The sequence below is a fragment of the Pimephales promelas genome, chromosome 1 (genome assembly GCF_988280905.1).
Source record: "Pimephales promelas chromosome 1, fPimPro1.hap1.1, whole genome shotgun sequence".
In the NCBI taxonomy this organism is placed as follows: domain Eukaryota; kingdom Metazoa; phylum Chordata; class Actinopteri; order Cypriniformes; family Leuciscidae; genus Pimephales; species Pimephales promelas.
In genome coordinates this window covers 47,087,928-47,160,016 of record NC_142769.1, presented here as the reverse complement: position 1 = coordinate 47,160,016, position 72,089 = coordinate 47,087,928, and the positions used below count along the sequence as shown (strand labels likewise).

Here is a 72,089-nt window from a genome sequence, read left to right as displayed (position 1 = left end):
TATACACGTGTCACATTATCCTTCAGAAATCATTTCAATATGGTTTGCTCTTAATAAACATTTGTTATTATCAAAGTATTATGTGTATGCTATAGCTAGGCTATATTAGTAGTAATAGCCTATGTACTGTATAATATAAATGTATGTAATATACTGTAATAGGCTACTTAATGTTTCTGGAAACTGGTACTTTTTTTTCAGATTTCTTTGATAAATAAAAAGTTAAACAGCATTTCATTTCATTTTCATTTTATTGTTTATTTTTACAGGGACAATGCACAATTCAAAGTAATTGCACCAGAATTAGCTAATAGCTAGTTTACATCTGCTGTCTCTGCATTTGTTTCAAATAGAGATGTTTTGTAACTTTACAAATCTCTTTACTGTCACTTTTGATCAGCTTGTGTCCTAAAATATTAGGCTAGTTATAAATAAAAAAATTTTTTTTAAAAATGCCCGAATTTCTTGCTATAAAAAATATATATAGCTGTGTAGATTTCATAGTCCATCCATAACACTACTTGTTGCCAAAGCTGTGTGTAGTGAGGCATTCACTGACTGTTAAACACTGCCACCTTCTGAACACTACTGAAATAATGACCACAATCTAGGCTACATATCTCCCTACATACAAAATACCAGTTTGTTTAATTACTGTAATTACTATATATATATAATTATATATATGTATATATAAAATATTAATAACGACAGAAAAGACAGAAAAATGACAGAAAAGCAAAGCACTCACCTTGATATTTTGAGAAATCCCTCTTGGTTGTCCTCTGAATCAGTTGATCTTTTTTGGTGCCGTTTGTGTTCTCCCTGGAGAAGCTTTTCTAATATTAACGCGGGTCCTAAAGCTCTTGCCTGATCATAACCTGTCTTTTCCAGTGATATTCCTCTGAGCTTTTCTCTTTTCTCGAGTAGTATGAAGCTGCAGACTCGGAGACCTGCATCTACAGTCCCCCTGCACCCAGAGTCCCGCATTCTCAGACCCCTCGTTTTTCGAGACAGCGCCTCCTATCAAATTGTATCGGATAAACATGTGAAGAACAAAACATGAGTAGGCTATCTTCAATTTTATAGCAAATCGTAGTAGCCTACTCGTTTGATTTATTTTTTAATAAAACTAATTTAGCTCATCGATACAACATATGAATAGTCCATTTAATAGCTATTTGTAAAGATAGTTTGTAACAAGATTTGAGCCGTTAATGTATGTTTTTTCGCCCTCTTCCCCTCGAATATATTTAGATAGCTTACGTTTACGTTAGCCTTTAGCCTTGGACTTTTTGTAGAAATGTCTTAAATGCTGCAGTTATTTTCACTGCCCATTTTGTGCCCCCATATATTTCAAACCCACAAAGTTGTCCAAAGTTTAAAAACATCTCAACTTGAGATTCTCAAGGGACACTCCAACAGAGCAGTGCAACATGGTAACTAACATTTGCAAACATATTTTTCTTTTTTTCTTTCTTTCTTTTTAAAACATCATAAGACATGTGCTATCGGTCCTATGGAGTTGCCCCTGCCGAATCCAGCAACATATAATTTTATGATTATGCAAAGTGACTTATAAATGAGTTTTTTTAATGCAATTGAAGACAAAAAGTTAAGTCACGAACACTGTTTTTTCTTCCTTTTTTCTTTACAGCAAGATGATGTTTAGGTGATCATTAAATGAAGTACAGAATTGTTTATTATTGGTGTTTTGTCTATTCTGATTTGTTTTGCTTCGCATTCAAAATATCAAAAAACAGATATTGTAATGTTAGCATGGTAATGTTAATTAGACCATTATAGGTTGAACTGAAAGAAAAATTGGAATTTTAATTTAAAAAAAAATATTTTAAAAAAACATTGTAGCAATATAATATCATAGCCTTACTATTTTTCTGAAGATAGTTCAATCTGCTAATTGTATCCCTTCCATCAGTAACAATTAGTTTTTTGACACATGCATTAAGCAGGGAACACAAATATTTATTGGATAATTTATTTGAAGACCGTAATATTGCATCCTATTGTTTTTAATTGCATTTGGATAATGCGCTGTACTCTGTGTGCGGGTGTTATTCGATCTTTTGAACAGCAGGAGGCGCTGTGTTCGAAAAACGAGGGGTCTGAGAATGCGGGACTCTCGGTGGGGGACTGTAGATGCAGGCTCCGAGTCTGCAGCTTCATAATATTGCTTTTCTCTCAGCATCGTGTTTCTTCAAATCTCCCTCCTGCTCACTCTCTCCTCCCACATCATGAGTGGACATGCCCCCTACTGCTGATTGGCTCAGTCTCTCTCCCCTCCCACATCATGAGTGGACACGCCCCCTACTGCTGATTGGCTCTCTCTCTCTCTCTCCTACCACAGCTACGTTTTATCATGTTGGTGCACATTTTAATGCTTTTTTTCCCTTAGTTGGTCAGAACAAAAGTGGATGTTACTTTTTGATCTAAGTAGTTGTTATAATATTATTCCAGATAGCTGTTGTTACCACATAATGTTACCACATAATGCAAGATCTGTAGCTATATCATATCTTTTTTTTTTTGCTCTATCATTTTAACGCCCTGTTGGTCAGAACATAAGTAGATGGTACTTACCAGTAAAATTTATTATGTTGGTCATACTTCCAAAAATAATAATCTGTGATTCCGAATGCCAGTAGTATCCACACCGGCGTGTTGACCATAGGTGTCAACCCGTTCACATCCGAGGGCGCCGTATACTTACGCTTTTGAAGTACATAAAAAATAAAATAAAATAAATTAAAGTATAAAAAAATAAAAAAAAATAAAAACATTTGAATTGACAGTGATCACACTGGGGCCTGAATTACAAAGGCCCTTTGGGCCTGTTCACATATCGCGTCTTTTGCGCGCTCAAGTTCGTTATTTCAAATGTAGGCGCGCGCAAATGGAAGCGCGTTTTTAAGGCCAATTTTTATACTTCTGCGTAGGGTGCGCGCAGTAGGTACGGCGTAGCATACGCACAGACGCGTCCCATACCGCGTACCCTTCGCCGTCGCCTGACGCGCACCTCCTCAAAAATGTAACTACACGTCGCGACGACGCGGACCGCAAGATCGGTGATTGGTTGGCTTGGTAGCATCGCATTTCCTCCTACGCATTTCCGCACGTACCTTCTCACGCATTTCCACCACTGTCTATGATTTCCACAAGTTTCATCTCCTCCGAAGTCTTCTCTCATTTCTGCCTTTCAGTTTTAGTAATTTTACTAAAGTGAACTGTTTTTCCACCTTAATAAGCTCCAATTCCAACATGATCAGCTCTCTTTCACTCGTAGTAACCTAGCCGCGAGGAATCTAAACACAGTGGAACATTAAAACTCTCCGCCGCCAACTAGCGTTTCGGGGCAGTACTGCAGAGCAACCAAGACCTGAACGCAGAAGTATAAATGCTCACAACGGCGTCGCCTACGTGCGTAGCCAACGCCGTACACTACGGCGTACCCTCGACGCAGAAGTATAAATTGGCCTTAGGCGCTGTATTTGCCGGTTATGCCCAGGCGCGCGGGAAGATGTTTCAGACGAGGGGGGCTGAGGGCTGGGTTGAAAAATATGACGTCATTATGACAAAAAAAAAAAAAAAACATTAAATTTCTCTGTATACGTTACGTGTTGTTGCCAATAAAGTAAATATATTTAGTATCATATTTGTTTAAATATTATAGACTAATGTTTTTTTTTATTTAATCAATGTTGATTATGAAAGTGAGCATGCAGCATGAGAAAGATGCATCATGAGAGACATGATTTTAACCACTCACTTCATTTGTGTTTTGTTCTGTAGAAAGACTCTTTTTAAAAGATTTTCGTTTAATATAAATATCTTAATTGTGATCAATGTGTTATCAACCTTGCATGTATTTAATAAATAAGAACCAAATATCTAGCAGAATAATAAGGCGCTGGCAAAATCACTTGCATTGCACGTGAACTTGGGGGCGCCGAAACTCAACTTGTGCCTACGCTGTCCATTGATCACGCTTCATCAATAATCAATCACATAAAATGAGAGGCCAAACACAAAAATCACTGTGTGTCAAATAAAATGTTTTATTTAAGATGTCGGACGAGATTGGATGCCTGACTTCCCTTAGGCATCCGGTAGAAAACGCCACTGAGAACGGGAATGTGATAAAATGTGAGAACAGTAATTAATAATATGACAGTCAGTTACATTTTTATTTTTCAGAAATTATCTGAAAAATAAAAATGTAACTAATGTCATATTTAATCACTATACATGCATATTATTTAGTGATGGGCTGCCTCAGGACAACGATGAATAGGCAACATAATACAGAAATAAATAAAGCTAAAATGCTTGGCGGCAGTATAGGCCTATAAGGGTTTTAAAACCATTTCTTACTTCTATTTAAAGTGCACCAAACATGGCCTTGCGTTCTGGTGTGTTTCTGATGAATCTCCGAACAAGAGAGATTCAATCGAGTGTCAGGTTACGGAAGCAACTGAGGAGGCGCGCGCAGGCGTAGTGTATCAACGATTCACGAAATATTAAAATAATTAATCATTAGTTTATATCTTATACACTGCCCATTATTTTTTATCCCATATCAAACACCGTATCTTTTGTCTATTTTACATTTTTTTTCTCACGATTTTAAGTATAATATTTATTATAGTCCACCACCACAGCCCCTCACCAGGGGGGGCTGATGCTATGACGAGGGGGGCTGCAGCCCCCGCAGCACCCCCCTTCCCGCGCCTATGGTTATGCCACTCAGTTTGCCGTGCCCTGGGATGGGTTTACATTGGAGTTAATGGAAAGCTCTATGCGTCTCATATGACGCTAAAGGGTGCCATTGGCGTTGGCAGGAAACGCCGACGGACGTAACAAAAGCGTAAGTAAACGGCGCCCTCGGAATGAGAACGGGTTGTGTTGACTGACAGTTGCACACTCTCCTCAAACATTGTGTTCATCATCCACGCTGTGCCGAATATGAGTAAAATTTCTTTGTAAACATGAACCAGTGTCTAGTTTAAAATAAATAGAAAAATAAATAAATAAAGATGTATACATTTGTAGACTATTTAATAACACATTTGTATGATATGAGCATAAGGGAATCATTTGAGTGACTAGTCTCTTATTGGCCTGTTTAACCAAGCTCTCCATAAAACAAACCACACAATTCAACTAAAAACTAGCATTAAAGCAATTGCAATTGATTTGTAAAAGGTGTTTTAAAAATGTACATGTTTTCTCAAATCTTCATTTAGACAGCTCTGACCAGCAGGAGTCACCAGCGGATGGCGTTTCAAGATCAAGACAACTGCGTGTCTCTGGAAAATCCCATAGGAGGCACTACCGTCACACTCTGGTCTGTAACTTCTATCAGTCCTCCTCAATCGAGAAAATGATCTTCAAACACTTCTTTTGATACAACGCTTCTTTGGCTCGTCACACATGTAGATTACAAACATGTAGATTAGTAGACTAGAAATATTAACAAAACGCTTATTTATTACAAGAATAAAAAAAAAAATAAGTAGATCATCATTCCACATTAAATATTTTAGTTGTTGTCACATGTCAGATAATCTGTTCACGCTGCATAATTAAATCAGCAAGTGTTCAATTTAAAGGGTTAGTTCACCCAAAAATGGGGGGGAAAATAATCTTCGGAACACAAAAAAATCTGAGAGCTTTCTGTCCCTCTGCTGACACACAAGTTCATGTAGAGATCAAAACACTAATCCATATAAAATTATCAGTTTAGTCAAAATTTTCTCAATCGCTTTATATGATAAGAATGTAAAAATGTGAACCCTGAAAAGCAATGTAAGTCGCTTTGGATTAAAGCGTCTGCCAAATGCATTAATGTATAAATGTCATGTAAATGTAAATGATGACCAGATTGAATTTAGCCAAACATGAGCAGAAGGTGAAATGTGATGCATAACACGATAATGAACATCATTGGTTCTTGTGTGTCAAGCGAACATGCCTGAGGTTTAACTAATTAATGTTTATATATATATGAATAATAAAAGCCTACATTAAATCTGTTCATCATATAAAGCAAAATAAAGTCTCTTCATCAAATTTGAACTAAACCATTCAATTCATATTGATTAGTTTTACAATCTCTTTATGAACTTTGCAAAGCGTCACAGTGGTAGTTGCAAGGCTGTCAATGGAGGGACAGAAATCTCTCAGATTTCATTTAATCTTCTGAAGATGAACGAAAGTCTTACAGGTTTGGAACGAGATGAGAGTGAGTAATTAATGACTGAGCTTTATTTTTGGGCCTAGTGCTTATTCCTTTTAGGCTCTTAATAGTTCTGTTAAGAAATATCACATGTAAAAATGATATCCTATATTAGGAGTCGTTTGAACCTGTTAGACTGCGGATAAGGACAATGGATTGAGGAAGTCTAATATCTTAAAGATCTAGTTTTAGATAAGTGAAAAAATGTCAATTCTTTCATAGTTGATAGTTTTGTCATTACAAACCTGTGTGACTTCCCTTTTCTCTGTGGAACAAGAAGGAAGAAGAAAAAACAAACAAAAAAAAAAAACACGTTGGTTACTAAACAACTGCATTTCCCAAGAGTATGGTATGGTAGATGTCATTTTGCATCTAGACAATATAGGATTTTTTATTGCAGAAAATATAAACATGAGTATATATTGATATAATACAAAACAACATATAAAAAAAATTATAATAGTATAATAATTATAATAATTTTTGACTTTTTCAGTTTGTGTAAATCTACTTAGGGTTTAGAGTATTTTTTTTCCCCCGCATTAATTGTAATGTAAATGTAAATGTCTAGTGCAATTATATGGTTTTGTTTTATTAATACAGTGTATACTTTTTTCTTGAAATGTGACAACATGCCCCATAGGTGGTTTACATTGTAACATGTCAAGTCAAGTCAAGTCACATTTATTTATATAGCGCTTTTCACAATACAGATTGTATCAAAGCAGCTTCACAGTGATAACATGAAAGTAGCACAACACAGATCAACAACATTGCTAAACACTAAATAACCCCAACTGAGCAAGCTCAAAGCAAGCCAAAAGCAAGGCGACAGTGGCAAGGAACCAAACTCCATCAGATTGGATGGAGAAAAAACCTTGAGAGAACCCAGGCTCAGTCGGGGGCCAGTTCCCCTCTGGCTTACAATATGTGAGGGGCACATTGTAACATCACCATATGACAGCTTAAAATGCTATCTGATCTAATAAAAAAAAAAGTACAAGTCAAAACAAAAATATTTTCAAAATATTAACTTTTTCATATAAAATAATGGCATTTTTTTAATAATTAAAAATAAACTATTTTTTCCATTTGACAACAAACACGGGAAAACACAGCTATATAGCATATTTCAAAACAAAATAATAATCAATAATTTCTGAACATTCATTGACTCTCAGTCTTTATTTACATGTTTATCATGTTTTTCCAAAATAATTCATAAAACTTTAGAATATAATATCATGTTCCTAATAGACCATTTCACAAGCTGTAAACAACACTGGTCCAGAAACACTTCCTGTTCCAGTTTGTTACTGTTTTCTTTATTTCACATGTAAAGAAAACATCTTAAAGATGTTTGTTTAACTTTTTGATTCAGTTTTAAATGTTCTGTTGGTTGTATTTTATCCCAGCTTTTATGTAGTGTTAAAAAACCCAAACAGGAAGTGCTTCTGGACCAGTGTTGTTTACATCTTCTGCGAGTTAGCGAAGCATTAAAGAACTATATCAATTGTTAAACAACAGATTGGAGATTAAAATAATATCAGATTTGTCTAATTTTAAATAAACACAAAAAATAGAGATGAGAAATGAACTTAAGTAAGAAATGTACTTTTGCTGGTTAAATAAATGTTCAGTGATATCTTACAAAGATTTTGTTATTTTGGCGCAATTTTTTCTATATATAGTGTTGAAATGGCAACTAGTAAATACATCAAGTTTCGTCATGCATCTTCTGTTTCAGCCCATTCTCACTCCCAAGGCGTCACCTAACTGACGCCTTGGGAAGCATTTGGACATGCTTCAATTTCTGACGCTTTAGGCGCCCTTTAGCGTCAGTTAGAGGACGCCCTAGGATCGCGTGTACCCTACCCCCACCCCACACCTAAACCTAACCGCGTCCTCTAACTGACGCTTTCCTTTAGCGTCAGTTAGATGACGCCGTAGGATCGCGTCATGTAAGTGACGCTAAAGGGCGCCTAAAACGTCAAATATTGAAGCATGGTCAAAGGTGACGCCTTGGGGTGAGAATGCGTTGTCTGTTTTAATTGAGAATACTAGCTCAACAACCGTTTTTAGAATCATATTTATAGCATACATATTATGGTGTGTAGATGTGTCTCCTGACGCTCACTGGGTCCCACATGCCAATAATTCATACGGATCAGCGGACAAAGTTTAAACGGAGACGATAACGGTAGTTTTCAAAAACGTTGAAACCCATTTACAAAAGTGAGCATTTTCAGGCACCCAAAATGCTGTTGTTGTGTAAATCAATAGCAAAAATTCACAAAACATGTTATGGTTTTACACTGTAAAAAATATTGTTGGTTTAACTTAAAAAAGTAAGTAACCTGCTTGCCTTAAAATTTTAAGATCATTGAACTGGAAAAAGGGAGTTAATACAATGAATGAGAATGATTTAATCATCAGAAACTCAAAATTATTTGCTATCTGAACTAAATAAATTATTTAAGTTGATTTGACAAAAGAAAAAAAATTTTGTCAAAAAATATATTTTCAAGATTTGTTGTCACAACAATTTTTTTTCTTATGTCAAATCAACTTAAATAATTTATTTACTTCAGATAACTTATTATTTTGAGTTTTTGATGATTAAATCATTCTCCTTCATTGTATTAACTCACTTTTTCCAGTTCAATCAACTTAAAATTTTAAGGCAATACAATTTTTACTTACTTTTTTAAGTTAAACCAACAATATTTTTTACAGTGTAGTTGAAAATGGTGTCATATAACCTCAAGGCCGATTGAGGAAGTCCAATATCTAGAGGATCTGCTTTAATTAAAATGTTTTTGTGAACTTGAAAATTCTTTCATGGTTTACTCACCCTCACTCTATGCGGAAAGTCAGAAAAGATATTTTGAGCAATTTTGCTTTCCAAACACTTTGGGTTTCCATTGTCCTCCAGTGTATGGACAAAAAACACTCAAAACATTTCTCAAAATATATATTTTTTTATGTTTCACAGATGAAAAAGTCATAGTTGGGTGAGTGAATGATGACAAAATTTTAGTTTTTGGGTGAACTATCCCTTTTAAAAACAAGAACAAGTAGCCAATACACAAACACATAACCACGTCAAAAGAAGAACAAAAAATATTTGAAGGAAAATACAATTCCAATCTTCATTTACTCCATGTAGCAAAAGTTATGGCCTTTCAATGAAAGACCTGTCTTTGCACAAGTATTTAACTCTAAGGCCTTCCCCAATTTATTACTGTCTCTATTTCCAGCGTTTGATTGTGTTCCTGTTGACTACCTCGGAAAAGATAAGCTAACAGTGTCTCCTCTATATTTACTTGCAATTTAAAGTGGCAATGTCACATATGAATCTCCATACACACCTGCTTTCAGCTGTGGTTTGTACTTTGAATTGAAAAGTAATTGAATGCATTTGTGTATGTAACATTCATTTGATTTCCAGACTCTCTTGCATGATATCGATTGGGATCAAATTGCAGGCAATGTTCCCGACACCCTAACCGCTGTGACTAGCTGGTTTCCTTTTCAAATGGAGGTAGCTCAATCCTTGTTAATGGTGAAATGACTTCTAAAGTGCCTTCAAACCCACTAAACCCAATTATATGCTAATGGATCTGTAAGTTGCATCTCATCTGGGGATAAGGGGGGAAAAGAACAAAGGGACTGTGATACATCGTACATTTATGGTTTGAAATCCTATTCAAAACGCATCTCTGGAAATCGTTTTCAGTCTGATCGGATGTCGCGTGACTTTCTCACGTCAAGTAAAGATAGGAAACATGCTAAAAGTCACTGCAGAAACAAGGGCTGCGTCCAAATACTGATAAATACGGCCTTCGGAGGACACATTCCAAGGTCGGAAGACATCAAGACACGTACGAATGCAATGTTAGTTCTCAAGACCTTCATCAGATGGATTTTAGATGGCATCATCGACGTATCCTACTCTGCATTTGATATCCCAAAGTCTTGTGCTCTCTATTTTGTGACAGTTTTGCAGCTTTGCAGCTTTGCAAATTTGCAGCTGGTCGTCAGTTTGATGTGTAAATGTACATTTTTGATCAATATTTTCCACTTATGATGTCATTTCTATCGAGAAATTACTATTAAATATTCTCTTAGTTTTCACCAAAGGCGTAAACATACACACCACTTTCAAGTCAAGTGGCATGTTATCTATACGCATTTTGAGCTATCCGCGTGTGTACAGTATGTCTACACCGTTAAATGTCCGAGTGATTCCGCGTGTTCAAGAGATTTCTATGACGCATACGCGAGAACTGAACTGAAGTAGTTGAAGGAGATCGCAGTTCTCACGCATGCGTCGTGGAAATCTCTTGAACTCTCGTCTCAGGCCTACAAGGAAGAAAAGGAATAGTCGAATAAAGTCGTTATTTTTGTTTGTTTTTTCGCACAAAAAGTATTCTCGTCGCTAGATAAACTTATACTTGAGCGACTGTAGTCAAATGGAATAATTAAAAATTTTCTTCAATGATTTTCTGGGCTGTCAGGTTTCAATCCCTCAGGCAGTCTATGTAGCAGTGATCCACCTCTCAGATTTAATCAAAAATATCTTTATTTGTGTTCCGAAGACGAACGAAGGTCTTACGGGGTTGGTACAGCATGGGGGTGAGTAGGCCTAATTAATGACTTAATTTTCATTTTTGGGTGAACTAACCCTTTAAGACTGCTGTATGAGAATAGTTAGTATGCGCAAACAGAAACTTTGTATATTCGTGCAGTGTGCATCTCAACAAATTTGCAGCTTGTGACGTATAAACGAGCACATCAATCCGATAATTGCCATTCATTTAAACACTACGGATTGAATTCAGTCCAATTTACCGTTCCTAAAGACACACCCCTTTAGCTACACTCTTAGAAGAAATGGTTCTATTTAGAACCAGAAATGGTTCCATCCCCTGCTTCATATATGGAACTCCAAAATGGTTCTATATAGAACCATTTTTTTTTTGTAAAAGGTTCTATTGGCCAAGTATGGAACCCCAGGGTTCTATATAGAACCCAGAGGAACCCTTTTTTAAAAGTTTTAAGAGAAAAAATAATTTTTAGGGATTCCAAATACGTAGCACTGATAGAACCTTTTAAGGTTCTATATAGAACCTTTTCTTCTAAGAGTGTACAGTTGCTATTTTCGACAAGCCATGCCGCTCCACTCCACATACAAGGTTCTCATGCAGTGAAAAATACATTGCGGAGCAAAGAGGACACTGACAAAGCGCTGACCGACCAGATTACTTTTGAAATGAAACAAAGTCTCAACTTTCAAATTTGGTCATTTTTAAAATCAATTTAAACAATACCGTTTTTAATGTGTTTAAAGCATACTCACAGTTGAAGTTCTTGTTCGTTCTTGGAAATAATAAGTTGTAAATAACTTTTTTAGTGATTTACTGTTAATGAACATCCAATAAATCAACACGCAACAGAGACAGAGAGAGAGAAAAGCAGTTAAAGGGTTAGTTCACCCAAAAATGAAAATTAAGTCATTAATTACTCACCCCCATGCTGTACCAACCCCGTAAGACCTTCGTTCGTCTTCGGAACACAAATGAAGATATTTTTGATTAAATTTGAGAGCTGTATAACTACCACATTGGCTCCTAAGGGACTGCCTCTTGACGGCCCAGAAAGTCAATGAAGAAAATGTTTAAATATCCCAAGTGACTACCGTGGCTCAACTATATGTTTATCAAGCGACGCGAATACTTTTTGTGCGAAAAAACAAACAAAAATAACGAGTTTATTCGACTATTTCTTTTCTTCCTTGTAGGCCAGAACTGTCACGGATCCATCTGCGTCAGCACCAGATACCTTCACTCCGCCTACTCGTTCTGGTTCCCCTGACTACTAATCATCACCACCTGTCGTCACCACCTGCCATCACTTATCCGGACTATCATCCACTCCATATATACTCACCTCATTCAGTCACTCACTGTCTGGTCTCGTCTCTACCACGATTACAGACTCCCTACCGCTATCTCACGTTCCTGATTCTACTTACCTGCATCGTATCTCCAGCCCGTCAGCCTCCCGTCTGTTCCTGTCCTTGGTCCCCGTCTGCTGCCAGTTCTCTCCAGTCTCCAAATCCGCTGTTCCGGTCAGCTCTCCATTCTCCCGCTCCTGTTCAGATAAGGAAAACATCATCAGACTGTTCATAACCCTCTCCAACTTCAACTAGCCCGCTACTTACCATACTGTGACTGTTATTCAATAAACCTTGTTCATACTCACCCGTCTGTGCCATTCTGTTCTGTGACAAGAACGAGACTTCCTTATAGATTTCCACGACGCATGTGCGAGAATTGCGATCTGAAGTAGTGTAAGCGGTGTAAGCAGATCGCAAATCTCGCGCATGCGTCGTGGAAATCTAAGGAATTCTCGTTCTGGCCTACAAGGAAGAAAAGAAATAGTCGAATAAACTCGTTATTTTTGTTTGTTTTTTCGCACAAAAAGTATTCGCGTCGCTTGATAAACATATAGTTGAGCCACGGTAGTCACTTGGGATATTTAAACATTTTCTTCATTGACTTTCTGGGCCGTCAAGAGGCAGTCCCTTAGGAGCCAATGTGGTAGTTATACAGCTCTCAAATTTAATCAAAAATATCTTCATTTGTGTTCCGAAGACGAACGAAGGTCTTACGGGGTTGGTACAGCATGGGGGTGAGTAATTAATGACTTAATTTTCATTTTTGGGTGAACTAACCCTTTAAGAAAGCAACTGATCATAGTGTGTGGATATATAGGCTATATACTAGACAAGCTATAAACAAAATATTACATTCTAACTGTAAAAAATATGATGTGTGTGTGTGATGATGACGATGAAATGAAACATGCCAAATTGTATTCTAACTGTAAAAACATGATCAATCTCAAGTCTTAATACAATTTTAAGTACTCTTTAGTTTACATAAGATTGCATTGATGCAGTTAGCTGAGTGAGACCTGTACTGACGTTTTTACAAGATGTTCTACAATTTGGATAACCACCAAACCACACGGACACAGAAGTTAGCCAAGTCTGTGAGAGGCAACCAGCCAACATAACCGCTCTTTGTCAACTCTTGGAATCATTCACCCAAGAGTTTTGTCTTGTGTTGATTCAGAAAAGAAAAAACGTAGTAAACACTTACTTTAGTCATAGAGACTCAGGATATATACACAGGGAAGGTAAGACAGCGTGTCAAACACAAACAATACCGGACAATGAACTGAATGCAGAGGAACTTAAATACACCGTGATGATGTTAAATACACAGTCATGACGACTACATAAACGACCGGCAGCTGTGAGGAAGGTGACTAGTATCCATGGAAACAGATTGTGGCGGGAAGCACTGACAGGGAAACACATGTGAAAAATCAAAACAAACTGAAAGTCAAAATAGCCTGATGGTGACAAGTTTGAACTTGTCACCTGCAAATAAATGATCAAATAACCAGTTGTTCCTCTATTTCAAAGAATCGAAATAAAAGAGGACTTCTGGTTTGAGGAGATATGGAGTAGGCCGCTACTGATGCTCCTGTAGTGTTTAACTGCACAAAGGCTCTGATGTTTTTTGGGTGCCTGCCGCTTTAAGATTCATCTTCCGTGGTTACAGTGAAGAAAGTGTGAAGTGTGTGTTGGCTGTAGTGGTAAAGGAAACAAGTTCAAGTTTAACAGTTATAGTTTAGCCCACGTACATGGGTTGATTAGCCAGCTTCCAATGTTTCATGTGTTGAGTGAATAAAGAAAAACTATAAATTACATCTCCTCGTCTTTATTCCTGTGTCCTGACCGATACACCATCCTGTTTACTCGCTGTAAACCTTAAAGGAGTAGTTCACTTTTAAAAAAAACTTTTGCTGATAATTTACTCACCCCCATGTCATCCAAGATGGCCACGTCATTCTTTCTTCAGTCGAAAAGAAATTAAGGATTTTTCTCCATACAATGGACTTCAATGGGAACCAAACGGTTCAAGGTCCAAAACACATTTTCAGTGCAAACTGTTCAAAGGAACTCTTTTATCAAAATGAACAAATCTTTTTTCGTGTCATTTGGTTCATTCAACAAACGAAGTGAATGAGTTGACTCTGGAAAAGATTTGTTCATTTTGATGAACAAGTTCAAATAGTAGAGTCACGAACGCGGCGCGCATCACAAAACAGAGCAAGGTGAGCATTTGAGCTTATAAAACTTACACTTTGTTGTTGTTTTTTAAATGAGCGATCGTTTCGCTTGATAAGACCCTTATTCCTCGTCTGGTGTCGTTTAAATCCCTTTGAACCGTTTGAAGTTTGCACTGGAACTGTCTTTTGGACCTTGAACCGTTTGGTTCCCATTGAAGTCCATTATATGGAGAAAAATCCTGGAATGTTTTCATCAAAAACCTTAATTTCTTTTTGACATGGATATCTTGGATGACATGGAGGTGAGTAAATGATCAGCAAAAGTTTTTTTAAAAGGTGAGCTACTCCTTTAATGAACTAACCCTACTTGATTACCTCACTAACATTAACCATCTTTTTGTCTATTGATTTTCACCACTCAATGTAAACGAGTTGTTTAACCAATAGCAATCCAAAGGCTCTGATGGCTTCCCTACATATTTTATAAAAAGATTTCAAGATAAATCGACCCCTTTACTCTTATCAGCAATGCAGAGTCTCTCGAGCATGACTCAATGCTGAAGATAATGCCTTAAGCCTCCATAACCTTACTTCTGAAGAAGGATAAAGATCCCTCGTCGTGCTGTTCCTACAGGCCTCTTTTACTAAAGAATGTTGATGCTGAGATAGTGGCAAAAGCATGACGTAGGACAGTGAGAGCTGAGTCTGTGTGTGTAAACCTCACACCTCTAATCTCAAGAGGCGCTCTACGACTGACACGAGAGACAGAGACAAGAGCAAACAGGTTTTATTAAAGGGAGACAGCTGTTTTTATTTGTAGTAAATCTCTCTGAACCATAGCCTACTTTACTCCAAACGTTCTTCTGTTGTCCCCGGAGGAGGTAATTGCTCTCAATGTGTAAAGCATTTGATGATGTCTGAGTGGCTTTGGGAATGGTTATATTTTATGGATTCATCTTTTATATGCTAACCGCCCTGGCAAGTGTACACTATGACACATTCAGTATAGTTCAGAATTAAGGTGTGCATCATGACAGGCCAGTTTCTCTCCTCTTATTTACTGACATTGAGCCTCTGTCAATTGCCTCAGGGTCCTCTTTGTTATTTAAATGAATCTTATTCTGACATCGAAATTGGCATATCCCTTTATGCCAATGATTTGTTGTTACACGTTTGTAACCCGATCACAGCTACTCTCTCAGTTATGTTGAATAAATTTGGCTCTTTTTCCAGTTATTAAATGAATTTTCTAAAGAGTGTGTGTTACCCCGGGCCGTAAACACCTTGGCTGTGCGACTTAAATTCTGATGTCCCATTTAGGCTAAATAGGTCTGGTTTAAATATCTTGCGATTAATGTCACTTAGCCACTTGCTAGCTCAAACTAAATCTTTCAAAGGTGGTTTAATCTGACGAATGTCTTTCTCTATTTATTTCAATGTATTCCTTTGTTTGTTTATTAAGTCTATTGAACAAATTGTTACTCCTTTTCTGAGGAATGGTAAAGTGCCAAGGATTCGTAAAGTTTTGCTCCAAAATTGTAAGCCTATAGTGGTGGGCTGTCTTTATCTAACTTTAAAGGCTATTTTTGGTCATGTAATATTCATAATAAAACTCGTCAAAAGCTCCCCGTGTAGATTGGAGGCAAATTCATGTCTTTCCACTTCATTAAGGCTTTACTTACCTTGTCTATTAACCCCTCCATTTACTGATATTTTCAACTTTTACGAAATGGTTTCAATTTAGAAGATATTTTAAGGTTATCACCTTTACTCTTCACTCACACATTCCCCCATGAATCATTGAGCCTGTTTCTTTGGTGTGGGGCAATAAAGGACTGAGGTATTTTAAAGACTTTTACAAATTGTTTCCTTCTGCAGTTACGCAGAGCTGTCCTGTGAATTTGAGCTGCCAAATCTTCTGCTATTTTCAGACCAGGAACTGTTCCGTTTCTTTACTTCCAGACTTTCCTTGTTTACCACCCAAGCTGGTGTGGTAGGATGTTCTTGTGATTAAAGGATTACTTCACTCCATAATGAAAATTTACTGATCATTTAAAGGAGAATTCCGGCGCAAAATGAACCTTTGGTCTAATAACACATTGTTACCTAGTCAACCGTTATCTGAGATTTGTTTTCATGATTGCCGAATGTAAATAGTTTTATCTCTAAAAACAGTTTAGCCTATAACGCTAGTATATAGGGCATAGAGTAATGACAAATAAGTAACACTAACAAGGCTCAAAATAGCCCCACAGTAACACGACAGCATAATAAGGGTCCCTACATTCAAACCGAAGCATTGAGAACTTTGTCAGTGTCCATACAGTTTAATAAGAAGATATTTTATACTGTACATAGTCAACTTCGCGAATACAGGAAGAAGCCATGTTTGAAAAATAGTCTCTACCAGTCGATCCAAGTGCGCTGGTGAGATGTGAATAAGGTGAGGGCGAACAGTAGTCTACATGTACATTTTGAAGAGAAGAAAAGGGTTCGTGTTTGTGTTTCTTCCGGAAACAATGGACCATATGAGATTCTGCTCAGTTCAGCGCACTTGGATCGGCGTTCGTAGATCGACTGGTAGAGACTATTTTTCAAAGATGGCTTCTTCCTGTATTCGCGAAGTTGACTGTATATATAAAATATCTTATTATTAAACTGTATGGACACTGACAAAGTTCTCAATGCTTCGGTTTGAATGTAGGGACCCTTATTATGCTGTCGTGTTGGTGTGGGGCTATTTTGAGCCTTGTTAGTGGTAATAAAAAGCAATTTTTATTTGTCATTACTCTATGCCCTATATAGCGTTATACCAGCGTTATAGGCTAAACTGTTTTTAGAGATAAAACTATTTACATTCGACAATCATGAAAACAAATCTCAGACAACGGTTGACTAGGTAACAATGTGTTATTAGACCAAAGGTTCATTTTGCGCCGGAGTTGTCCTTTAATGTCTTTCTCTGTTTAGTCGAAAAGAAATGAAGGTTTTTGAGGTAAACATTCCAGTGGACTTTAATAGGGTCCAATGATTTGAAGGTCCAAATTGCAGTTTCAAGGGTCTTATCTAGTCATTTTCTAAAAAAAAAAATATATAACATTGACATCACTAGCTCTGCGATGCGCCACACATTACGTAATGCATCTCATTTTCTCCTCCAACTTCAAAATCGTTGTTTTACCTTTTATTTTAATATATATTTTGCAAATGGCGTTTGACTTAGTCTTTGCATGTTTGCTTTGTAAAACAGTCGGCACTTGCGCCAATGTCACGTTTGACCTTTCAAGGGTATTACAACGGTAATGCGTGACACATCACAGCTACTGCAAGACGAGCATTTGTGGTAAAAAGTATATGAATGTTTATTTTTTTTTTTTAGAAAATGACAGATTGTTTCGCTAGATAACACCCTTGAATGGGATCTTGTAGAGCCTTTATAGCTTCATTCAAACTGCAATTTGGACCTTCAACCAGTTGAAGTCCATTATATGGAGAAAAATCCAGGAATGTTTTCCTCAAAAACCTTAATTTCTATTCGACTGAAGAAAGAAAGACATGAATATCTGATGTAGGGGTGAGTATGATCAGGAAATTTGAATTCTGAAGTGAACTACTCCTTTAATACTGGTAAAAAAGCACTTGTTTGCAGGATTAATTGTCAGCTTATTGATTTAGAGGATTGCACTAAAAGTGGGAACACGAGTATAAGGTGAATTCACACAAGCTCAACACGTGTTTGGCTTTGGCTCATACTGTTTAAAATATTTCACAGGGTTCATTGCTCCAAAGTTTGGCTCTCTAAAATGTCTTCCAACGTTGATGGCAGTTGTGAAAGATATCACACGTCACCCTGATCTGAATCAATTATGTTTGTTATTTTGAGACCACGTCCAAAATATTTAAAATCAAGGTTGACGTCTGTCCTTCTACTGCAATTTTAGAGGTTTCCCAAAGTTGTAGAGTAGATTTTCAACACAGCATTGTGTTATACAGTATTAAAAAAAATTGCAGTGCTTGCTTTTCGGAAACAAAACAACTCTCTAGTTTCATCCGTTTTGCCTAGGCTTGAAAAGCTGCAGGTTTCCCCCCAAAAAACTAGTTTTCAGTATCACATACCTTATCTTTATTCATCTAGAACTTCTCCCACTCACATCCTGCCTCTCCTACTCTTTCTTTCTCACAGAGAGCGGTGGAGCTGTGGGAGGGACAGACTGTATGTGATTAGCCAGTTCCTGAGAATAATGGACGGTTTGATGGCGCACTTCCAAACGAATGAAAAAGACAGAGGAGTCGCTGACAGTAGTCCTTTATAAGCCTGGGAACACAAATGGTGAATGTGAAGAGATGTTGTGGTGCTGCCCAGTGGTGCCGTAGTTTTGCTCCCAGTATTCTGGGTCACACAGAGAAGGACGATATAAAACCGCAGTGTCTTGGGTTGAAGAAACTGGGCCAAGGTCAGTCAGATGGAAGCTGTCCAACGATTTAAAGTTCAGCAGAAACTTCTGTTTCACAGGAAATGAAACTCTCTGTGTGAGGAATGGGTTGCTGAGTGGATTCAGGTCAAGTACAGTAGTTATGCTTAGTTTGCCTCAGTCAAACTTGTAAAGCACTTTATTAATTAATGATGAATGAATGAAACCTTTATTGCCCCAAGTTGTTTTACACTCATGGGAACCACAATAAACATAACCACAAAAAACATAGAATAAACATAAATAGAATAAAGGCAAAAGTGACATGGAATATATCAATTTGACAACTTAAGAAATCAATAAATAAATATATATATTCAGTAATACCCTTTAAAAAAGGGATTAATTAAGCATACTGATAAATGATTTCAGTGTTTTGTTCCCACATGGCCAAACCTCTCAACTAGCAACTTGCTGTCCTTGACATTGCACAATCCTTGGACTATTTTATGTTTTTTTGATGTTCCATGTAAACATGTTTTGGGAAAAGACACTCGCATTATATAAATTTCGCACTGTACATTTTTTTACTCATTTTTACATTGAAAAACGCCACAGTAAAAACCTGTTAATTGGTTACCTGCAAGTATTTTAACCCTTTCTGGGTCTTCTTTAAATAATCTTTTCTAGACGGAGGGATGGTCTAAAACAGGAAGGCGAATATTGTATCAAGAAAGATATGAATATAATAGGAAAGTAGTTAAGGAATTATACCAAGTGGTAATGTCACTAAAATCAGAAATTGAAAGTCTGACAAAAGAAATGGAAATGTTAAAATGTAGGAAAACAATAAGAAGGAATGAAAGGTCTGAGGAGGAGGAAGACTGGGAGGCAGAAGTCACAGAGAAGGCCAGCAACTCCTGGATTTACAACTCCGTTCAGACAACTAGGATTTACAACTCATCAAGAAATGGAGGAGAGTCAGACTAGCGTACATGCGAAGTTGCTAGAAATACAGCTTACGGAAGCAGTAAGAAAGCAAGTAGGGGGAAAAAATTACATGAAGATCCGAGTGCATATGCAGATCGGATAAGCAGCAACAATTGCACAGCTGAGTCAGGATGCCGCTACAAGGCTAGTGCAAACTTGCACTGGTCAGCCTATCTCGGCGGAGGCATTAGGGAGAATGAGGAATCTAACAGGTATAGAAGACAAATTCAAAGAATGGGGAAAAAAAACCCTCATTAATGCCCAAAAAGAGCAGATTCCTTTATTAGGAATTTGATTATCTATTGAACAGGAGATTAAGACAAGTAGGAAGAAAGATTCCAGGCGGCCACGGTTTAGTCACACTGTTAAACAATGCTACCAGGGAAAAGATTAGCGCAATGTGATCTTAGCTCGAGACACGTAAAAGCAATAAAGAAAATGGCACCGCAAAACAAACAGAATCAAGGGATACAGATCAAAAAGAAATTTAAAAATTAAATAAACAAGTGGGTTTTAAAAAAGTATGACAGGATTCCAGGGTGAAACAAGGACAGTAAATAAGTTCTCTGGAAATAGGCAGAATTTTAAAACAGCAAAGAAAGCGATGTATGAGATGAAAAAGAACACGGGAACCCCTCAAAAGACAGGATTTATTTCAGCAGAAAAGTGGGACGATATGACTCCAGCAGAGAGAAGTAAAGTAATAGAAGAACAAAACTGAAAACACAAGGACAATTAGGAGAAATAAAGTGCTTAAAAAGACAGAGAAGCGTTCGCAATCTAAAAAGGAGAGCGTAGACAAAGCAGCTAAGAAGGAGAAAATCGACTCTGATACAGAATGAAAATTAGCCGGCCAGCTGAAAGAAAGACTTTGCAACCCCAGGGTAATAGAAGAAGATGAAAATTTATATATTGAAATTGAGGGGACGAAATATTCTATTGATACGGGAGCCGAGGTCTCAATTTCAGCTGAGCCATTAGACAAAACCCGTACAATTAATGTACAAACATATGATGGACAAGTAAAAAGGGAAAAAAAAACAGGCGAAAGATATTGAATCACTATGATTGAGGGTTCGGAAAATGCATTGGCAGCAAAAGACCCGAAAAAGATTTTAAGATTAAAAGAGGTGAATTATGAGCAAGAATTGAAAAGAATAGAAAAAGACATTAAAGGGTTAGTTCACCCAAAAATGAAAATTAAGTCATTAATTACTCACCCCCATGCTGTTCCAACCCCGTAAGACCTTCGTTCATCTTCGGAACACAAATAAAGATATTTTTGATTGAATCTGAGAGCTGGATCAGTCCTACATAGACTGCCTAAGGGACTGGCTCTTTAAAGAAAAGTCATTAAAGAAAAGGTTTAAATATTCCATGTGCCTACAGCGGCTCAATTATAAGTTTATCAAGCGACGAGACTACTTTTTGTGCGAAAAAAACATAAACAACGACTTTATTCCACTATTCCATTACTTCCTTATGGGCGCATGCGCGAGAACTGAGACGAGGACGTTCTCATTCGTCTACTTCTTGTTACCGGCTGCTCACCGCTTAGGAGTATTACCGCCCCCTACCGTATAAGATGATGTGCTGATATAGCTGGAAGCGCAAAACTTTCTGTTTATACGCAGAGGAAGATGAGCGCTGTACATACGCTTTTCAATTAGCGTATTTTCCGCACTATAAGGTGCACTTAAAAGCCTTTAATCTTCTCAAAAAACAACAGTGTTCCTTATAATCCGGAGCGCCTTATATATGGATCATCATTTTATACGGTAGGTGGCGGTAAAACTCCTAAGCGGAGAGCAGCCGGTAACAAGAAGTAGACGAATGAGAACGTCCTCGTCTCAGTTCTCGCGCATGCGCCCATAAGGAAGTAATAGAATAGTGGAATAAAGTCGTTATTTATGTTTTTTCCGCACAAAAAGTAGTCTCGTCGCTTGATAAACTTATAATTGAGCCGCTGTAGGCACATGGAATATTTAAACCTTTTCTTTAATGACTTTATGGGCCGTCAAGAGCCAGTCCCTTAGGCAGTCTATCTAGGACTGATCCAGCTCTCAGATTCAATCAAAAATATCTTTATTTGTGTTCCGAAGATGAACGAAGGTCTTACGGGGTTGGAACAGCATGGGGGTGAGTAATTAATGACTTAATTTTCATTTTTGGGTGAACTAACCCTTTAAGGGTTCACAGTGGGCACCTCAAATTCTTCCAACACCACTCACTCCAATTAAAGGGGGTTCACAACGAGAACAATCCTAAAAGAACATTCCACAGAAACTGTGAACAATATTATACTAGAAACAAGTATACTATGTATGAAACGTCAAAACATATGTGGGATCCATTTTCCTGGATAAACTGGTATAATGAAACCACCCGTTTAGGGGAAACTACTGAAGGAATTAGTAAAAGAGAAGAATGATGGTAATCGAACAGTTGGCGGTAGCCATTGACTTCTATGGAAAAGGAAAAGATCCTATGGAAACGTCAGGTTTGCAACATTCTTCAAAATATCTTCTCTTGTGTTCAACAGAAGGAAGAAACTCAGACAGGTTTGAAACAACTTGAGGGAGAGTTAATGATGACAGAATTTAGTTTTTGGGTGAACTATCCCTTTAAAGTCCTTTTCGGTATAAACAATGTCCCGCGGAGAAAACGTTGAAGAAAAGACTTTAAAAGCAAAGGTTTGAATGCAGCTGAACTGTAGTTTGACAAAAGACCCTAACTAAACCCAAGGGAGTTTGAGAACGTCATTACACAGTTTGCAAAAATACACAGAAAAATAGAGCAGAATAACCCAAAAACAAATGCCACCAAAAAGAAATTGAAACATTTTAGTTAATTTGCAGTAGGCCTCTGGCGTTTGGGAAAGTCTATGTCTGAATTTTGCATTTACGGAAAACACCATTTCCACTGGAGTGAGTCAAACACGACGTGTACAATCAGTGAATTGTTGCCATGGGCAAACCACAGTACATGCAGGGATTAAGGTTGGTCACTACATCCAATGAGAAATGAAACTATGCAAAGTATTTTTCCAACTGTGAATTACCATTATGGAAAATTCATAAGACTTCATTTGCATTTTTGTGAACACCATCTGTGTGTGGATATAGCACTTTCGCAAAGGAATATGATAACTTTGAATATGTTTTGCAAGAATGTAAACATAGTACAGATGAAGTCACAAAAAAAAAAATGTTGTGTGTGTGTGTGTGTGTGTGTAGCGAAGGGAATCCCTGTTTAGCATCATCTTCTTTGTGGTTTATCTCACATCTGAGATAAATATCAGTAAGCAAATGCACACAAAAATAAACATGACAGAACGGGTTTTTAGCTTAACATTTTAATCCAGAAAAGAACTAATACAAAATAAACTGATTTGTACAACAATTTAGCAATGCAATAATAATGGTTTTTTTTTTTGGTTATCTTGTTTTGATTATAAAATTGCAGTACATAAACTCTATGTCTATATTGCGTCTATTTTTTTGTAATTTGTAATCCACTTAACAGTTTTAAAAGAACTTCACAGAATATAAGAGTTGCGGAACAGGTTAAGAGTAAGACAACTTATAAAACAGGCAGTCATGCATACAATAATAAAAGACTTTGCCCGTTACATCTCAACTCTAGGTATAGGGCATCGTTTTTATGATTTTTTTTGGCCCATACTACCAGAAATCACAGCAAAACTGACCTCTAACTATGCATAACCTGTTGGGTGACCACAGTGGCAGTGCCAGAGCGAGCACGAGTCTTGATTTCTCGAGACATCTGACACCAGGCACAAGGATAACAGAAGCAGAGTGTGCAAGTGTCATCGCAGCACGAACCCTGAGGAAGAAACAAAGAGTCGCAATTACTACAAATGAATTCATCATTGTGAAATCTGACCATCTGTTGTACTTCCTATTGAAAAAAAAAAAAAATTGGGTGGAGTATATATGGGCGTGTCTAGGCCTGGGCGATATGGCCAAAAAAAATTATCACAATATTTTTTTTTATATCAGTCAATATTGATAATTATCACGATATATGTCAAATCTTTACTTCTTTCAAGTTTAAAGGCAGATTTTTGCTCCTAAGTGAAAGTTGTATAACTAGTGTTAATTGTATTTTTAAACTACTCTTTAAATTTATGTTCATTAACAAAAACAGTAAAATCTGGTTGTTGTTTTTTTTTGTTTTTTTTTTAACGACCACATTTTTATTTGGTAAAGTAATATTCTGACTGTTTGAGTTGTTTTAAAATGAACCATTGGTCACCCAGTCTCATGCATTTAGATCATGATAACCACAGATAAAACCAGGCATAGCCTATAGACCATTTCACAAGATGTAAACAACACTGGTCCAGAAACACTTCCTGTTTCAGTTTGTAACTGTTTTCTTTATTTCACATGTAAAGAAAACATCTTAAAGATGTTTGTTTAACTTTTTGATTCAGTTTTAAATGTTCTGTTGGTTGTATTTTATCCCAGCTTTTATGTAGTGTTAAAAAACTGAAACAGGAAGTGCTTCTGGACCAGTGTTGTTTACATCTTGTGAAATGGTCTATAACTTAGCACCTCACTACCATGGCATAACTTTATGATTTCTGTGGTATTTGTATGAAAAACAGTAGCCGAACAGTTAAATACATTATTAAATACTGTACTTGTATTCCATTAGTCATTTAATACATTGTCTACATTAATAATATTATACAATTCAGTATGTATATCTCACATTTCATGGTACAGTTAATATTAGCAGGCTAACCTTACAGTAAATCCATGGTAGGCTAAAGATTCTGACTGGATCGTTGCACGCAGTGTTTCTCCTTTTTGTCAGCGGTGTTTCATCTGCCTTTAAACTGGTTTAAACTTCACATTTGTGTTCTTCGCTAAACTCAAGCGCTTCTCACTGGATCTTGTGAGCGAGACGATCAGAGTGCATGTCTGCGCTACCGTTTGGACCATAGGGTTTGGACTTTGAGCCGAGTGGATAAATGCTCCGTGTGGCGCGCGCGGTTCAAATGAGTTTCGTTCCGCTTTTGGCGCATGAACATTATCAAACATTTATCGACCTCTTGATATCGTTTTATCAAAAAAAAAATATCGCGATAATTATCGTTTTATCGCCCAGCCCTAGGCGTGTCCCATTTTAGCCAATAGTACAATAGTCCCAGACATTGAACATGAATCGAGAGTCAGACGCAGGTGGAGGGACATCTGAGTGCATTTAACGTCTCAACATTTGCGATTGCGAATTTTTATCACTTAAAGGTCCCCGGACATGGGGTTATCTTATTATTTTATAATGTTTCCTGGGTTGCCCTTATAATGTTAGTATGTTTTTTAGATCAAAAATAGTCATAATTTAGAAATAAAAGGCAAATTTCCTAGCCTGATTTTAGCCTCTGATTTGAAGGGGCGTGTCTGCTGTGGGATTCAGTGGAACCGCCCACTGCTGTGATTGGCTGACATGCTTGCATATGAAATAGCTACGTATTACATAGATACAGTCGGTTGGTCTGGGAACGCCCCCGGGAACGCCCCGTCACGTGGTGTGAATTTAGCCCGTGGGGGAAATCATTGCCTTGGCGCTCATTGAAATACATGGGACAATCATGCCGAAGGGTTGCGGTGTCGTTTTCTGTACCACCAATAAACTAACAAATTACAAATTGAAGTTCTACAGCCTTTCTTACATACATGCAGAACCGGATAGGAGGACAAAATGGCAAAATTAATCATATCTTATTAGATTACTGTGTGAGTAGAGGTCCCTGTGTGATATAGTAGTAGATGTTTAACTCGTATTAGGCAGTGGGCCAGATTTGTCTGACGTTACGTCCCTTACGAAAAAGAACTATAGTAATCCTATGGCTATTAGTATTCTATAGTAGTGTATAATACTTCTGTGATGTTCATTAATACCTATACTTCTAGGCTATGTCCCAAAATACTATAGTATTCCTATAGGATTAACGTTACTATAATAGTTTGTCCTAAAATACTACAAGATTCCTTTAGTTGTTTTTCATAAGGGATGTTATTAGCGTTATCAGCTGAAGGTTATCAGACTGCAGTCTGTGAGAATTCGGATAACTGTCAGCAAAGTCCCTCTGCAACTTCGTAGCGACTACTTTGATCACCGTTTTACAAAAGGATTAATAGTTTGGAGTGAAGCATACGTACAATTGGTAAGTGACATGGTTTTATGGACTTATAGTAACTTATACGCAAGTTGATTGAGTTACAGGCTTGTGTTGCCGGTAGCTTCCGCGATGTCTTACCTGAAGATTCAACCAGATATAATAGTCTGGAAACGACACCTCCGGCCATTTGGTTGGGTCATTGGCCCAGTTTTTAATTAAATAAGGGCAATCATAACCTATTACAGTTAAATTTGCAATGTATCGTTGCCGGTCGGCAGGCATAAATGACTCGCAATATGACATTTTTGTCATTCAAATACATAGGATGGTCGCGCTGCTTTCCCCCACGCCGACCACGCCCCCCAACTATGACGCGTTGCCGACTGTATCTATACGAAACATTCTCAAATACTTTCACTAGAGCTATTATAGGTTTTTACTATTACAGCCAGGGTGCGATTTGCCGGGGGGGGGGGGGATGCGTGGGATTTCCCCCTTTCTGGTCAATGGATCCCTGCCTCTGCTTAATTATTTTTATCCCCGGTGGGGATAAATTTATCCCCCCCTCAGTGTGATCAGTGATCCTACACTAGTGGTGAGACGGATCAAAAAAATAGGCTGGCTCTCATAGCTGCCGCTCTGCACGAGTCTGCAGACTTGCTAAATGTCCCGCCCACGCCGCTATCTGATTGGTTACACCTCGTATAATAGCCTATCAACACTTGCGAGACGGTTGCAGGTCTGCGCTGGGCTGTGGAGCTGCTTGTAGAAATGAAGGCAAATGAAGGAAATCTGGCGCGAGTGATTTCAATGTTAATTCAATGTAAAGACGCGTTTACGCGCGTCTAGAGGTTCTGTGGCGCAAATGAGGCGAATTAACAAACATAGATAATGCATTCGTCTTTTCTATCATTTCACTGGTCAGCATCGCGATGTAACGTTAACATTATAACTTTAACTTAACAGCAGCAGTAAAACTGTTTCTATTATGGTTTAACTTTGCAATCAATCCCTGGTTCAGGAGAGGCTGATATAAATTAGCCTCTAACGTTAGCCTATTAATCTATTGATTTAATTCTTGCATGTTTTTTGTGCATGATTACAGTTCATATATGTGTGGGAAGCTATTAAAAATTGCGTTAGGATACTTCATGAGTTATTAAGAATTTTTTTTTCCTGCAAATGCAGTGATGAAGTTCATGAATTTTTTTATGAATTTTTTTTTTCAAAACATCCCCCCCTCTGTTTTTTTCACAAATCGCACCCTGATTACAGCTATCGAGATCGTGAGAAGTTTTTTAAGTATTTAGATCTATTCCCATCACATAAAATGTTATTGCGATGAGCATTGAGCAACCAGAGGCCAGTCTGTTGATCGCGAGAATGAAGATCTTAACATTGTAACGCAGTTTCTGCTCTCTCTAATGCTTTCACCAATGCAAACACGATGATGTACATACAGTATGAGCTTCGTTGTGCAGTGTAATGCGTCACTGATTTCATAACGAGTTGTCCAGATAAAATGTTCTTTGTTCGCTTTCTGTATAATTTGTTCAGAATTTAAATAAGATTATTTTCATCCTAAAAGAAACGATGTGAAGTTGATATTTTAGTCACTGGCTTGACTTACTAATGCATAAACAGTATTGAACGTTTAACTTGCCTGTCTGAACTTGAACGATTAGGCTTTGCATCAGAAATTGTTGCTTGGTAGCTCGATCGATTTATTTTCAGACATTCTTCGAAATAGTCGTCGGTGAAATGTTTGGACCATACAAAACTTTGGGAAGTTGTGTGGGCGCATTTCCAGAGAAATTAAAATTAACCCATTGTTTGGATGAAGGAACTAAAAATACTTTTGTGTTCATTTGTACACCCGAACACTGATCAACTGCCATGCTTCGCTCGTTTGCAAGCCATGATATCTCTCGAGGAAAAACTCAAACCTCAAAGCTATTGCAAGGAAAAACTCAAATCGCGCACGTGCGTTCGTACCTAGCTCATTTTCTCATGGGCGAGCCAAATTCTCCGAGCGGGCGAAGCAGAGAAAGGGGAGGTAACCTTTCCTCGTTATGACGAAATAACGAGGAGATTCAAGATCAGCACGTCTGAGCTGCAGAGAAGAGAAAACTAGCCAAAGCTCGGTTTACACCGATTGAAAATTCTAGACATGAGGGGACCAAATACAGGCTAGGGGGACTAACATTAATGTTAAAAACTGAAAATTTCATGTCAGGGGACCCTTAATTAGAAGCACCACAATTTTGAATCGTGTCCTCTGTTACATACACTCTTAGAAGAAATGGTTCTATTTAGAACCAGAAATGGTTCCATCCCCTGCTTCATATATGGAACTCCAAAATGGTTCTATATAGAACCATTTTTTGGGTAAAAGGTTCTATTGGCCAAGTATGGAACCCCAGGGTTCTATGTAGAACCCAGAGGAACCCTTTTTTAAGAGTGTATAGAACCTTTTACCAAAAAAATGGTTCTATATACAGTAGAACCATTTTGGAGTTCTAAATACGTACAGTAGCGCTGATAGAACCTTTTAAGGTTCTATATAGAACCTTTTCTTCTAAGAGTGTAGGGACAACTGACCAGACATTTAGAAGCTTATTTTAAAATGCAAAGTATTGAAAATCAATTGCATTGTTGCAACACTGTAAATGTTTCCCATTGGGTAATCTACACACGTAAATTTCTACACGCACTTGCAGTCTTCATGCCTACACTTGGGCCAAAATGTGCAAACACCACAGGTGTGGGTATTTAGACACTTCAAAGCCGTTACAAATCACAAAACCAGCACTTGATTGGTCCTGGTTAACTATTAACTTACAGAGTCTTTACAGAGTGCTGGGCCCGACCCAAAAATTGATGCGCCTTTTGATGGAAATAAATGTTGTGATGTCATTTCCATCAAGAGATGCATACATTTTTTTTGACAGGATCTGGTCATTGACCAGTTATTTACTGTAGATGCACAAATAGCATTCACAAGAAGCTACACACTCAAAATAGCCATGTATTGTAAAGTCAAATTTCAGATGGATCTGCTTCCTGATTGAGAGTTCACATGGTTTAGTAAGTTATAGCACAAGTCAATCATTTATAAAGGTTTGTGGTGCCTCTGAGAGGCGATACTTAAGTGGGTTTATTGTATTTGCAGACTTGTACATGGCCATGATGTACATCCATAAAGGAGCTTTTGAACGAATGTCTATTTGACGTATAGAAGTCATAAACATCTGTTTCTCAATTCTCTATTACAACTGAAAGTGGTAAACTGCATCATACAAATGAGGAAATGAAAATTACAAGCAGACCCATTCAAGAAGAACATAGTAGCAATTGGAATAAAATATGAAATTTGGTCCTTGACATGTTGTTCCAAATCAGTATGACTTTCTCTTTTACACAAAACACAAAAGAAGTGGTTTTGTTCAGAGAAAGTTTTGGACCAACGTTGTTCTGCATTCACATTAAATAAAAATGAAACATACATTTTAACATTATTAAACTTCTGATGTAATTACATGACACACTATAATTAGAACATAAATCTCAGAAAAAAAGGTACAAAAGCTGTCACTGGGGCGGTACCTTTTCAAAAGGTACACTTTTGTACCTAAAGGGTGCATATTGGTACCTTCATGGTACATATTTGTAGGTGCATACCATGAAGGTATCAATATGCACCCCAGTGACTGACAGCTTTTGTACCTTTTTTTCTGAGAGTGAATGACAATGCTAAGATTTCTGTTTTTAATGTAACCTTCACCCTGTAAATGAATTTTTTCAGTTCAAGAATAATTTATGCAGTTTTATATTATCTATTTGAAAGAATTAAGCGAATTGTTGTTTAACTGGTCAAGGTTTATATGGGATTATAGCGGAATTATTACAGTATTATAATTACAATATTGAAAGTGTAATAAGTAGCTAGTAATTAATTACTTTTTTAGTGTAACTTACCCAACACTGTACACGTTAAACACATCATAAACGAAACAACATGAGGATGAGTAATGACAGATATTTTTGTATTTACTGGTGAACTGTCCCTTAAAGACTGCACCGGAGCAGCTCATGTTCCAGGATTAGTTAGTTTGCACATAATATTATATATATTTATAGTTATATCGATATAAAGAACTATAAAAAAAAGTCCATAAAAAGTCTATTTTATTCGAACACACACACATATATAATTAAAATATTTAATTGCATTAATATCATAATTAACTCGCGATTAATCGCACATTTTATCTATTCTAAATGTCTCTTGATTTCTTTTTGTCTCATTATTTTCTCTCATTTTAATGCTCTTATCAACATGGAATATCAAGTGGATCGGCTTGCTTTGTGTAAATGTTTTTTGTTGACAACAACATTGGCATATATTGTGTTCAAATTCACACTAGCATTCTCTCTTGGACCAAATAATCTCACAATGTAACACTGTCCATCAATAAAAGGGAGAAAGAAATACTAACGAGGTCCTGACATTGATGAGGGGGTGGAGAATTCGCATGTTCGTTCGTGTGTGTGTGTGTGTGTGTGTGTGCTTGGCCATCATAAAGTGGTATTTCAGACTGGATGTGCTGCGATGATGATAGCTCAGTTCACGACGACAAAAACACACAGATCACTTTGGTCTTGTCAATGTTTATGATCAATATTTATGATATTTCTTACCTTTCAAGTATAAGCAAAATAACTAAACATGAAAAATAAACTTTTACAAACAAGGACAAACTGTTATTTAAGTCAAATCATAAAACGATATCATTCTTACTCACAGTGATTAAAGATTATTAAACTAAACGATTGCGCAACCACCAAATAGGTGGTGATATGCAATAAAGAAGAAGTATGGCGCGCTTTTTCTTAACCGTCTCCACAATGACTCATCGATTCATGCTCTGTTGAGAAAGTCTGGTGTGTTAACCAACCGCTAACATACTCACTCCCAGACGTGTTTAGCAAAGGTTTGAGTTCAGGGTATGTTTGACGGTAAGATAACCTTGCTTTCTGGAATACCCCCCTGTTTATTTTATCATTAAACTCTGCATTTTGATCCAGCTCTTCTTTCTTTTTGAGCTCACCCCACATAACAATATAACTAAAGCATCTATGGTTTCTATGTTGATTGCAGACACATGTACTTCTTCAGCAAACACGGCTATTCACATACACTAATGTTTTACTGATTTTGTTTGTAGTATTTTTGTGTGAGGGCACTTTCAGACCAACAACAAACAGGATGTTGTAAGCGGTTAACATATCTTCTCATCTCCCCTATACGAGCTTTACTGACATCCTATTAGTATTTCCTCTATAATGTCATCTGCAGCACATGTGTGCATCTGTGTGTGTGTGTGTAAACTCACATGGATACCGTACTGGTCTCTCATCTTCTGGCGGAGACAGCAGGACACAATCATGCAGCAATCCAGCAACGGCATGCAGAAACACCAACCAAACTGAGAGGCCGTCTGACACTGCATACATGGGAAACACCACAGGGCACAGCAACCTGAAACACACACACACATGGGTTGACTTTAGAGCTGCACTAAAGCACTAGTCACAAACCACATCTCTATCCGAAGCTAAAAAGGTCTAAAAATGTTAGTGCTGCATTTTTCCCACTATAAACAGGAACAGAAACCATAAATGTAAAAAAATGAAAAAGCAGTGATTGAGAAATAATCTTTGCACTGAAGTCAACTACATAATCTCATAAAGTAGGCCTTTCTTTTTTTAATTAGTGCTTTGTGAGAGGCGAGGCGACGCCTGATTTTTAAGACATTTTCCGTGCAACGCTGGAACTTATTATGCAAAATCAAAACAGGATCAGATTGCAGTGCACATTTAAACAAAATGTGGGAAAAGGGAACCGAGAGTTCACGGTTCAGTAGGTGACTTACAAGTGCCCATGTCAGAACAGCAGTCACAGATGCCTGTGGTCCAGGTCCCAGAAGAGACATGCTGGGTTGTCACAACTGTAGTTGTATGTGCCATGACTGCAAAGACAGAATGGAAAGTGATAGAGATATAGATAAGGATAACGTGGTGATTGTAGAGTAATGCCTTTCTTGCCTAGAAATGTTTCACACTTTATTCTCTAGACTATTAAACTATAGGGTGAATTCAGGTCGATTGGAAGGTTTCCAAAAAAAAAAGAAAAAAAGTGAGTTTTGCTAACGTTATATTCCTGGGGGAGGGGGGCTCACATTACACTTATTTATCTCAAAGTCCCTGTTTTCTGTTAATAAGTCAAGTTATAAACTCCCTTAAAAGTTTTACAGATTTGCAGGTGAAAGTGAACTTATTAGCTAACCGTTCCTTTTTCCGTGAATGGAGAAAAAAAAGCTATTTTGAGATATCTGACCGATAAAATACAAACTTTCTGAAAATGTATAGGATTATCTTTTTAAAAGCTGGCTATAATATGATCACTGTGCTTATTGTGAAGGTAAAAGTTTTCAGATTAAACATATATAAACATGAAATAAAATATCATTGCGCATTTAGCACGCGTTCTGAAAAAACACGAAACAAACTCTTATTGAGCATTTATTCGATAAACACGTTTAATTGTTGAAGAAAAATCGAAAATAGGATTGAATATTCGATACATTAGTAACAAAAAAGTGCCATCTACCTTGCTTTCAGTCTTGAGAAGTGTCTCGCTGGGGGTCTTCAGGAAAATGAAACCTATTTCAAGGCTCTTTACCAGAAATGAGAGCAACACTGCATCATTTGCCTGTTTGTTTCTTGCCACATACCAGAAGGCGTATCGTATTAGTGTAGTACTTCGGTCAGTAGGATAGTAGTTTTGTGGAATGACATTTCGCTGTAGGCATTTCATAAATAAACACTGTGACACCAAATGGTTATAAATATAATCATTTAATTGATAAAAACTGTAGGCTATATATCTTATTGGTGATTTTACCGTGTAGTCTAAAACATGTTCTTAAAGGGATAGTTCATCCAAAAATGAATATTCTGTCATTTACTCACCCTTAAGTTGTTCCAAACCTGTATGACTTTCTTTGTTCAGTCTAACACAGACACACACACATATTTTGAAGAATGTATATAGGTAACCAAACCGTTTCTGGTCCCTATAGGGACTTCCATATTTTTATTGAATATATTATTGGAGTCGATGGGTACCAGCAACGTTGTCAACATTCTTCAAAATATGTTTTTTGTGTGTTTAATATATTTTTTGACATAATTTGAATTTTTTTTTAAATCAACATATTTCCAATCAACTAATCAGATTTGAACGGCAAATTTAGTGTTTATGTCAATTTTAGGCTAAAAACCAGGGTAAGGTGCTTCTACATTAGTGTTATTCTCACATATAATCACATTTCCCTTTGATTCTAGGGAAATAGGGATTGGTCAAGGCCTGGGAATAGGGAGTGTAACCAGAGGAGGCAGGTTACTGACAAGGAAGCTCAAATTTGGTGCCTTGTTCTCAGTCCTATACACCTCTGGGTGCGTCATGTAGGACTGGTTTCATCAGGACAACATTTTCAGACAGAGATGTTGTTCCAGGCTCAGCAAAATATTGCAAAATTGCCATATTTTATTAAAGATATGAATCCAATGAATGTGTAATATTGATATTTACAGTTTGCATCTTTCCTATTTTTCACGAAAGTTTGACTGACTGACTGAAGGAAATCTCAGTACAAATCGTGTCGCTTCACTCACCTCGTGGTTTTACTTAAACAGATTAGATTAAATAATGAACTATCACAAGCCTCAGAAAATAAATCAGAGAAGGAAGGAAAGGGCTAAACATTCAAAGGCGAGGTCGGCCTTGTGATCAAACATGAGGGAAAAGGTTTGGAGTTTAGCCAACATGATTCCAATACAATTCCTCTCTCTGTCAAGTTGATTTCTCGTCCTCTGTACAATACAAAGGCCAAATATTTTAATAACTTACGTTATTTTTAAATGACACGGGTGGGTTGATTGCATATTATCATATATCATATGATATAATGTATATAAATATCATATATATATATATATATATATATATATATATATATATATATATATATATATATATATATATATATATGGTTTGGGGGCCTCTCAGCTCAATTTGAAGGCGAGGACAGTCGGTTGAGAAGGCGTTTATTGAAAGTCATGAAATACATACTGTACGCTTGGCTCATAAAATCTCCCAAGATTACTCTCATGTGCTGAATAAGGAGTATCAACTCCTGCCCTCTGGGAGGCGCTATAGGGTCCCAGAGTGCAGGAAGAACAAATACAAACACTCATTTGTTCCTCTGTCAATATCGATGCTGAATCAACGCATGAGGGGAAAGAAGCGATAGTTTTCCCCCCACTTGTAGCTGAAGAACACTCTTGCAGGGCGGAGTGCCCATAATATTATTTAAGTACTTTGGTATACTTTTTATTGATGACTGTATGTTTTGTTTTTAGTTTGTGTGTGTTATAATTGTTGGGGTTTGGGTTGCAAGACAAATTTCCGTGTACACGGACAATAAAGTACTATCTTATCTTATCTTATCTTATATATAATTTGATGGGTGTAGCCTAGTGATAGCGCAAGTAAAAATCATTAATCACATCAGTCATCAAAACTTCAAAAACAATGTCACACCTAAAAATACGTTAAAACCACTAGAAGGTCATGCATTGTTCCTCCGGTTCACCTATTATTCTCTCTGATTATGTGTTTAGGCTTGTAGTACTTCACCTGACACCTCCCAAAATCACTGTGGCCCCTGTCTGTGGTAGTACTACAACTATGTGTGTGTGAAGTGTGTTTGGATGGATTTGTCCACCTAAAAATACAAGCAATAACAAATAAGCATTTAAAAATGACAAATCCATAGACCAATCCAGACAAGACCAAAAGTAGGTGCATGAGACAGAACGCCAGCTTGCAAATATGAATGGGAAATTAACAATATACAGGATCTTTGTGGGATATGCAGGAGTATATCCAGTAGCTACATTGGAATGCTTGAAGGCCATCCCGACACCCCTGAAAATGATGATTAAACAGTTTGTAATGCACTCATTTAGAAATGAGACCTCTTTGTATTGAAGGAATTTCGTTAAAGAGTAAACAGTTTAAAAATAAGTTCATAAGAAATGTGTTTTCCAAACAGTATTTCCCTGGTCAACTGAAAAGAAAATATGTTCTAAAAGATTTCAGTGACGAAGAGGTTAAAACAATAAGGAAGCGGTGTTTATCATATACCCAATCTTTCCAAAGAAAAAAGAAGTGACATTTAAAATATTGAATGACATTTATCAATCTAATTGCTTTTAACATGAAATATTCAGTTGGGAAAACAATTCATGTGGATTTTGTGAGAAGGAAATTGAGACTGTTGAACATATTTTCTTTCAATGTGAATTTGTACAAGAATTTTGTCTTGCATTTCAGAGTTGGTTACAATCCAAGGAGATTCACTTCTCCCTTTGAATGCGAGCTCAATTAAAGGAGTAGTTCACTATTCCAAAAACTTTTGCTGATAATTTACTCACCCGCATGTCATCCAAGATGTCCATGTCATTCTTTCTTCAGTCGAAAAGAAATTAAGGTTTTTAAAGAAAATATTCCAGGATTTTTCTCCATATAATGGACTTCAATGGGGTCCAAACGGTTCAAGGTCCAAAAGACAGTTTCAGTGCAAACTACAAACTGTTCAAAGGGCTTTAAACGATTCCAGACGATGAATAAGGGTCTTATCGCTTGATAAAAACTTAGATTTTTTGATAAACCATCTGATTGTTTTAGGTCAAAACTTCACTGATGTAAATATTTAAATATCAAACCCTATTTCAATGGATGGAAGAATGACTTGAAGCTTTTTTGCAAAATCTCTTCTTTGGATGACGGACAGAAAGACCCTGAATCTTCTTTCCGTTTTGGAAATGTTTAGGTTAACACAATCAGAGTTAAATAAAAAAAATCCTGGCTCATCCTAGCTTAACTAATAATGGGAGTGAATGGCACCTTCGATTTTAAAGCCCAACGTGGTTTCACCCCATTGCTCAGGTTAAAATTGTGGTTTACAGCCTCCCTGTGTTTAAAAACTCCAATTGATTGAAAGTGTTTTATTATTATTATTATTGTAGGCAAGGCTATTGCCACCACAGGTGCGCTCATTTTTGAGAGAGGACCTGCAGGGGATTCTCTTTATCAGAGATTAGGAATATAGCGCCATCTAGTGTTCAAAGACTCTCAACATCATTTAATAATAATGATTAACAAAAACATTTATGTTCGGTCATTTTATACTTTTTTACGTTATTTACTTTTAGAAATTTCTACTTCGTCAGATATAGGCTACGAAACTTTTTTCTCACCCCCCTTTTTTTCTCTCTCTCTTCTATTTTTTTCTTTTCTTTTTTCCTCTCTAAGTGATCCAGCAACAATACAACTCTATGATCGTTGATTTATACCTTAATTGTTTGTACTTAAATTCTATATTGTAATAATATAAAATAATAATAATAAACATTGGAATGCTGTTAAACTCTTTTCACATTTCCGGGTTTGTCAGACGCGGAAGTCTTCATGGTATGCGGTTTCGGACGTGGTGAATGAGAAAATTCATAAAATATATATGTTTGTCTTCCCATTTGCTCATATAGCAAAAGAAAAACTTCATAATAGTGTTCTCACAACTTTCAAAAGGGGACAAACATAGAGAGAGACTAGTCACAACAAAGGAAACTATAGTTTTTTTGTCATTTAATGCAAATGTAATATAATGCAAAATATAGTGCTACAAATTTACATACAATAAAAAAAGAAATAAAGTGATTTTTAAAAAACCGTTGTTATGATGCTGACCATTAAAACCAAACGCGTCATCACAGTCTGTGAAAAAGGTCAAGGACTAATCAAAACTATGAGAAGAAGGACCTCTGGTGGTGAACAGGAGTGATTGCATTATAAAGTTGAGCCTGGCATGTGGTTGGGTGAGAGATCATGAATATTTATCGGTGTTTAGAAAATGGTCAACTCCAACTATACAAAATAACACAATAACAATGGATACTGCTACCGTGGGAAAACAACGACAACACAATGTGTCGTGGATCAAGTAAACATTAACGTAACACCAACTCTTAATGAGGATCTGTCTTTGAAATGCTGACAGAATAACCTAAAAACATATTTCATTATATGTCACAGAGTAGGATTTCTCTGCCTTATTTTTGTTGTTTACCATTGCCCACTATAAGAAATATATTTTCCAAATTTTGTTATCAAAACTTTTTTCTTTTTTCAAAACAACTTAAATAATCAATGTGGTTCAGAATCAGATAACATAATATTTTGAGTTTTATGTTGATTAAACCAATCTCCTTCAAACTCAAAATTTTAACTTTGAAACTTTAAAGCAACCAGTTAACTTACTTAAGGGTAAATCAACAATATTTTGTCACAATCTGATTTTTTTCCCCCAACGAAATGAATCTACTATCTTAGCTCATTTTTAATGTAATATTTTGTATTTTAGGGGATTTTATTGTACTAAATTATATTTAAGGTATAGGCCTAGTTATAACCAATGTATTACCTGTTATCACATTTTAGCACAGACCTGAAAATGAAATTTCCAACTTAAACTGTCATAGGCTACAACTTGAATGCTTTGGATCATAGACTGGAGTTTAGTCTCATTTTAAAGAAGGCAGATAATTGCTGATGTGAAAAAAAATGTCAAGTTTAATATTATGAAAAATGTATTCAACTACGGTTTTATTTTTATTTTTTTTTTAATATATGAAATATATGTTCAAAGAAAATCAATCACACAGCACACACAGCAAGTGCCAAAACCTGCAAGTTTCGTAGCCTATATCTGACGAAGTAGAAATTTCTAAAAGTAAATAACGTAAAAAAAGTATAAAATGACCGAACATAAATGTTTTTGTTAATCATTATTATTAAATGATGTTGAGAGTCTTTGAACACTAGATGGCGCTATATTCCTAATCTCTGATAAAGAGAATCCCCTGCAGGTCCTCTCTCAAAAATGAGCGCACCTGTGGTGGCAATAGCCTACAATAATAATGATAATAATAATAATAAAACACTTTCAATCAATTGGAGTTTTTAAACACAGGGAGGCTGTAAACCACAATTTTAACCTGAGCAATGGGGTGAAACCACGTTGGGCTTTAAAATCGAAGGTGCCATTCACTCCCATTATTAATTAAGCTTGGATGAGCAAGGATTTTTTTTTATTTAACTCTGATTTTGTTAGGCAGAAAGAAGAAAGTCATATAGCCTACCTACGCCTATAAGGGCGAGTACATTATGGTTTAATTAAAAAATTTTGTGTGAACTAGGCAATTCCTAAATTGCCTACACACACACACACACACACAAATAACGAGTTAATTTGATTACCACGTTACATTTAAACTGCAGCCTAAAAGTTTAACTAGCCTACAGATTTTGCAAGACGCCACAACACTTCCCGGTGTCCCCTATTGAGAAAGAAAAACAAAAAAACGTACAATTGCTTAATATAATAACTACAGAACAACACTAGCCTATATAATAGTTTGAATTTTCAATCATCAAACAGTTTTGAAATACACGCAGCACCAGTTCTTCTGACTCTCGTTATATGTTAGTAGGCTAAAACACCTGCCGCGTTCCTCGTGCAAATGTCTTCACACACACAAGATAAGCGCGCAACTCGAACACGGTGAGGCGGTGTTCACATAAAGTGGCATCATGGCATCTTTGCGCACTGAAGTTATTGACACACGCCCTCTCTTTCTCTTCGCTCACCTCGAGAGGGAAGTAAACGTGAAGTTGACTCTCTCCATCAAGAGACTGATTTCTATGCGCGGAACGCAGGTGTTATTGACGGAAACAGGAGCACCGAATTCAAATTCACATAAACGTTCGGCTCTTGGAGGAACATTTGTCGATCCAAATGAACAATCCGCACCAGCTGAAAGCGTTTTGGCTTTACGGAACGTTTTGGTTGTACTGCACGAGCGAGGCCTGAGGAAACGGTTATGATGTCAAATACCACAGATGAGGTCAACTCGTACCCCCACATACGCGTTTGGGCAGCGGGAGTGTCTCTGATCATTCTGGCCTTCTTCAACCTGATCATCAACTGGACGATCGTGCGCGAGGTGCGCCTGCGGAGCCACGCGCGCTTCGTCCTCGTGTTCCACCTGCTGTTCTCCGCGCTGGTGTACTTCGCGGTATGTTTCAGCTTCTACTTACAAAACTACCTGAAAGCAGCGACCACGGAGACGGTGTGCACGGCGCTAATAAGAGGACTGATGACAAGCGGTTCCAATATCATCCTCACCATCACGGCGATGGCGCTGGACCGTTATTTCGCCATATGCTACCCGCTCCACTATGGCAAAGTCTGCTTCACACCGTGGCCGTGGCTCGCCGGTTTCTTCACATGGGGACTCGCGTCGATTATTCCCCTCACCTTGACCCCCAACATTAAAAATGACACTGTGCCCTGCGGAAGGAAAGCTTTGCGAGGCGGCGAAATGCACAAAATCGTTTTAATATCACTGTGTACTATTCTTATCGTGTACAGTTATGTGCGGATCTTGTACGAGGGACGCCGTCTGGGAGTGTTGAACCGGCGCAACCGAGCAGCGTGTCGGACTATCGCTCTCCACGGGACGCAGCTCGCCGTCTTCATCCTCCCCAATTTTATAATGTTTCTACTGCATATCCTTAAAAGCAAAGGGTTGCTCGAGAGTTCCACCAAAGAGTATTTTGCAGTGATAAGTTTCGCCTTCTTCAGCCTGGCGCAGTGCATCGCGCCGATAGTGTACGGACTGCGTAAAGAGGAGCTTCTGGAGCATCTTAATCACCGGTTCCCGTGTTTATCCGGCCGGTTGAAAAGCATTTTGGAGTGGACTGTCAACATCTCCCATCCCACACGCCGTCGGCAGCAAAGGTAGGAGAACAGTATGCTTCACCAATCACCGCGTATTTGTCTCATCGTTACGCATCGCAGTATAGGGGTGCATTTGGTAACGCACTCTTGCTAGCCATTATGTTCAAACTTGTAGGCTATTAAGAGGCTGTTTTTAATTTGGGTTAAGACGAACAGCTTTTGCTTGATTGTAAATGATCTGACGTGGACTGTGACATGGCGAAGAATTAGTTCTGTTTATTGGATTTTCATGAGCTTAAAAATAAACGCTCGAATCCTGCTTTGCTTTTACAGTATCGTGTCACAGAAGAGCCAAACCACTTTTTATTCAGCTGATCCAACACATAACTCAAGAACACATTAAAAAAGTGAGATGAACCCTGAAATAAGAATGAAATCCACCTCATGCATTTATCCATCCACAAATGTCTTGTAAACAGGTATACAAGTAAAAGTCAAAGCGGTAACGAGATATAGGGACTTAAAAGATCATCATACCCTCCTCATACGCTATTTGTGGTTAAAAAAACAATAGGACTCAATACAGTGTGCTCTCATTAGATATTTAAATAAAATATGATCTAATATCTAATGAGAGCACACTCTCAGAAAAAAAGGTACAAAAGCTTGTCACTGGGGCTGTACCTTTTCAAAAGGTAAACTTTTGTCCATTTTAGGTGCTAATATGTACATTTTAAGTAATATGTAAAATTTAAGTGCTAATATGTACATTTTAGGTGTTAATATGTACATTTTAAGTGTTAATATGTACATTTTAGGTGGATATGTCCATTTCATGAGCTAGTATGTCCATTTTAGGTGGTAATATGTACATTTTAGGTGCTGATATGTACCACGTCCACGGCACTAAGGTACCAATATGCAGCCTTTGGGTACAAAAGTGTACCTTTGGAAAAGGTACAGCCCCAGTGACAGCTTTTGTACCTTTTTTCTGAGTGTACTGTATTGAGTCCTATTGTGTTTTGAAGAGGACATACTGGGCTTGTCTGCCATTTCAAATGTTTTCGGGGGTGTGGCCATACGTGATAGATTAATATATTATTTATAACATAAAAGGAAATATGATAATCAATTTCTGAGATATTAAAAGACAATAAAATATGCTATTCCAAAAACTGTTTATTCTGAATATATATATATGTTGTGATAAATATAGCCTATCATGAATCTGCTTCCACATCAAAGTGAAAATATCAAGTAGGCTGTCACGTGATCCTTCAGCAATCATTCTAATATGCTGAATTCGAGCTCAATAAACATTTTTTTTTTATTATCAATGTTGAAAACAGTTGTGCTGCTTAAAATTAATGTCAAAACCATGATCATTTTTTTATACGGAGACCAAAAGGATACGGTGAAGAAAAAAAAAAGAGGAAAAAATATTCGGCAAATGTTTTACCGTTGCCCTGAGAAACTGCGACTCAAAGAACACAAAAGTTCAGCGAGGAACGCAAAAGGATTTACACATGTTTTTCCTCCCATCTCCATATTTTCTTTTCAACCAGTATGTCCCCGTATTTTTCAGGATTCTTTGATTTATTAGAAGTTTAAATGAACAGCTTTTATCTTGCTGACCCCAAACTTTAAAACGGAAGTGTAATCCCATGATAAAGACGTAGGCTATATGATAAAGAAGCCGCCTATGATAAAGAAATATATTAAAAAACTGGTGCAAGTCTTGATCACTTTCCTCTGGTGGTTTTAGCGAAGGCTAAAGCCACACACACGCTTAAGACCACAAACACACGTGTGATGCATGTTGCACAAACATACAAAACATTGCAAGCTTCTCTAAGCTGCTCTTTTGGACTCACAGGCTGGTTTTAGCTCAACTAAACCAGAAGAGCACCAGTAAAACGAGAGACCATACTGAAAAGATCATGATAATAAAGTCCATGCTTGAATTTGAATTGACCCAAAACTCTTGTGTTCATTTCAGGGAGCGGAGAATGACTTCAGAGACTTTGTTATCACGAGAGATCTCACAGACGACTGTGTGAACATCTTTGGATTAGGAAACAGACTTCTTCAAGTGGAATATTTATCGACCGAGACTAACATTGAATCAAACTTTTGCGATGCATTCAGGCAACACTTAAAAAAAAGTGTTACAGACACTTTTTACTGAGAAAACAAACTTGTGATGATTTGTACTCTTCAAGCCATAAACTCATCAAGTCTGGACAAAATGCAGCAGCTAAACGGCAGACACATTCAACTGTGATTTTTCTATTGACAATATTAACTGTAAATATTATAGCATCACTGACTTAATGTGATGTGAACAAGAGACAATGTGGCATTGATCTGTATGCTTATTTATGCGAATCTCTTTCACCACAACGTATATAAGCTAATGACCCAAGAAAACGAACTGAGACTTGGATTATACGACTGTGAAGCAAGTTTAATCAAATTGTCATTTATACATTAAACTGGTGATAGTTTAACATTTGTAGTATTTGATGTCCTATGTTTATCACCACAGCATCAAGAAAGACAGTTTTAATAAGGTCACTAACGCTTATTTACAATTTCCTGTAAACGGTTTATGGTTAACCATTCAGAAACTAGTGTAGTGGTAACAAAGAACGCACATTTATAATTATGTCAGGCTGTATTGATAAAAAGTTTGTCTATTTTCTTTAGAAATAATTCCATGCCTTTCATGAGATGCCAAAGAAGAAGGGAATACAATACTCATTTAGGATAAACCGAATCTACTCTTACAGGAGTCATATCTGTGCAATTTCTGAATGGTGTGATATGCATTGTAGTCTGCACTTCAGTATTTGTATGGCCTTAGATTATATCTTATTGCTCGTTTGCAATAAAGACCTCTGTATTTGTTTTAAGATCATAATTATATTTAGTGCACAAAACCACATTAAATAAAAAAAAACATAACTGAGACAAACAGCCTCATATGATATGAAACTAAAGCGTCTTTCTATTTTAGTCATGAGAACGAACTTCTGGGCAACTCTGAATAAAACATTTCGGATTAAACCACGAGAACAACTAATTGCCGTTAAGGTTCTACAGTATGGAAACTTGTTTCCGCCACCGAATAAAAAAAAAGAAAATATTATTGCGACTTTTGCGAGATTTGAAGTCAGAATTGCATGATATAAAGATATAAAGTGCGACTTACCTCACAATTCTGACTTTTTTTTCTCACAATTCTGACTTTACATCTCGCAATTCTGACTTTACATCACGCAATTCTAACTTTATATCACGCAATTCTGACTTTATATCACGCAATTCTGACTTTATATCTCGCAATTCTGACATTACATCTCGCAATTCTGACTTTATATCTCGCAATTCTGACTTTACATCTCGCAATTCTGACTTTATATCTCACAATTCTGACATTACATCTCGCAATTCTGACTTTATATCTCGCAATTCTGACTTTACATCTCGCAATTCTGACTTTATATCACATAATTGCGAGTTTATATGTCGAAATTCGGACATCTTTTCTCCGGATTTTGAGATATAAAGTCGCAATTGCGAGTTATCAGGCCAATTCTAAGGAAAAAAAAAAAAAAGACTAATTTTTCCCCCTCAGAATAGTTTAAATCTCAATTCTGACTTTATATCTCGCATTTCTGACTTTATATCTTGCAATTGTGACTTCATATCACACAATTATGACTTTATAACACGCAATTGCGACTATATCTCGCAATTGTGACTTTACATCTCGCAATTGTGACTATATCTCGCAATTCTGACTTTATATCTCGCATTTCTGACTTTATAACACACAATTGCGCCTTTATATCTAGCAATTCTTACTTTATATCTCGCAATTGCGACTTCATATCACACAATTATGACTTTATAACACGCAATTGCGACTATATCTCGCACTTGTGACTTTATATCTCGCAATTGTGATTATATCTCGCAATTCTGACTTTATATCTCGCAATTCTGACTTTATATCTCGCAATTCTGACTTTATATCTCGCAATTCTGACTTTATATCTCGCAATTCTGACTTTATATCTCGCAATTCTGACTTTATATCTCGCAATTGTGACTTTACATCTCGCAACTCTGACTTTATATCTCGCAATTCTGACTTTATATCTCGCAATTCTGACTTTATATCTCGCAATTCTGACTTTATATCTCACAATTGCGACTTTATATCTTACAATTGCGACTTTATATCTCGCAATTCTGACTATATCTCGCAATTCTGACTTTATAACACGCAATTACGACTCTATATCACGCAATTCTGACTTTACATCTCGCAATTCTGAGAAATAAAGTCCAAATTGTGAGATAAAACGTCGCAATTACCTTTTTTATTTTCCATTCTGTGGCGGAAACAAGCTTGCATAAGATGCAGTATGTAAAACCACTAAATAAAAATCTTGCAAAAATGCGGGCAGTTGGACCGGATATTGGACAGAGTTTGGTTAAAAAGACTCAAAAGTGCTTCGTTCAGAGTGTATCTGTTCCCCATTGAGCAATAGCCATGTTTCCATCCACCTATTGTTATGTGCATTTTTGGATTTCACATTAAAAAACACTGGATGGAAACATCAAACTGTGCATACAGGTACATTCTTCATCCAATTAGAAGACATGCACAAACACAATGGAAACATTTACAGAACAAATCCCTTGATGTGCTACCAAAAAGTCACGTGACTTTGATTGGATAACCTGACTAACCAGTGGACCAAGTCTGTCATGATGATTCGGTTTAATTCCCTCCGAGAAGCGTCATGACTGTTTACGAACACCAGCATCCGAACGCAAGAGAACATGACAGCGTTTATAGCGTTTCATTCACGCGCAGATGGAGGACAAATAGCCAGTTTCTTTCCAGATTGCAGCAACTTCTATTTTTATAACTGATGTTTTGCACCAAGTATTGACTATTTTGTTCTCTTGAACACATGGGATGGAAACCCTGCTTTAAATCGCAAATGTTGGATGGAAACATAGCCAATGTCTTTTTATTATTATTTTTATTATTATTTCGGCATATACATATAAAAACTAATCTTATTAACTTATAACACAGATACAATCCCTTAGATGTACATTAGATTTGTATATTCTACACATCCAATTCATTTCCATACTTTAATATGGAATATTAAAGCACTCCTGTGGCTGAAGAACACGATGTGACAGACTCCACTCATTTTGCAGTCTATGTTAAGGAATATGGGCATGTGACTGCTTAGAGAGCACATGATTGGCTGATGGGAGCCAGAGCTTTAAAAGCCCAGTGGATGAGGAGAGACCACCCCTCCGTTTTCCACCACGGCAGCAGAAATGGCACGCAGGTTTTTGAAGGTCTGCTTGGACGTCCCTGAGCGGAGGAACTTGATGTCCTGTACGACTCGCTCATGGGCCTAAAGAGAAGAAATCACGGATTAATGCTTAAAGACGGGACTAGGAGAACACAACTTAAAAGAATGGACGAACACTGACCTCAGTACACCAGGTTTCACACAGCATCTTCTCGTGCTGGGCAGAAGGGTGACCTTGGCCGAGAGACCTGGAGGCTCTGAGAGAGGAAAACGAGAAGACGCATACGTGTCAAATACGCGTCTAGTTAGATGCTTGAATCAACATGCGTTGAAAGACGTTCGCGGCAAACGCGTTGCGCAATTTGCGTCATTCGCAAAACGCCCGGCGTGAATGATGCGTCTATTCGCGTCTTTGCATTGACTTTATATGTAATCTACTCGCGCAAATAATTAAATTCACGTAAACACACCATTAGTGCCTACGTCATGGAGAAGAAGAGAGAAAATTTTAACATTGCTCACCTGGACAAGACTACAACCATGGCGTACAGATCAATGGCACAGTCTGCAACTCGTTTCAGAACAAATTGTTCATCTGAAGAGACACACACAGAATCACTCAATCACTATGAGAAAAGCACAAGCTCACGAGGAAGCCCGACAGCTTAAGAGATGCAATGTAATGTTGTAACACTTTACAATAAGGTTCATTAGTTAACGTATCAACTAACATGTACTAACAATGAGCAATACATTTGATACAGTATTTACTAATCTTTGTTAATGTTAAGCCTGGTTCACACGGCAGGATTATTAGGCCGATTTTAGCCCCGATTCACCCCTACCGACAATCTTAAGCAGAGCCCGACCGATAAAGGATTTTGAAGGCCGATACAGCAGACTGATCTCATGAAGTAGCGCGTGTATGACACGCGACTTAACGTTATATAAATATACGACTTACCTCAACCCCGTCCCTAAACTTAACCGTCACTGGGGTTAATGGCATTTATGACCGGAGATTTGACTGCGTGTACAGACACGCGGAATGACATGGACGTTAATGGCGTCGACATATACGCATACACGCGGATACACGCGGATAGCTCAAAATGCGTAGAGATAACACACCACCCGACTCGAAAGTGGCGTATATGTTTACGCAAAAGTCATGATGTCATGTTGGATACAGATACAAATATTTTTGGGTTTTAAAATCCGATATATCGGCCGATATTTTATTTATTTATTTGAAACTGGACATGATAGTCACAAATGTTGTCATGCTTATTTCAGTTGAGAGAACTGATGGGGATGTTCTTTTAATTGTTATTCAAGCAATGTATGTATCGTGACCAACTCAACGAGTGTTGCCAACAGGGACGGTGTAGAGTGCCCTCTGGTGGACAAACTACACAACTCCAAAACTCATGACATGGTTCAAGCGTGTTTTGTCCGGGTTTTTTTTATTGTTGAAATATTCATTTATCGGCCATTATAACTGCCGATACCGATAGTTTGGAAAATGCCTAATATCGGCCGATAATATCGGTCTGCCGATATATCGGTCTGACTCTAATCTTAAGGATGATCAGATATTCCTGCCGTGTGTGGTGTGTTAAGACTGCTCTCGTCTGCTCGGAAGGATGCCGGGACCGCTCCGATATCAAATCCGGGATATCCAACCTGTTGGATTATTTTGGCCTGATTTCTCTTCGTGTGTTGTGTCCCCCGTCGTGTAGCCAATCAGAAAGCGAGGTGACGAGGCTCAGAGGAAGCACCGGCGGGAAACAAGATCAAAACAGCGGCGCCCGGCGGGATGGCGCACCAGAAGGTCCGATGGACTTTTTTTTTTTAGTTAAAAACAAACTACACACTATCGCCACTGCAACCTCTCATAATAAACGGGTTCGAACAATGCGCATCACAGAACAGAGCAAGGCGACCATTTGAGCTTATAAAACTTAAACTTTGTTTGTTTTTTTTTTTTAAATGAGCGATCGTTTCGCTTGATAAGACCCTTATTCATCGTCTGGAATCGTTCAAAGCCCTTTGAACAGTTTGCACCGAAACTCTCATTTGGACCTTGAACTGTTTGGTTCCCATTGAAGTCCATTATATGGAGAAAAATCCAGGAATGTTCATCAAAAACCTTCATTTCTTTTCGACTGAAGAAAGAAAGAAAGACGTGGGCATCTTGAATGACATGGGGGTGAGTAAATTATCAGCAAAAGTTTTTTTTAAAAGTGAACTACTCCTTTAACTAATGAACCTTATTGTAAAGTCTTACCGTAATGTGTAAAAAAAGTAAAACAGGAAGATTTAGCATGCACATATTTTTCTATTGCATGCTAAAAATAATCTTGCAGCACAATACAAAACACACACAGCGCTCACCGATGATTCTCTTTCCATGTTTCAGAAGAAGCTCTTCAATGACCGCTCCAAACTGCTCGATGGCTTTAACAGTCTTTAAGAGGACAAAAACAGGTTTTAGGCTCGTTTCATTTAAGATTTGGGATTCTGTCTTGTTTACGGACCGTTTCTTAGTATAATTTCCAAGTAAACATCATTTCAGTGTTACCCAAGCGCTGTGACTTTGATTTAATCTCACCAATTCTCCACTGTGGTTGAGCTCAGGATGAACCATTCCCTGCAGCGTCAGTCCCGTCCCCATGCCCGCCTTCCTGCCAGACACACACATATAGACCAGGGTTTTATCAAGTCGCTGAGAAACAACACAACTGTCTTGCAGGAGTGTTTTTAAGCGATATGAAGGTCTAACCTCTTGGCTCTCTTTGTGATTTCACCCGCCAACATCCCAGCATTACCGAAAGGGTTCTTCAGCGCTTTCTGCAAGCTCTTCAGCTGATTGCCTGCATTCTACCAAACAGGACACACATTCGCAAATGCAATTCATATGCTGCGTTTGCATAAAATATGTTCACTGGAAAACACCAAGACCAATTTGTAGCAGTGGCAGGTGTCAACAACCACACGTGCCGTGAGCTTTCAGGTGGTTTTGCAGCACAGGAAGCCGTAAGACAGGCAGTTATGTTCTTAGTAGTGTTTTCTTTCCCCGTTTTACCTGAAAGCCATTGAGCGCGATGAACAGTCGCAGGATGTCATTGGTGCCCTCAAAGATTCGGAAGATTCGCAGGTCCCTCATTACCCTTTCCACACCAGCGTCCTGCATAAATAACATGTTGTCAAAGCGCCACAAAAATAATCAATTTATTCAGTGACGCTTTATTTTAAGGTGAAGAAGTTACATTATGCATAATTAACCCTAAACTAAACCCTAATCGTATAGTAAGTACATGTATTTAATTCATATTCCTCAGTACTTATAAATATCAATTTAAAATAGATTAAAAATGTATTATTTTAGTTGGGTAATTGTCCAATACCTGAGAAAATCATGTTGCTAATCAAGGGAGCATTTATTTGATCAAAAAATACAGTAAACAGGAATATCATTAAAAATAAATAAATAAATAAATTAAAAAAAAAAATCAAGATTTTAATATATTTTAAATGTAATTTATTCCTGTGATCAAAGCTGAATTTTCAGCATCATTACTCCAGTCTTCAGTGTCACATGATCCTTCAGAAATCTCTTTATATTGACTTGTTATTGAAATAATTACTTGTCAATACTGTTATCATCAAAACAGTTTGTTGCTTAATATATTTGCGGAAACCATGACATGTTTTTTTCTTCAGGATTGCGTGATGATAGATTGTAATCTTTTGTAACATTCATAATGTTTTTGCAACTTTTAATCAGATTAATGCATCCTTCCTGAATATTTTTTTTTTTTTTACTTTTGAAACAGTCTTTCATGTTCGACAAAAAAAAGCAGCACTGATAATAATCAGAAATTTCTTGAGATTCAAATCAGCCTATTAAAATCATGCGACACTGAAGACTGGAGTAATAATGCTGAAAATTCAGCTTTGATCACATTTTAATCTATAAAAGTAAAACAGAAAAACACTTGGTTAAAGGAGTAGTTTGCTTAAAAAAAACTTTTGCTGATAATTTACTCACCCCCATGTCATCCATGATGTCCACGTCATTCTTTCTTCAGTCGAAAAGAAATGAAGGTTTTTGATGAACATTCCAGGATTTTCTGCATATAATGGACTTTAATGGGAACCAAACGGTTTAAGGTCCAAAAGACAGTTTCAGTGCAAACTATAAACTGTTTAAAGGGCTTTAAATGATTCCAGACAATGAATAAGGGTCTTATCAAGCGAAACGATCGCTCATTTAAAAAAAATAACAAAGTTTAAGTTTTATAAGCTCAAACGTACGCATGGCTCTATTAGGGTTAGGGTGTGATGCGCATTCGTGACTCTCCTATTCGAACTTGTTCATCAAAATAAACGAATCTTTTCCTGAGTCAAGTCAACTCGTTCATTTCGTTCGTTGAATGAACCAAATGACACGAAAAAAGATTCGTTCATTTTGACGAACGAGTTCGAACAGGAGTCACGAACGCGCATCACAGAACAGAGCAAGGCGACCATTTGAGCTTATAAAACTTAAACTTTGTTATTTATTTATTAAGTGAGCGATCGTTTCGCTTGATAAGACCCTTATTCATCGTCTGGTGTCGTGTGAACAGTTTGCAGTTTGCACTGAAACTGTCTTTTGAACCTTGAACCATTTGGTTCCCATTGAAGTCCATTATATGGAGAAAATCCTGGAATGTTTTCATCAAAAACCTTAATTTCTTTTCGACTGAAGAAAGAAAGACATGGACATCTTGGATGACATGGGGGTGAGTAAATTATCAGCAAAAGTTTTTTTTTAAAGTGAACTACTCCTTTAAATATGTAACCCCAGTTCCCTGAGAAGTGCAACGAGACACTGTCCTGCTAGTCCCCATTCGAGGAAACGGTTCTTTGAACTTGTAATATCAAACACAAAATAAATCTGTTCACTGGTAATGTACTGTATATGTGTGTGTGTGTGTGTATTGATGATAAGCACAAATAAGCAGAGAGATATGCGTTTCTGATCTGACTGAACTGTAGCCCACAACAGAAGATGGATTAAGAAGAACTGATGAGACTCTTCTCTGGAAACGAGCTCGGCTGTTTGATGTTGATCAGGCTGCATCTGCACATTTTGCTCAAGCAAGATCTTCAAGCTGGAAGAACTACTCAAACATCCCAACTGACACGAGAAAACAAACACAGCCGCAGCGTCAATGTGCAGACGCGACCTACATTCAGCAAAGACCCGTTTTAGCCGTGTACAGATCTGTGCCGCGACGTGAAAGGTTAGCGCAGCCGTGTCCTCCCCTCGCGAACCAATCGCGTTGTTGCAGAGGTCTTCCTTTGCAAGACACCTCCAGTTTTTCCACCGCCCCCGGGACACAACATTTAGGCCTCGAGGAGGGTGATTGCCCACACAGTAGGTGGTTTATGAATCTTCACGATTTGAGTCACAACGCAGACTCTGTTATGTTGCAACTCTAAGGCGCCAAAATTAGACTTGCACCCTGGCACAGTCGGGTTTCTGAAAAAGCTGACACAAACATGTTTGAAGGAAACCGCTGATATTTCTATCTTAACTGATACACAATATAGCTAGATCTAAATCTGGATACGATCGTTATATATTGTCTAGCCCTAAAACTTTGTTAAAGCATTACAGACAAAGCTTTCTGAAAAGCTTTTTTAAAGGGGTCATGAACTGACTTTTTACATTTTATTATATTGTTGTCTGAGGTCAACTTATGACGTTTGCTTGGCTTTTGTAACAGGCTATTTTCTACCCTAGTTTTGAGCCTAGCTGAAAAACGCTCTGTGTTTTATGGGCGTCTCTATATGATGACTTCTTAGATGTCAAAAGCTCAAGGAAAATTTGATTTCTCAGTTCATCACCCTTTTAACATGTGTACTCATGACAAAAAAATGTATCCAGTCACAATACACACACACTAACCTTCATGAATCCCATTCCACCCATAATCTGAATGCATTCATCCGTCACCATCCAAGCTGCTTCCTAGAGGAAAGAAACCCAGCAATATAGTGAATTTGCACTTATTCTTTAATCATCAGGGGCCTCATTTATAAAACTGAGCCCGACTTTTAGTAAGGCAAGGCAAAAATGGCGTACGCAAAAAAATATTCAGACTTATAAAACCGCTCTTACGCCAGAACCTGCGCAAAATTCACTTTATAAATTTAAAGGAGTAGTTCACTTTTCAAAAAACTTTTGCTGATAATTTACTCACCCCATGTCATCCAAGATGCCCATGTCTTTCTTTCTTCAGTCGAAAAGAAATTAAGGTTTTTGATGAAAACATTCAAGGATTTTCCTTCATATAATGGACTTCAATGGGAACCAAACGGTTCAAGGTCCAAAAGAAACTTTCAGTACAAACTGCAAACTTGTTCAAAGGGCTTTAAATGATTCTAGACGATGAATAAGGGTCTTATCAAGCGAAACGATCACTCATTTTTTTTTTAAATAACAAAGTTTAAGTTTTATAAGATCAAACGCTCGCCTTGCTCTGTTCTGTGGTGCACGTTCGTGACTCTCCTGTTCGAACTCTGAACAAATCTTTTCCGAATTCGTTCGTTTCTTTCGCTGAATGAACCAAATGACTCGGAAAAAGATTTGTTCATTTTGATGAACGAGCTCGAACAGGAGTGTGTTACAGAACAGAGCAAGACGAGCGTTTGAGCTTATAAAACTTAAACGTTGTTATTTATTTATAAAACGAGCAATCGTTTCGCTTGATAAGACCCTTATTCATCGTCTGGAATCGTTTAAAGCCCTATGAACAAGTTTGCAGTTTGTACTGAAAGTTTCTTTTGAAACTTGAACCGTTTGGTTCCCATTGAAGTCCATTATATGGAGAAAAATCCTGGAATGTTTTCATCAAAAACCTTAATTTCTTTTCGACTGAAGAAATAATGACATGGACATCTTGGATGACATGGGGGTGAAGTAAATTATCAGCAAAAGTTTTCAAAAGTGAACTACTCCTTTAAGTCAGTGGAAGCATGCGCACACATGCGTCTCCTCCCCGAAATAACCATATCTGGAAATTACAACGACTAGTTTTACTATGCATATCATCATCTGCATATCATTTGCATATGATAATTCATCCACGTGATACCATGTTTAACGGTACAACATGCAAGTAAAATATGAAATACGGATGTGCCGTCACATCATTACAAACATAATTTGTTTTAGTAGCCTATATCCTTGCCTTGTTTTGAATAAATAAATCAAATAGTGTTAAATACATTTCATAGAACGTTTTTCACTGGCCAAATAGTATTTTTAAATCGATTTATATTTTTAATGGAAACAGTTAAACCTTGTTGGGCCTTATTTACACGACAATTTTCTCACACAATCTGTTATTAGCTATCAGTTAAAACATTAAAACACAGCATGCCAGAGGGAAAGTGTTCAAAAGCTTTGCATCCACAACAAATAGGTCTATTTCTATTTATTGAATATACATTTTTTTTGTGACTTCTCAGTAATGATTTCATGTAATTTAGTGTTTAACTCCATTAAAGAGGATGGTATATTTAATCTAAATGTTTATATCAGAAATAAAACAGTTTAAATCATTCTTTTGTTTATTTAAACGGTTTTACTTCATCTGCCGTTAGCGCAAGTTTGACTAAACGGCCTGACGCGCTCATGGCGCAGACATTTAAGAAGGGATGGATGTTTGCTTTAAGTGATGATATATTTTTTGTATTATATTTCTGTAGATGTATAATTTTCTTTAGATTCTCTGTCTAATAGTGACCAAAAATACATTTAACTCGTTGTATTCGGTGTCGCCAAACTGCTTCTCCAAAACGTTTGTACGCATGGGTCAGAGTTTGCGTGCAGGTGCGCAATTTTTCCCATCAAGTTTTTTTTTTTATAAATTGCTTCGGAAGTGGCGTACGCCTCTTTCAGGGCCTGTTTTGTGCGTACACAACGGTTATAAATGAGGCTCCTGGTATTTGTTCCTAGAAATACACAAAATTTGAATGTGGTCTGAAATAAACACCAAAAACTAGTGCAACTGGGTTGAACACTTACGGAGGCAAAGATTTTACTAATGGCCGCTTCAATCTGGAACTCTGTGGCTCCGCTGTCCATGTTCCCACTAACCATGTAAGCCATGGACTAAATCCATGGAGAAAATATAAAAGGAGGGGAAAAAAAGAGAGAACACAATTAAAATCTTCAGAACAAACAAACAAGCTGAATAATGAAATGGAAAAACAGCAGATGGGGAAAGGCCAAAGTATTTTTAGACCCTGTTCACATGTGACCCTCGAAAACACAAATTAGGGGGAAGCTTACACTTCCCTTAAGACACATGGAAGTAAGACATTTATGAACTGAGTTCTGCAAGTGTTCAAAACTAAAGTGCTGATATCTGCAAAGTCCATAAAGAGGATGTTTACCATTAGAGATTTTGTCTTTCAATTGTGTAAAGTGCCCCAATTACTCTATTTTAAAGGTTTCTCATTTTGTCTTTAAGGTCAATAATAACAGACTTAGATGCAACCGAGTAAAAAAACTAAAACATTTAATAATATAATTATACATTGCATCTTCCTCAGTGTTTGATACGCAGTGAAGTGAACAAGAACAATTTTGCTGAGTCCTTGTGCTTTATCAAGTGTCTTCACGTCTGTCCAATAAAAAATTGCTAGTAAAAGTTATTTTTCCTCACAGATGTTTTATTCATGCGTCACAAGAGTCTTGTCATAAAGTCTCGGTCTTAGTCTCTCAGCATTTTCACCATTGGATTGAGAAGCCGCTATAACGGCTAATAGGGGAACTTTAAATGTATTTGATCAAACAAAAGCTATATTAGTTTAAGTCTATAAATAGATGTCAGTAAGTGCTCGAGTGTGACTCAGAATTTCTTGTTGCCTGATGGGAAAGTTGAGAAGCTCACCTCTGTCACATAATGAAGCATGGCCATTCTGGCCATCTTCTCCTGAATGGCACCATAGTTGTGAATCTTGTTGCCGAATTGAGTCCGGTTAGCAGCATGGTCGACCTGGGTGAGAGAAAAAGGGGAAATATAGAGATTGTTTTTGGCTAACTGGTGAACTCAAAATAAATTGGTAAGGTGTGGAAATAACAGCATGAAAATTACGATTTCACTGAAACCGTATGTGCAAAAAATGCTTATATGTGTAATAGGGTGGTGATGGCGCATTGGACAAGACACATGCCTTTGGTGTGAGAGCCCCGGGTTCGAATCCACTGTGAGACACCAATGTGTCCCTAAGCAAGACACTTAACCCCTAGTTGCTCCAGAGGCGTGTAACCACTGACATATATAGCAATTGTAAGTCACTTTGGATAAAAGCGTCAGCTACAGTGGTGTGAATAAGTGTTGGCACCCATGCTAAAGTTGCCTAAAAAGAGGAATAAAAAAAATCATCTTTTGGATATTGATCTTAATGCCTTAATTAGAAAAATGAGGAAAACTCCAACCTTTAAGGACACCAATTTTCTTTGTGAATGAATAATGTATTATAAATAAATAAATGTTTTTCCTTAAAATACAGGGTGCATAAGTCAGGGCACCCCTATGTTAAATTCCCATAGAGTCAGGCAGATTTTTATTTTTAAAAGCCAGTTATTTCATGGATCCAGGATAATATGCATCCTGATAAAGTTCCCTTGGCCTTTGGAATTAAAATATCCCCACATCATCGCACACCATTCATCACACCTAGAGATTGGCATGGGGTACTTTCCATCTTTCAATGCAAATCAAACCAGCTATTAGGCTAACTGAAGTAAAACCATGCCAATCTCTAGGTGTGATGAATGGTGTGTGATGATGTGGGGATATTTTAATTCCAAAGGCCAAGGGAACTTTATCAGGATGCATATTATCCTGGATAAAAAATAAAATAAAAATAAAAACATTTTCATTTAGGATTTTCATTTAGGGGGTGCGTACTATTAAGTAGTTTCATTGCCTGATTGGTTTCATGATTTTATAATCACTATGGTCCCGAATTCGAGGCAGGCTGGTTAGGGGGTTTCCCCGAGAAAATTTTGGATTTCTCTGAACTACAGATGTGCATTTTAAGATGTTGTGAAGGCAAAAAATATATATATTTTTTTAAATTGATAACAGCTTTAAAACCATGTTGGCTAAAGTTGGCTTTTTTAATTTACTAAAGGCTACAATTTGTATTTTATTCTCAATATGTACACACACATTCATTATTAATCCTGTGCCCAACATGATGAAAAAGGCTTTGTGCCTTTTTATTTTTTTTAGGGAGGGGGGGGGGGGGGGCACCAAAATGGCTAGCAGAGGCACTGACTGTGACTCTGACTCTTGCTTTGTTGAATAGGACCCAAGAAACAAAGCAACTGAAGGCTCACAGGGTGAGTGTAACACAGTGGATAAGGACTACGCTTCGTTTCCGCTTTCAAAAGTTCCTGGTCTGACACGGATACACAAACACAAACACAAACGCCTGTGGTAAAAGAGAAAAGAAAAAAAAAAGCTGTTGAGAAATCCCCCCCCCCCCCCCCCCCCTCAGCGAGAAAACTGCTGTAGCCCACAATCACTCAGCAACATGAGAACACACTGCTATAAGTGTTCCAGCATCCTGTTTCGATATATAAAACAAAACAAAAATACCTAAATTTGAGCAGACGTTTCGTTTGCATTTCTGCATTTGGCAAATGCTTTAAGCATTTTTTTTTTAATTAGTTGCACAGGAACTTTCACAAATCAGCTTGAGCCAACAGCAGCTCCGCAAGAGGACAGTGCAATGCATAAAGAGGAATTTCCCTGCATATTAAGTAGAGGAAGTGAGGATGATAGGGGTGTTGGTGGATGGGAGGATGTGGCTTAACATTGGCGCTCACAAAATAACACAGTAAGAGAAGAGGAAACGAAAAAGAAAGCAAGAAAAACTCTGTTCAGCATTACAGCTCGATAAACGTGCACTTGAGCACACATATATACGCACCGCTTTGCGGATGACACCCTTCATGGTGCCGGAGAGGGCGGCGGCCATCCCGAAGCGCCCATTGTTGAGGATGTTCATGGCCACTTTAAATCCACCTCCAACTTCTCCCAGAACACAGTCCGCAGGGACGCGCACGTTCTCGAAATACACCTCTGCCGTGTTGGACGCCTTGATACCCATCTTCTTCTCAGGAGGACCGCTGAGAGAGAGAGAGGAAAAGAGATGATTAACCCTCAGGAGTCACACTTGTTATCTTCCCGGTCAACACCTAAAAATTAAATATCCTCCATCCCAGTAAAACCAATGCAATTTATTTTTGTTCTATGATATTTATTCTTTGTAATTTATTATTTTGAGACAATTTGATTTAATTTTTTTAATATTTATGCAATATTTATTGTCTATTTTTGCCATGGAAAAATATATATTTCTATATATATATATATATATATATATATATATATTATTATTATTTTTTTCAAAAAATAATGCAGTATTTTAGTTTAATATAGCGTCTAGGCCTTCAGGAAAAAAATATTTTTTGAAGAAAATTAGCACCATCTGGTTACAGTATAGAGAAAAGGTGTATAATCATGGTGTAACCACTAGATAGCAAGTACAGCTCTCTATGGAGAAGCATGTGAATTCCCCAGATGTTTATGAACACTTTTTTTTTTTTTTTTTGGTGGATTTGAATATATAGTTGAAACAATCTCAAAAACGATTTTTTATAAAAAAATAAATAAAAAAAAAAGTAAAAATAAATAAATAAAAATTTGTGAATTTTTGTGTTTGTCAATTTCCCATTCATTTCCTATGGGGGTCATTTTTGACCAAAGACCACAAGTGTGACCAAAGACTATTTTTTGACCTCAGATCATGACCTCAATTTTTTTATGTGTTCACATACATAATGCCATAAAAGTCACCAAGTTTCGTAACATTGCGATGAAGCTGTGATTTTTAAAAATTCAAAACATACTTTTTGTAATCAAAATTTATTGGTGTGTATGCATATAAAAGTGTGTTTGTATGTGTGTGTTGTGGGTGTGTCTGTTTTGCACTCTAGATGTTGTAGAGTGTCACCCCTTTCCTGCGGTGTACTTTTTTTTAGAATTGTGGCCGATTTGTAGATTGCACGTACAAAAATTCAGAGAATTTTTTTTTTGTTTTTTTGTTGTCAATTTCCCATTCATTTCCTATGGGTCGGTCATTTCTGACCGAAGACCACAAGTGTGACTATTTTTTTTACGACCACTTAGCATGCTCGGATCATGACCTCAATTTTTTTTTGTATTCACATACATAATGCCGTAAAAGTCACCAAGGTTCATAACATTCCGATGACGCTGTGATTTTTAGAAATTCAAAACAGAAAATTTTTCAGTCAGAAATGACCGAAGAGCACCTGAGGGTTAAGGTGAAAAGAGTTGTCAAATGTCAAAAACAAAACTCGACTTATTAGAAGATGACGGTGTTAGCAAAGCACTAACTGTGTGACTCCTCCAAAGCTCCTCTCCACGATGAACGCTGTGATTTTGTCCTTCATCTCTCCAGTCTTCTCGTCCTTCACTGGAGTCTTCGCAAACACAGTGAAGATCTCAGCAATGCCTCCATTACTAGAAACAGAAGAGGTTTAATAGAGCCTGCTGATTATTAACAATCTAATATACAGCCTTTTTCAGGCCTTAGTGCATTGAAAGATACTAGGGCTGCTCGGCAAAAATCTAATTTATTAATAATTATTTGCCATGATTATTGGTGGGCGATTTGACCAAATTCTTATTTAAGGCTATTTAAATTCAGTAATTTAAAATATCTGCGAAATTTCACAATTATCAATACTGATTTAAACTTATATAGAGCGGGAGATATCAAATAGCAAAAGGAACAAAGCCCCATGATAGCATTTCCATGACTTTCCAAAAAAAAGAGGAAAACATTAATATAGGGAGATTGAGAACATTGGTCAGAAGAAAGATGTCAAATTTGCCGTCACTCCATCAGTCATTGTTTTAGAAACAGAGTTGCAGAAATGTTCATTCATTTTTTGTCATTTTCTGCCAAAGTAATATAAAAGAAAGTTATATTTTTTTTTTATTAAAAATATGAAAAACGCTACTAAATTTACTATGTTGATCAGTCTGTGAATAAAAGTGCAAATTCTAAGCCACATACATATATATATATATATATATATATATATATATATATATATACATACATATACATAAATATATATATATATATATATATATATATATATATATATATATACACAGTATATAGTACCATTTTAATGTCGAGTAAGATCCCCACCACAACCTAACCTTAATTATTTTAGGTTAGGTTGACCGTAGATCATCTCAACACATTTACAGAATTTATAATCGTGTTAATTAATCTGAACATCAACATATGAAAAATTTATTCAGTCGAAACAGTTAAGATTAATCTATATAGTTTGGTTAACACAGTGTTATGATAAATATTTATTGTGTCTTTGAGGACACAATGTTGGAGTAAAAAAAGTAACTAGTATTATTCTTACTGTAATTCATGGGGTTATTCATGAGGATAACAGACTGACATCTTCACTATTAATTGGGTGAAATCATTCAGTTAAAATAAGTTAAGAATATGGATAATTAAATATTGCATGATGTATATACAGGAACATGAATATCTTATCTACATGAGTTTAGTTTTTGGATTAATCTATTTCAAAATTTTACCATTTTACATTAATGAAACTTCTGAAACAACTGAACTTTAACGTCTTCTAGCTTTGGTTGTTGTAGTTAATGTATTACTATTTTTTTTCCATTTCTCTTCTCTTCTATTTGCTTTCCTTTTTTTTACAACAAAAAAACTACTTTGAGATCAAAAAATAATTCACCCACTATTGAAGACACCTGCAATATTATACAACAATTTAGGACGAGCGTGGAAATGTTCACTAATAAGGGGTTTAGAAAATCCCGCTAGCCCCAAGTATGAGCAATACAAAGGCTTGCCAAGCTCCAGTAATTATAACAGTTCTTCACACTTCTAAAATTAGTATATTTAGTTACTCATATGCTAAAATGTACTGTAAATGTTCTTGGGTTGTTCCTTCACTTTAATGAGCAACACTAGATACAGTTATCCTTCACACAGAAATAGCATTGTCATACCAAGATAAGATCCCCCCCCCCACAAGCACACAAACAGCCCAATGCCAAGAAACACAGGAATGAATGACTGTACAACTGACACGAGATTAAAAGAAAGGTGACATCATCCAACCATTTTTGACTGGACATAGACCCGCCAGTGATATGTTCAGTGGTGATGCCCCCTAGTGGCCACCAAAGATGTGCGTTTATCTCTTTCTGAGATATCCGTGTCTACGTTTGCCATTTGTATATGTTAATGATAAGACCACACACACCTGATCCAGATCTTGCTTCCACTCAGGTCGTAGTACTGGCCGCAGGGTGAGCGAACTGCAGTGGTTTTAATGGAGGCTGCATCAGAACCGCTCGCTGGTTCAGTGAGACAGAAGGCAGCGATGTTCTCTCCTACCAGAAACACACAGCACAGAGTTAGCATTCAACAACTAGCGACAATATTCAGATTAGTGGTCGTCATTAAGTCTTACATTTTCAGATAATAGTCCGTTTCTAAACATAAAACTGACAGTGAACTAAGAGTAAAGACATTAGACACACACAGACATATTAAACATTTGTAAATGCAGTGATGCAAAAAGGCAAAAGTGATGTCTGGAGGGGATTTGTTTTTAAATGTCCATATAGTTTGATTAAACCATCAAAATGTGAGGAAAATATATATTTTTTTTTAAATATGAGGCAAGAACAAAATACTAAACGTGGTTAAGGTATTTATTTGACAAAATTGTTTGGCAAAAAAGGCAAACTACAGATACAGGTTTTATTTTACATTTAAAAAATTGCTATAAAAGAAAAATAAACAAGAAAAAGCATACATTTTGACTACTACATAATTAGTTATGAATATTTTGTTGATTCTCTCTTTTTTGCATGTGTTCAGAAGTCAGTCTTGCCAAAAATTAAGGCCCGTACAATGTTATCATCCATAAAATAATCGACTCCATGCACAACTATGCAAAAAACTGAATTTTTAATAATATTTGAATAAATGGTGATGTCAATTTTCTCTTTTGGCCACTACTGTATGTAAACTAGGGCTGTCAAACGATTAATCGTGATTAATCATATCCAAAATAAAAGTTTGTGTTTACATAATATGTGTGTGCACTGTGTATAAATATTTTGTATATATAGAAATACACACGCATGCATGTATATTTAAGAAAAAAATATTATTTATGTATAAAATATTTATATTTATATGTAAAATATAAATTATATATAAATCTATATACAGTATATACATGAAAATATTTCTTAAATATACACAAGCATGTGTATGTATTTATATATACAAAATAATTATACACAGTGCACACACATACATTATGTAAACATAAACTTTTATTTTGGATACGATTAATCGTTTGACAGGACTAATGTAAACATTAATATAACCATGTAATATAATGCTTTAAAGAAAGGTCATGCATTTTATGATGTGCATTAAACAACTTTTAAATCCTAGACGCACAATTTTTTACAATCACGACACTCCCATTTGAATATGGACAAATGTTATGACTATTCCTAAAATATATGCTAGAACTGCAAGATTAATGATAAATACCTATTAAAACAGCAATCACGATTTTGAACAAAATAACGTAATTTACTAGAGGTTCTGACAAAATGTTAATTACCACTCTCTATGTAAAATGTTTAATAAATGTGAATGAATCATTTAAAAAACATCGGTTTGAATGAATGATTCAATGACTCACTTGGTTCATTACTGGATGAATCAGTGTTTTTGAACGATTCTTTTGACTGAATGCAACAATACAATCGTTAATTGAAGAAGGAAGTTACTTTCAAAAGGATTTTCTCTATTTTAATCACTTCCATAGACATCAGCGTTTATATCCAAACTAAAACACGTTATCCTAGTACTTATCTGATAATATGACTCTTTAAACGATTAATCGTGCAGTCACTCCTCCTACTTTGCACTCCACTAAATCCCACTCACCAGTGGCCAGCTTTGGGAGGTACTTCTCTTTCTGCTGGGGGTTACCAAACAGCAGGATGCCCTTGAAGCCAATGGACTGATGGGCGCCAAGAGTGATGCCCACACCTAGATCATGCATCCCGACAATCTCCACCAGCCTGGCGTACTGCAAACAGAGCAGCAATATTCATGTGTATCTCAAGGCTTCGGCTAGTTTATGCATCTGCCTCCTGCACAGGTGGATCGTGACCTTACCTGTGTGTTGGTGAGGCCAACGCCACCAAGATCTGCGGGCACCTGAAGACCAAAAGCCCCCATCTCCTTCAGGCCTTCCATTGTGCGTTCCTCCACCATCTCCAGAGCATCATTCTTCATGGGGTCGTTCACCTCCTGGAAACACACAACGGCACATTGCAAAGAAGGTGAAAGGACTCTACCCATCCCTATGCATTTACACCAAACTCCCAGTTCCTGGTACAGTATTGGCATAGCAAACTGGTTATTCAGTGTCTATCACAAACAACTAATGATATTATAATTCTGTATGCATGTATATAGGTGTAAATGGTGTATATAGTGTATAAAATGTAATTTAATTCCTTTGATCAAAGCTGAATTTTCAGCATCATTACATTTGCTGTTCAGGAGACATTTATTTTGATCATTTAGGGCTGCGTGATTCTGGACACATTCAAGACGCCATCAAGATATCACGATTCTGAACAGACAACTAAAGAAAATAACAATTTACTTGAGGTTCTGACAAAATGTTAACTGATGCAGTCTATTTAAATGGTTAATTAAAGCTACACTGTGTGATTTTTACCCCCATCTAGCGGTGAAAAGATATAGGACCATCCAGTGAATATTAGTTTCTGTTCCTCTCAACTCCTATGGTGGCCAATGTAGTCCAAGATTAACATGGCTTCCAGTTCGAACGCGTCCATGAGTGTTAACTCAAACGTAAACGCGAAAGGCGAAGCTTGAATTAACGGTTATGTCCCTCTTTGGCTAATGTACTTTCAAGATGGAGGGGTAACATGGCGAGCGACATAAGAACCCCTTACCCGTATGTATTTTCAACGGCATATTATACACTCACGAGAATACTTTATTACTTGAACGAAGTAAATATACATTAATGAGCACATATATTTTTTAAAGAACTAAGTGTTTAGCTAAGAATACACTAAAAGAGTTACACAGTGTAGCTTTAAACGTACAGTATGTCATTTTTGGCCACCAGGGGTCGCTAATCTCTTACAATAACAAAGGCGTATATCGATGACGCAAAGCATCAAGCGGAATTACGGATCTTGTCGTCAAGCTGACGGATGTTTTATGGATGAGTGAATACGGTGATGTTTTTTTTAACATGACTGTAGTGTGAAGCAGGGCGCGATTGCTAGACGTATACAAGCGCCACATGCAACGCGAGTCCCGCGGATAGGGTGACCACCCGTCCCGCGTAGCGCGTGCGCGCACAGCGTTTGAAGCCCAATTCATGCGTCCCGCAAATTGAGACCGTGTCACGCATAATCAATGCTTGCTCAAAAAACAAACAAAAAAAAAGTCGGTCAGTCTATATCCTCGAGACCCAGGCAGCCAAACGTTGTGCCTGAACTCGTTCACGTTCATGAACTCGTTCATATTGTGGGTGAACTGAACGTTGTTTTACTGCCTGTCCTGATTAACGTGTGAACTCGTTCATTCTGGTGTCTGTGAAGTGAACGCACGCTCTCTCAGTTTAACTTCGTTCAATGGGGTGCCAGATTTCTATAGAGCCTTCCAGGCGAAAGCCCGGCTAAAACTCACCGTAAACAGGGCTTAATATGTAGCGAAAAAACACCCAATCTGGCAACACAAGCCACCAGTGTCGCACCGCGGCCGCCGTCGACAAAGGCGTCATATGATAATTTTAACGGATTTTATAATGAGGTCGGTGAAGATGGGAAAAATCTTACATTTCTGTGCAAACTTTGAACTGAACTAGTTCATTTTAAAATGTGTGAACTAAACTTTGAACTACCCTGCTGACTAGGTTGATGTCAACTTTTTCATTGTTGTCATGACAGCACACCTTGTCGTTCCGTGAACCTCTGGAGTTGTGAGTTTTTTTAAAAAACTGTTCCTGTGGTGTTGAGGAACTATAATTCCTGTTAATCCTATAATTTTATATTTTTATTTATTTAAAGTGAATTAATTGTAATGAAAAATAAATAAAATTAAATAGCTAAAGTAAATCGTAAGTGGAAGTGCATCTGTCAATTCATTGAATGTTCAAAATATTCATTTTATTTAGAAAAAAAAAATACACATTGGTTGGCCTATTCATGAGCATATATCAGCAATTACACATGTTTAGGGAATTTTTTTTTAACAAATATTCATGTACAAACAGTAAGGCAATAGTAACAATTCTAGATAGGGGTAAACCACTATCAGAGTCTGCCCGTGGGATGGGGGCACCGCCGCGCCAAGCAGTGTCCCACATTGTCCCTCAGAAACATACCCCTTGTCCCCCTTGGGCTTATTAGCAGGTGGTCACCCTACCGCGGACATAAAGGAATACGGACATTTCATTCTACCGAGCTACACACCGAATTACTCACACAGGTCAGTTTCTCAGACAAATTAAACTTGAGGTAAAGCAGGGCATTTGAGTGTGTTGAATGTTGTTAGTTAGGTTGTTTGTTGGCTGTTTGAGACGAAGCTTGATCAACATTAGAGAATAACATACAGATCAAATTCTAACTTTTCATCATGTTGAACTAACATTGATTAGTTTTATGTACATTTGCTCACCTGTCTAATAAAGTAAATGCAACACTCGCGTCTCTGTCAAGTCGAAATTAGTCATGGACATGGAGCTCTCGGCATCTCGAAAGATGTTGATCTTCGTTTTAGTCCTCTTTTTGTCTCAGTCTGCTTGCCATGGTCCAAAATGTTTGAACAAAACAACAACAGCGTGAGCGTCCTGCTAAGCATAGGCCAGTTGTCCATGTATGTCGCCATGGTTACTATGGCAGTACGAACGGACAGAGGATAGCGCGGATATGACGTTATTGACTGGCGACTCCTCACCCCTGCTCACACGCCCCGTTTCCTTGGTTAAAATCGCAATTTTCTCACGATTTACAAATAGTTGTGAACAAGTATTGTAAGTAATCAATTAAACAAAATGTATAACATTGGCCTAGTGAATTTTGAATATTTTACTGCAAAAAATCATACATATTGCACCTTTAACTTGAATGATATTTACAAAAATTGGTTTGACTGAAAGCGGTTACACCATGATTCTACGCTTTTTCTCTATACTGTAACCAGATGGTGCTAATTTTCTTAAAAAAATATATTTTTTTCTGAAGGCCTAGACGCTATATTAAACTAAAATACTGCATTAATATTTTTTGGAAAAAAATAATATATATATAGAAAAATATATATATTTTTCCATGGCAAAAATAGACCATAAATATTGCATAAATATTAATAAATTCAATTAAATTGTCTCAAAATACTAAATTAAAAAGAATAAATATTATAGAACAAACATAAATTGCATTGGTTTTACTGGGATGGAGAAAGTTTCATTTTTAGGTGTCCGGTCAATTTTGACCGTCCAGGAAGATAACAAGTGTGACTCCGAAACGAAGAGCACCTGAGGGTTAAATTTGTCACTCATTGTTTGAGTTTTCAATGCTATGTGTTCAGCTTTATTTAGTCTTTATCAAGAATTTAAGAAAATCAGTCTATAAAACAAAATGATTCTAAAGCAGAAATGTAGGTGAATTAAACTTACTTCAAAAAACTTACTGCACGGCCCAACCAACTCATTGAGGAACTGCGCCTGCTCCTCATTGAGCACTACAGGGGTGGAGGAAAAAACATTCAGGGCAAAAATAACTGTAAACACACTGAAGAGTGAGTATAATGAATAACAACAGTACAACAAAGCCTGAAAGCGAATGCTAAAAACAATATAATTCAATATTTTCCAATTTTGGCAAATATAACATCCGGTGGTGATGGTGATATCAAAGCGACGCATCTAAAATATCTTTAGTTGCAGGAAAAGAAAACTTGGCAGTCACCTGAGGGGAAGGGGAACACCTGAGAAGTGCTGATTTGCCCTTTAAACATGTTGACAGCAAAAGATTTTGACTCCTGAGGGGAAAAAAAAAAAAAAAAAAAAAAAGAGTTATGAGACTTTCATAATAATGCTAAAAATGGTGCAGTGTGTGCGTAACACTCACGTACCACATTAAGAGCCGTCTTCTCAACCTTCTCAGCTGTCGTGGCGGCGTCCCTGCCGGCTACATTCTTGTCCAGGACAGCCTTGGTTAAAATAACAAGAGCAAGTTATCGTTTTGTTTATATGCATGTAAGAAAATTGGACAGAAATCTACAGTATGACATTTTGTCAGTATTGAACAACCAATAGGCTAATCTTGCTAATGACTTATTTCATTGGTTTAAAGTAATTCTAAAACAATTAACTAGATAAATGAGAATGAGCTACCAACAATCTTGTGTTCAACAGAAGAAAGACACTCATGCAGGTTTAGGGGTAATGTAAATGATGACAAAATGTTCATTTATGGGGTGAACTGTCCCTTTAAGAGGGTTCAAGGACAATATGACAAAGTGGAATGTAAAGATTTCCATGGCTGCCAAGTAGAGCAAAGAGCAAAGACAAGCATCACATAACCTCCGCTCACACACAAACAAACCAATAGCGTCCTCATACACACCAGCATGATACTGAATCAATCATAATAACATTTAATATTTTCACCACCAACTTCATATATTTATTCAGTGATCAGATTTTCTGTAAGTCAAACGCAATATTTACATAACAGTAATACCGCATGGCAAAAGCTCCTGCGTGTCATGTGACCTGGACGTGAACTTTACTCCAGATTTATATTAATGGGTGTCTGAGGACAAACACCTGTCTTTTTTCCATGACACCGGACCAGATGGACTACAGCATGATCTGTTATGGTCACAAAGTAGATAAACTGACTGTGTGACATAACCTAGGTTTGAAAAAAATACTAATGAATACACTATAGAGATGTAGCGACTGGTCTCACCTCTGCAGCTTGGCTTGAATACAGACGAGAATTCTGCGCTGCCACGAGAGCCCCAGTTTGGCGCTGCACTCTGATAAACGAGAGAAAGTCATACTTAATCATATTATAATAGTGGTAGAAAATGTTTCTCTCACGGTCATATGTCATATATTGTAATTACCTCTTCTGCATAATTCTCAATAGTCAATACACACACAAGTCAATACACACACTTATATATATATATATATTTAAGCTATATTTAAAGGAGTAGTAGTACTGATAATTTACTCTCCCCCATCTCATCCAAGATGTCCACGTCTTTCTTTCTTCAGTTGAAAAGAAATTAAGGTTTTTGATGAAAACATTCCAGGATTTTCTCCATATAATGGACTTCAATGGGAACCAAATGGTTCAAGGTCCAAATGAGAGTTTCAGTGCAGGTTCAAAGGGCTTTAAATGACACCAGACGATGAATAAGGGTCCTATCTAGGACCCTTCGAGTCATGACTCGAAAAAAGATTTGTTCATTTTGATGAACGAGTTTGAACAGGAGAGTCACGAACACTCATCACAGAACAGAGCAAGGCGAGCATTTGTGCTTATAAAACTTAAACTTTTTTATTTATTTTTGAAATGAGCGATCGTTTCGCTAGATAAGACCCTTATTCATCGTCTGGTGTCGTTTAAAGCCCTTTGAAGCTGCACTGAAACTCTCATTTGGACCTTGAATCGTTTGGTTCCCATTGAAGTCCATTATATGGAGAAAATCCTGGAATGTTTTTATCAAAAACCTTAATTTCTTTTCGACTGAAGAAAGAAAAACACGGACATCTTGGATTACATGGGGGTGAGTAAATTATCAGTAAAAGTTTTTTTAAAAGTGAACTACTCCTTTAAGGTCTCGCGCTCGCGCGCTCTCTCTCTCTCTCTCTCTCTCTCTCTCTCTCTCTCTCTCTCTCTCTCTCTCTCTCTCTCTCTCTCTCTCTCTCTCTCTCTCTCTATACACACACACGTTATAAAATAATTAAAATACTTAGTATATTGTTTTAAATACACTTTACAAATATATTTAATAAACAAATGTATAAAATACTTGTACATAAAGCACTGAAATTGATTTTTAGATTTTTTTTGTTTGTTTATATTTTACTTTCAATTTTTTTTTAGTTGTAGTTACACTAAACTAAGCTAAATTACATAATTTGTCTACATGGGGAGGCTATTTTAGGACATATTTCCCGTAATACTTGATTTGATTGGTCAGTGGCGTCATTCTCAGGTGAAATGGATCGATTGATTTCCTATGTAACGTTAATTGTGTTAGCTAGCTCTATGTCTAAAAGGTGAGTTTAAAAGGATTTCAAGTAAACAAGCAGAGTAGTAGATGCAAGAAAAACTATTTTCATTTTAATCTCTGTTCAACTGAGTTAGTTTCTGTTAATCCAATTTTGTTTTATCTTCAGTTAACTAGATCTGCATTAGAAATCAGTCTCACCCAGTGAACGCTGGCTGTAGACGGAGGACAGAGCTGCAGATCGCAGGACTCTGTGTAACTTTACGGAGCAACATGATGATGATGATGAAGATGAAGACCGGCCAAATGCTTCGATTTATACGTTGTTTATCTCCCGTGAAGCGGAAGTGTCAAACGGTTTTTGTTGTTATATTGTGAGTCTCAAACTTGCCTACGTATCAAAAACAAAATAAAACGTGATTAAATGCCGAGAAACAACGAGAGAACAATGTCCGGCTAGAGGTAATTCGGTTGTGTCCTGAGAGCGTCCTACAATGCAGCAACAGAACCGGTTATATTTCGCCCTTGACCGCACCGCAGACCAGAGACCTTCCTCCTGACGCGACGCGACACTTCAAATGACGTGTGAAATAGCTCGCAAAATAAGAAGAACCAGTCAAACGACGAGGTTCCCTGATTGACTGCACAGGTTACTGATTACCGGAAGTGGATATTCTATTCCTTTAGTCATGTAACACTGATCTCAGATCAGCTTGTATAACTAGACGCTTTGTGGGAGGTGCTACAATGCGACTGAAGTTTCCTTTATGTAACGCAGTGAAACGAGACGGATACAAAAAAAACTATTTATGTTTCGTTAGAATAAGAACAGTTAGAAGAGGATTAAATATAATATAATCCTATTATATATATATATATATATATATATATATATATATATATATATATATATATATATATATATATATATATATATATATATATATATATATATATACACAGTATATATATACACACACACACACACTTCATGATAATTTAAAAAAGTAATGTGTATAATAATCCTCACAATTGATATTTAAATATGAAATTAGTACTTAGTACTTATAAATTTTTTAAAGACTTCTTCTGAAGAGCTATTGTTGTTGATTTGTTTTCAAAGAAACTGTATAATGTGATTCACTCGTTCAACATCAATATGGCTAGTTGCCAGTCTTTAAACTCGAGTTAATATTTCTTTTACATCATATTCTGTATACACGTAGACTATTGGACATTTCTACGGCTGAACACAATGACCAAACATCAAGATATCAAAAATATCAAACTACTGTTTTGAACAACAAATATTGTAATTTATAAAGGTATATCTTACCTGTCAACATTTGGGCGGTGTGTTAACTCCTCATAAAACAATACAAAATTAATGTGACACTGGAGTGATGGTCTCCAGAGCCAACTATATTATTAAACTACTATAAACTAATATATATTTAGGGCTGTGCAAAAATGAATTGCGATTTATCGTATCCAAAAAAAAAGTCTGTGTTTACATAATATATTTGTGTGTGCTGTATATAATTATTTTGTATATATAATACCTATGTATGCATGTACATATTTAAGAATTATTTGCGCTTAAATTCTGTATATATATATATATATATATATATATATATATATAAATACATAATCTATATTATATAAATATAAATATTTTATATATGAATAACACATTTTCTCAAATATATGCATGCATGTGTGTGTATTTATATATATACAAAATAATTCTATACAGCACACACAAATATATTATGTAAACACAGACTTTTATTTTGGATGCGATTGATCGCAATTAATTTTGCACAGCCCTAATATATATATATATTGTTATAATTTCATCCATAAATACACATTCTGAAGAATATTTACTCACCCTCATGTTGTTGTTTTTTTGTGGAAAAGTAGAATTTCAAAAAAGAACAAGAAAAAAATTGTATATAGTTTGTGTTTTATCATAAAACATGTCAAATGGCAGGGGGAACCACACCAGCCTTTAAAAGGGATTCCTTTCATTAAGTATTGCAATCAATTTAGAAATCACACCATTTCAGCACCAACGCATCACACATCATTTTGTTTGAATAAAAATCTAAATTTCGAGCTGATTCACTCTTAATTTCAACAACCCGAGGGGATTCTAACTATATACTGTATGTATGTGTATATAACATTGATACAGTAGTGATCAGGGCCATCCTTAGGGCGGTGCAACTGGTGCGACCGCATCGGGCCCCGCATAAGATGATCCCGAACTGACCAAAGGGGACAACACACCCACCCTGGTAGGCGGTCACGAACAAACCGACCAAAGGGGATTCGCTTCAACTAAGGCCCTGTTTACACCTGGTGTTATGATGCATTCTGGTCGACACCTGGTGTTTTATCTCTGGTAGTGATATACTGTACATATAAACACGACTTCCTGTGTTATACAGTACTACCTAAGACAAGGATCATAACTAAAACACAAAGATGAGACATTATCATCAAACACTTGACAAGAACAAATGACTAGTTTCAGACTTAATTCTATCATACATTTATTTGGATTAAAGACATGCAAAAGTGACAGTATCTGATGATATTCAAAATGTAACACTTAAACATGGCACTCCATTGAGACTCGTCGTTATGTAGGACTTGCATATCTATAAACTCATATAAAAAGGCGCTATGATTATCAGCCATACAAAGAGACAAAAAAAAAGTTCTGGAGTAGAAAAAAAAAAGAGAAAAACAAGCACTTCTACCCAGAAAGTACCTTTTATGAGGTTAAAACTTCCTCTGTGTGTACCATTTTAGTACAGCCATTTAATAGTCGGCCTATTTGTGAGGGTCTTTGAAAGGGTGAAACTGCTTTCTAAGACCAGGAACCAAAACAATTCTTGAGATCTCTGAAAATGACAACCAAATACTTGTTTCCATAAACCCTGGCTCCATTCAGCAGTACAAAGACAGTTTACAAAGGCCATCTTTAAAGCATACAGTACATAGTACATTAGAGAAAAGCTTTCAGAATTCCTTGGAGAGCATTACTTAAAAAAAAAAAAAAAAAAAAACGTAAAGATACATCTGCTCAACTGTTTCAAACATTTGAATCCTTTTAAAGGGTTTTTAAAGCTTTTATTCATTCAAAGTAGGGCTGTGAAACGATTAACCGCGATTAATCGGATCCAAAATAAAAGTTTGTGTTAACATAATATATGTGTGTGTAGTGTGTATAATTATTTTCTATATATATATATATATTATAAATACACACATATGCATGTATATATTTAAGAAAAATGTGTTAATAATATCAAATATTTATATTTATGTATAATAGTAAACACAAACTTGCGATTAATCGTTTCACAGCCCTAATTTAAATTATATTTTTGCTTGCGTTCCAGTGGGTTTCATGTCCTAGTGTTGGTCACTTTAAAGGTGTGTAAAGCATACTTGAAAATATTTCCTGGAAAGTCACGAGAAGCCTTCTTAGAGCTTAACCAAAGGCCTTCCAGCAACTTATGGGAAAATTTAACGAAAATAACAACACTCGGAAAAAGAATGAGCCAATTCTTAAAGGGATAGTTCACTTTGAAATTAATTTTTGGTATGTTTTATCTTACCTCAAGGACATCCCAGATGTAGGTGTCTTTGTTTCCACAGTATTTTCAATTTTGACATTTTTCAGTCAAACCGTTGTTGTCTGTCAGTCATATAATGGAGGTCTATGGTCACCACCTCAAAGAGCATGCACAGAGAAGTCCAAATTAAACATGATTTAATGACTCGTAAATGTAAGTACACATTGATGGCCTAAGACACGAAACGAGCGGTTTGTGTGAGAAAACGAACAGTATTTATATCGTTTTTACCTCGTGTAATCACAGTGATCTGAATTAGTTGTGCAATGTCCAACTCAACCGAACTGAATCAGTTCAATGTGACGCCGGAAGTGATCGCTTGCGTGTGACGTCACTCAATATTTACACAGAGATTTCGGAAGTTTTACCTTTTACTAAATATATTTAGATATACCGAAATCGTCTTCCATTGCGGTTTCCCGTATATCTAAATATGTTTAGTGAAAGGAAAAACTTCCGAAATCTCTGTATAAACAAAGAGTGACGTAGGCTTGTGCATGCACAGACCGAAGCACCCGTGCCGTCAGATCATTTTGTCATGGCTGTGGTTACAAGAGGTAAAAACGATATAAATACTGTTCGTTTTCTCACACAAACCGCTCGTTTCGTGTCTTAGGCCATCAATGTGTACTTACATTTACGAGTCATTAAATCTTGTTTAATTTTGACT

The 72,089-nt window shown here is 36.8% G+C and overlaps 4 protein-coding genes across 5 annotated transcripts in view; 1 reads left to right on the top strand and 3 right to left on the bottom strand.

Annotated features, from left to right (window-relative positions):
• The window catches only part of LOC120470123 (active breakpoint cluster region-related protein), an 18,926-nt gene extending 18,005 nt beyond the window's left edge, over window positions 1-921 (bottom strand). Inside the window, exon 1 of the mRNA XM_039659557.2 lies at window positions 752-921. The gene's annotated coding sequence lies outside the window, so the exon portion shown is untranslated. The remainder of the gene's footprint in view (window positions 1-751) is intronic.
• A 22,224-nt stretch (window positions 922-23,145) lies between these two features.
• ponzr1 (plac8 onzin related protein 1) lies at window positions 23,146-32,744 on the bottom strand. Of its 2 annotated transcripts, none has more exons than XM_039659663.2 (4): window positions 32,634-32,744; window positions 31,897-31,992; window positions 31,357-31,502; window positions 23,146-23,652 (listed from the first exon to the last, which is right to left on the bottom strand). In XM_039659663.2, exons 2-4 carry the CDS (start codon window positions 31,988-31,990, stop codon window positions 23,518-23,520), a joined length of 375 nt encoding a protein of 124 aa, XP_039515597.1. In that variant the 5' UTR covers window positions 31,991-31,992; window positions 32,634-32,744; the 3' UTR covers window positions 23,146-23,517. The 2 variants fall into 2 exon arrangements, with proteins under 2 accessions (XP_039515597.1, XP_039515596.1); XM_039659662.2 differs by having other exon boundaries at window positions 31,897-31,999; window positions 32,634-32,741.
• Window positions 32,745-38,928: 6,184 nt separating this feature from the next.
• LOC120470324 (odorant receptor 131-2) lies at window positions 38,929-42,048 on the top strand. Its single transcript, XM_039659859.2, has 2 exons — window positions 38,929-39,951; window positions 41,891-42,048. Exons 1-2 carry the CDS (start codon window positions 39,032-39,034, stop codon window positions 41,949-41,951), a joined length of 981 nt encoding a protein of 326 aa, XP_039515793.1. The 5' UTR covers window positions 38,929-39,031; the 3' UTR covers window positions 41,952-42,048.
• A 2,889-nt stretch (window positions 42,049-44,937) lies between these two features.
• Window positions 44,938-68,416, bottom strand: acadvl (acyl-CoA dehydrogenase very long chain). Its single transcript, XM_039659277.2, has 20 exons — window positions 67,965-68,416; window positions 66,488-66,557; window positions 65,646-65,723; window positions 65,480-65,552; window positions 65,188-65,252; window positions 61,638-61,772; window positions 61,404-61,548; window positions 59,689-59,818; window positions 57,749-57,874; window positions 56,256-56,454; window positions 54,203-54,307; window positions 53,332-53,418; window positions 51,208-51,270; window positions 48,334-48,435; window positions 48,031-48,128; window positions 47,860-47,932; window positions 47,643-47,715; window positions 45,768-45,840; window positions 45,427-45,502; window positions 44,938-45,347 (listed from the first exon to the last, which is right to left on the bottom strand). Exons 1-20 carry the CDS (start codon window positions 68,036-68,038, stop codon window positions 45,210-45,212), a joined length of 1,983 nt encoding a protein of 660 aa, XP_039515211.2. The 5' UTR covers window positions 68,039-68,416; the 3' UTR covers window positions 44,938-45,209.
• Between the last annotated feature and the right edge of the window lie 3,673 nt (window positions 68,417-72,089).

Excerpts from the sequence above, each read along its gene's own strand:
- ponzr1 (XM_039659663.2), bottom strand. The coding sequence starts at position 31,990 with ATGGCACATACAACTACAGTTGTGACAACCCAGCATGTCTCTTCTGGG. Across the intron at positions 31,503-31,896 it reads CTGTTCTGACATGGGCACTT|GTTGCTGTGCCCTGTGGTGT; the intron begins GTAAGTCACCTA and ends TGTGTGTTTCAG. Across the intron at positions 23,653-31,356 it reads GAGACCAGTACGGTATCCAT|GGTTCGTGCTGCGATGACAC; the intron begins GTGAGTTTACAC and ends TTTCTTCCTCAG.
- LOC120470324 (XM_039659859.2), top strand. The coding sequence starts at position 39,032 with ATGATGTCAAATACCACAGATGAGGTCAACTCGTACCCCCACATACGC. Across the intron at positions 39,952-41,890 it reads ACACGCCGTCGGCAGCAAAG|GGAGCGGAGAATGACTTCAG; the intron begins GTAGGAGAACAG and ends TGTTCATTTCAG.
- acadvl (XM_039659277.2), bottom strand. The coding sequence starts at position 68,038 with ATGTTGCTCCGTAAAGTTACACAGAGTCCTGCGATCTGCAGCTCTGTC. Across the intron at positions 66,558-67,964 it reads CTACAGCCAGCGTTCACTGG|AGTGCAGCGCCAAACTGGGG; the intron begins GTGAGACTGATT and ends CTCGTTTATCAG. Across the intron at positions 48,436-51,207 it reads GTGGAATGGGATTCATGAAG|GACGCTGGTGTGGAAAGGGT; the intron begins GTTAGTGTGTGT and ends TTATTTATGCAG.